Raw genomic sequence first — 72,089 nt, forward strand, 5'->3', positions numbered from 1 at the left:
CACCTATCAGGGGAGGGCTCTGACGTCACCTGCTGGCACTGGCCACTCAGATGCTCCCAGAGTTCCCTGCCAACTAGGAATCCAAGATGGCAAAACCCGGGGTCCCTCTGGAGGAGCTCTGGGCACCACCCTTGGGGTGGTGATGGACATGAGCGTGGTCACTCCCCTTTCCTTTGTCCAGTTTCATGCCAGAACAGAGACTGGGGGTCCCTGAACCGGTGTAGACTGGATTATGCAAGGAGGACACCAAATGTGCCATTCAAAACATTTCCAGTGGCTTGGGGAGTCTACCCCTCCCAAGACTGTAACACCTTTTTCCAAAGGGAGAGGCTGTAATACCCCTCTCCCAAAGGAAGTCCTTTGTTCTGCCGTCCCGGGCTTGAACTTCTCAAGCAACAGGAGGGCAGAAACCTGTCTGAGAGGTGGCAGAAGATGGGCCTGCCTGGAAAACCACAGAAGGCTGGAATGGCAATACTGGGGGTCCTCTAAGGAGCCCCAGAGTGAATGGAATCATGCAACCAATGCTTAAAAAACCTTGGGGTATGATTCCAACATGCTTGATACCAAACAAGCCTATGTTTGGAGTTACCATTATGTAGCTGGACATAGATAGTGACCTATGTCCAGTACACGCCTAAAATGGCATCCCTGCACTCACGAAGTCTGGGAAAATGGTCCTCGAGGTCGTGGAGACACCTCTGCTGGTGCAGGGGTGCCCTCACACACAGGTACTCTGCACCCTGCCCTCAGGGCTGGATGGCCTGCTATAGGGGAGACTTATAAGTGACCTGGTGCAGTGTAAACGGCAGTGAAAGCAAGCAGACACCTTTTAACGCAGGCTGCAATCGCAGTCCTGCAGAAGCCTTTGCGTGTTATCCCTATGGGTGGCAAAAGAAATGCTGCAGCCAATAGGGATGCCCTGAAATCCTAATGCCCTGGGTACTTAAGTACCATATACGAGGGACTTATAAGGGGACACCAGAATGCCAATTGTGGGTGAAATACTGAGTTATCAGAATGCAATGACCATAATTTAAGGAAGAGAGCATAACTACTGGGGGTCCTGATTAGCATGATCCCACTAGACACAGTCAAGCACACTAACAAATTGGACAAACTTGTGGGTAACCAAGCTAGAAAGAGGCTATTTTCCTACAAATAGCGCTTAAAAGCAAAAAGCACCAACCACAGACATCTGGTTGCAGTAGGCCAGGGCAAAGTTAAAAGTTAAGGCCGACCGCAATTGAGCACGGGTCAGATGCACGAAGAAGATTAGGCCAGGTCAGTGCTTACCTTCGGCCTCAGAATGTTTTTGAAACAAAAATGTCTAAAAGAAGGTAAAAGTAAAGCAGGGCAAGGCTGCAGGAGTGTCAGAGGAGGGACTGTTGTCGTCAGATAGTCGTGGAGCGAAGCCACAGTGAATATTAGCACCTTCTGACTGAGCCATCTAGATGGAAGTCGAAAATATCCAACAGGACAAAGCTGAAGGCTGTAGCTGAAGACAGTTCTACGAGGTCATATACCCTTTGGTGAAGGACTGCTGAAACAGATTTGTTCTGTAAAGAAGAACATAGAGGAAGAAGCAGCAAAGTCAATCTGAATGGCAATGCACTTTGGGTGGCTAGGCGAGCACTTTTTGACCAAATTTTGTCAAAGTCCTCAGTTTTAGAAATTGGCAACCTGGGCTCCTTTAGCACAACAACCATGGGTCAGGTGTGGTTGTAGACCTCTTGGGGGTTCAGGACTCATTAAGGCTGGGTCCAAGTGTGGGTTCAAGATGGTGGAGCCAGTTATGTCCCTGTATCTCTGAACAGGAGGCCAGCAAACTAGCCCTTGGAGTCACTCCTGGAATTCCTGGGTGCAAGTGAAGGTACAGGGCTCAACAGCAGGGCTATCTTTCAAGGGTCCAAGGTATGCTGCAGACAGCAAAGCAGTCCTTCCATGTACTGCAGCAGTCTGGCAGCATGCACAGCAGGTCACAGCAGCAGGCAGTACTCTGAGAGTTCTTCTGCAGGTCCAAAAGCGAACTGAAGAGTGGGTCTGATAACCCTAATTTTATACCCTGGTGCTTTGTTCCCAGAAGGTGGGAGAATCTTTCAGAGAGGTTCTTTATAGTTCTGTGTGTTTCCTGCCTCCCCTGCTTGGCTCCTAGCTGGCTATACTGACAATACAGGGTCATTAAGCCTATTGTAAGTAGAGAGGGCCCAGCCTATTCAAGTGCAAATGATGCTGTGCTCAGCTACTCCCCCCTGCCGCCACCCCACATCCTACCTGTGGAAAGGCCATTCAGTCTCTGCTAATCCCACTATTGTGTGACTGTCTGGAGGGAATTCACAAAGTTCTAACTGTCAGTTACATCCAGTCATATGACCTAAGGCAGGCTGCAGGCAGAGAGGACTGATGGTAGGAAACTGCCAACTTTCTAAAAGTAGCATTTTCAAACTTGTAATGATAATTTCGACTTTACCATTAAAGAGTACTTATAAGTTGGCATGACATATCTTTATAATGACTTGCAATATCCTTGTAATGTAAGGAAGGAGATATTTTATTCCTTCAAATTCCTTACTATACTATGTCACCTTTTGGTATTTTTATTAAGATTGAAAAGTACAGCAAGTTCATTCAAACAATATGTTTTTATTATTCTGCAATCTTTTGACTGGTAAACTTGTAAGTAAAAAATGTGAACATTAAAATTTTGTGTCCGAGTCATATTTAATTTTTGTATACCTTTGGTGGTGTTTCAGATGGAGTTGATTGCTTTTACATATTGCATATTGATTGATACATCTTTATTGTCAAAATTCTATTGGTGTACAAAAATTGTGTGTATGCAATTGAGACTTCTACAATGTTTGGGTCAAGGCTATTGGGCTGGGATGTGAGATAGTGGCAGATTGTGGTAGATGTTGGTGTAGATGTTGCTTGTGAGTGTCCGGTATTAGGGGATGATACATTTTGTTGTTGTATTTGTGATATTTCTGCTGTAGTGTGAAAGATGGTTGACATTTCATGTAGTTTCATGTTGTTTTTTCTCACTGATGGAGTTGTTATTGATGATGTGCATATATTTGTATCTAGATATTTGTACTATATCTATTCATGGGTGATTTTGGTGTGCTAGTTTCTGTCAGACTGTTTTACCTACTGAGTGGTTAGTAATGTTTTTTGTTTCTTGTAATGATGCTTGCAATTTGTGGCATGATTCTCAATTTGTGGAATCCTGTATCCATTACTCAGAACCAACATGACTGTTTTTGTTTGCAATTCATATTGAGTGCCAAGTAGAACGGTGAATCAACAATTTACATACAGAGTGATATGTGTCATTTGTATTTCAGGTAAGCTGTTATTGGTCTCTGTCTAGTTTACCTGGTGCCCTTTACTCTTGGTTTTATTTGTCATATGTTTTGGGGATTTTCACCTGCTTTTGTGTTTTTTTGCCTTTCTGAGTCCTTTTTAGGTCAATCACAGTAACGTGTAAGCACTGCTTTTCCGACATCTTGGTATGTGTGTGGGCTTTTAACCACGCCCATCACTTTCACTCGTTCATGGCCTTGCTTTTCAAAAATCTTTAGTGATCATTGGCAAATGCTTTATGTTTGTCCCTCCTTGAGGCGGTTTTGTTACCGCCTTGGGGGCCGACCCTCGTACAGATAATTGCACATTTGCCGGGATGTTTGCCTGCGAGTGAACTTCATTTTCGTTTTGTGTGTCTTCTTCGCGAACACGCTCATGGTTGGCCGTGGTGCTTTAAATCGGCTTCCTTATTTCAACTGTTTTACTTTTCATTTTTTAAAGTGTCCGATGGTCTGAATCAGCAAACTGCTCCCTGCTGAAACACTCTGGGGGTTATTCTAACTTTGGAGGAGTGTTAATCCGTCCCAAAAGTGACGGTAAAGTGACGGATATACCACCAGCCGTATTACGAGTTCCATAGGATATAATGGACTCGTAATACGGCTGGTGGTAAATCTGTCACTTTTCCGTCACTTTTGGGACGGATTAACACCTCCTCCAAAGTTAGAATAACCCCCTATGTGCCACACACATCATGCATTAGCATTTAACAACAGTTGTTACCTTCTAACTGACCCGGTCAGTATTTTAAATTCTCAAGACACATTAGCATAATGTTTTTAAATTTGCTCTTATAGTAACTGTAAAAAATTTGGGCACTTTAAGGAACATTAATGTTGTATGTTCTTTTTTCGCTGCTTTATGTGGTGCGAACGCAACCCGAAAGCATTGGAGTGGTTTATCTCAGCACATGCCACCTTACACAAGGTCACATTCATTATTTGGGTATTGAGAGATATAAGTAATTTTATCAGACTAATTTAATAATCTTTTTATAATTTAAAAGACAATTGTTTACTTTCCTGTGAGATCTCTTTTCTTGTTCTTGGAGCAGTCAGGGAGAACTGGGCAATATCTGTGGTGGATCATTTACTACTGGTCTCCTAGAGCCTCAGGACCTATTATTCTCCAATTGGATTACTAAATTACTCGAATATACAGTACACTTGACTCCATTGGTAGCTTTGTTACACAATTAAGCCTTAGTCGAGGAAGTGGCAGCAGTCTAGGAACTTGGATACAGTATGGCACAATCCTCACACACACTAAACTGAATCGCCATTGAGAGCTAGATCTGCTTATCTTTTTAAAAATTATTTGAATTTGCACATAGAGAGTGTGAGGCAGTTGCAGTGGTGATCAACCAAGCTGTCACCATCTTTGGTCGCAATACAACCCCAGACCTATTTATAGCACTTAGGTTATAAGGTGCTATGTTCATAATAACATTGAGACCTTAGGTTTCACATCTTTTACTATTGTTATTTTAGAGATCCCAGGACTGAAGGTGCCAGAGTGCTATACCGCAGTAAGTTTGCTATGATACATCTGGCCTTTGTCCTCATTTTTCAGTGACTGAGTGGAATGATGGACATCACAGTTGACTTGAGCCCGGGCAACCGAGAATCTGAGAAATATGTCACAAATAAGTCTGTACACACAGGAGGCTACCCCTCAAATGTGATCTGGGATTCCCATCTGATAAATAATAATGGTTTTATGGTGCAGAATCTGAGTTCCAATGTCCCAGTAACGGGACTACTGAGCTTAGTTGGCCAGTGACTAACGGGGAACTAGGCATAGTTCAGTAGGTTACTAGTTCTTGTACCCACCTGGACTCCAAATTTAGAGTCACAATGGAAATGGACTTTTACTGACAGAGAGATACCAGATTTTAGGAGCCCATAGCTCTCAACATTTGATCACAGTCTATATTTTTAGGTGGAAGGAGCAAGACTTGCAGACTGACCATGTTACATGGATAATTGTACGATTGCTGATATGTTTGACTGTGAGCGAACTTCTTTTTTGTGTGTTCTCGCGCTCATGGGAGCCATATCGCTTTGAATTGGCTCGCCTATGTCAGCTAATCTTTTACTTTTTATTTTCAATTTATGTGGCAAGAAAAGTTCAGAATTTACACCACAAATAGCGGTAACTAGAGTAAATGTGAGACCTATTGCATTGCAAATGCTTGTTCTCCATTTGTTTCAGTTTTTAGTGTCATCTCCCCAAAGTAGGTCCTATTGTTCTTTTGTTTGCAGAGCAAAAGTATGCCATTGTTAAAACATAATGAGCTCAATAAACCTGTGGGGTTATCTAGGGAAAGAATGCTTGCAGTGTAAAGGTGTTTTATGTTGTCATCTGTAAGTGTTTCAGCATTGTTTGGTTGATTTCCCTTTGTTCCTTTTATTAAGAATTTCAGTTTTGCTAAGATTGAATGTTTAGTGAGGGGAACGTTTTTGCTGTTACTATAGAATATTGTCCCAAACCTATGCAAAAGTGACGTAGCATGGTTCTGCACCACACCCACACCACTTTTGAAACGCAGGAGTGAGCCTTATTTAGAGGAATACAGCACAACCCTGCATGCCCCCATGCAGTGGCACTGAATTAAGCTGTCTAGCTCCAACGCAGGCATCCTTGCATCATGGTGCAAGGGTGTCTGAGTTGAGGAGAGTTGAGGAGATAGATTGTTTATGTGCAGGAAGGGACACCTTCCTGCACATAAACAATCTATAAAGGCAATTTGGCACTTCTATGTGTGCTGCAAAATGCAACACATATAGAAGTACCAAAGCATCATTTTGAATTATTGTTTATGTGCAGGAAGGGACACCTTTCTCCATGTAAACAATGGTCCATGGCATTTTGCTTCTTCTATGTGTGCTGCAGAATGCAGCACACATAGAAAAAGCAAAAAACGAGGAGGAATAAAAGCATTCCTCCTCATTTTGCCATACTAATGCCACCCTTGGGTCGGTGCTAGTTTTTGGTGCTGCCTCAGTTTTACAACAACTTGTAAATTTGAAGCAGCGTCAACAGCAATCAGAATTGCGGTGGAATGGCCACTGCAACACACATTGCACGCCCCTCTGAGACGGAAAACTGCATCGGAGGGGCCATATTCACAAGAAGGTGTAACGCCACAAAAAAGTGGCGTTACACCTCTCTGTAAATATGGAGCAGTGCTTAGCGCCACTGGACATCATGTAAAGTGATGCTCCGGTGGCGCTAAGTGCACTTAAATATGCCCCATTGTCTGATAATAGTGTTCTCTGAAGATGCGAGCTATGATGCCTAGCATGTACCCTCACATCTGTGGTTTGTAGGTATTTTTTCTTTTTACTGCTAGTAAAAATGTTGATAATATGGCTAGTTGTGAGTGTAGGATTTCTTCTATTTTGTGTGTATGATGTATTTCTGTCAAGACTGCTTGCAAAAGGGCAATGTCAGAAGCTGTTTTCATTAATGTGTTTTGTGCTTTATGTTCTTTTATGTTGTTCTGATGTGTTTGTATTGTTATTCTGAATCTAGGTATCGAGGGAAAGGCCATTGAGGTGGTGAACGCCTACAAATATCTGGGAGTTTGTCTGGACCACAGAGGCCATTTGGCAGCACACATTACTGCCCAACAGTGGACAGCAAACTTCTTAGACTGGGCATTTGGTAAATTGGAAATCTCAATGAACACCCCAGTTTTATACCAGCCTCTGAAGGTGATAGGATGCAAATTTCTTCCCACTGTGACCTACGGGGTACTGACAATCAGAGCTAAAATGGCCAACTGGTTGGACAAAGCACAGTCATCTTACTAAGAATATATTTGCTCCCAAATTCCACTTCACATGCCCAAATCCGACAAGAATTTGGGTTGGTCTTGCTGCAAATGGATATTAAAGGCCAAGTTCCTGGCCAATAGCCTGAAATCCAAGTAGGCAAAGGATCATACGCTGTAAAACAATGGGGCTTATTCACTATTATTTTGCGCCAATGCTGCGTCATTTTTTTTTTACCGGCGGCGGTGCTAAAACAACTCCATATTTACAAAGTGACACTAGAGGCTTCTAGCCTCACTTTTTCCACCCCCAAGTCATTTTTCAATAGTGTCGGATCTGGCTGCATCAGCTTCCGACAATGATATGCAAGGTAGAGATTCCCCCTTAAAAATTGATGCTGCTGCGACACAGCCAAATTTACAAGCTTTCCGAAAAGTGTCACACGCTAGGGATAAGTTGTGCTAAGCCTGACTAGCATAAACATTTTAAAGCCTGCTCAAACCAGGCACTAAAATGACTCTTTGGTACAGGTACAGAAGGAGAGCACACACAAAACACCCTGGCAACCAGGAGGACAACATGGATTCACGCCTACTACAGCTTGGGGCACCCCAACCCCCATCATCACCACCACATCCACCAAATACCAACACAATCACCATAATCTGCACCAAAGAGGTAGCACAGGCATCTACTGCCAGCGGACATCTCTGATTGCCCACGGGAAGGAAGAGGTCATCACATTCTAACGGCTGCGCAGGGAGTCCATCATCCAACTGCTCCACCTCATTGCACCCAGACTGCAGGCTACGGTCGACAGGATGACCAACATACCACCACTGACCAAGCTCCTGGCTGTGCTACATATGCTTGCATCAGGCTTTTTCCAGACCTCTGCAGCACAAGTGGAAGGAGTATCACAGCCATCCCTGTCAGGATTCTTCCTCTCTGTCCTGGATGTCATCATCCGCCTCCCACCCGCCACATCCTCTTCCCTATCACCCAGCAACTGCAGCAGGAAATAAAACAAGGCTTTTAATCCTTTGCTGGATTTCCGCATGTGCTGGGTACCATGGTCTGGACACATGTGCAACTTTTTCCTCCTGCTGCAACTGAACACTTACACAGGAACCGTAAACATACCCACTCAATGAATGTACAGGTCATCGTTGACAATCGTGGGTTGATCCTAGATCTGTTGGCCAAATACCCGGGCAGTGTACATAATGCCTACATCTTATGGCAGTCCATCTTTAACCAGAGATTCCAGGATGGACAATATACAAATGGCCTCCTTGTAGGTAAGCAAACATCAAGCACCTAACTAGCATGATAACAAATAGATATGGGGACAAATTACACAGATAACTGTCTGCCTGCACAGATAGGGACTGCAGGATGAGGCCTCTGGCACTATGCTTCAGTAAACATGCATAATTCACCCTGACATACAGTACAGGTGAAGACATTACAACCCAGTTTTGCACACGTTGCATGATGAAAAGGCACACAGCCATGCATGGCAGCTAGGAAATCTGCCCAACATCTCGGTGTGCGAGAGAGGTGTACCATGTACACTGGGTGGTGGTCACATACAACACACATGGACCATCACCATTGTTATGGCTAACACATCAGGGAGAAGAGGCCTCATGTGCAAGACCCTGCTGGTACAATGCACCACCGGAGTGACATTTTACTCATGCACTGGTGGCACAGTGTGCCAGTCCATCTTTACAAGGGCAAGCCACCTTGCATGATTTTTCATGGACTTGTAAATATGGACAACTTTTATGCCTAACACTATGTGAAAGGGGCATCCCATGGGTTTTGCTTGAGGTGCACCTATGCAACACCCATGGTAGCTGAAGGTATCTGATGCCTTCTCAGATTTACAAGGCTGGGAATGCAGCAGACTGTCACGACACCTCAGTGGTGGTGTAAGAGTGATGCAACAGGGAGAAATGTATTTAGTTCTCCCTGTATCATCCTCTTACTATGTGTGCTGCACTCTGCAGCACACATAGAGAGGGAAACACCTCTTAGGATTTTTTTGGCCAGGATGGTGTCACTTCCTGCACAAAAACAATCATACCCTTAATGGAGGCACCCATGCATCATGGTGCAAGGCTGCCTGCGGTGGCGCACGGCAGCAATTTGTACACCACTGCAAGGGGAGAGGACAGAAAGGTGCCATATCTTGTAGATACAGTGTATTTATGCCCTTTCCCAGTGATGCTTGGCAGAACAGCAAGGCACTTGCTGCACCATCCTGTGGCATGTGCCCCGTTAATGAGGCCCTAGGTGCGAGTTGACAAAACACAACCAAGGGGCAGGTGACATGTAACTGTACAAATGTATAATGGTATGTAAAATAACTCCCATCTCACATGTGTGAAGTGTAATGCTACACACTGACATCACTTACCAAGCTTCTGAGGCAGTGCCTGGGCTTGAAGGAGGTCCCACATACACAAATTCAAACCTGAAAGCAAAGGAGACCACCTACAACCCCTGATGCAAGTGAGAATGTGTACTTGCTAGCCAACTTGTGTAAGACTAGTTGTATGGACTCCAAATCTGCAGGAGGCCCCAGGTATTGTGTGCCAGTTCCCCTTTTTAGAGACATAGCATAGTGCAGGAAGTTGTGTAGTTGGACTTCAGATGACCACCAACAAATTGGCAGGATACATGTGTTGTGTGCACAAACAGGGCACAATGCCATCACCATGAACACAATGTTCCCTCACCGTGACATGCAAACTTGGATTGGGAAATGGCAGTTGTCACATCATGTCACTCAGTTGGGATGTGTGAGTGCATACTGTGTGGATGGCATCATGCCAACAGTCATGTACAGTGTAGCACAATCAAAGAAATGGACAAATGTAATGTATGGCAACACCAACATCTGGGGATGAGCATGAACCTATACATGTGTCTGTGTCAGCCATGTCTGGCATGTCACCATCACCCTAGGCTGGACCTACCAAAAACATTCACATCCACATTCTGTGTTACCACACATGTATTGTGAACACCAAACATTGAGTGGACTTGAGCGATGGGAGACAGCCACGATCTAAATCTGCTGCAGAGATATGACAGTCAGAAAGTTAAATTGTCTGATGTACCTGCTCATGCACTTCTTTTGGCATACCATACAGTGAGGAGTGAACAGGCCCTTGGAAACTGCAGTAGACTGGCATGATCGACATATCATGTGATCATAATGTGGTTGTAATTGGGAGAAGTGCATGATGAACCCGATGCACATACCACACATGGGCAGGACGGATGCAAATACAGTAATCCAAAACAACAACATTGTTTCTTTTCTTTTACATTTCAGCTGACCAAGGATATGGCATCCAACAGTGGGTCATGACATTATTTGGAAACCCAAAAACTGAGGCAGAAAAGGCTTACAACCAGGGCACGCCCATACAAGAAACATTGTTGAGCTGACCTTTGGTCCACTCAAGGGCCTGTTTTGCTGTCTGGACCTTTCGGGTGGGAGACTCTTGCATTCACACACCCCCACCAAACCAACCGTCCCCCCATCCCCCTGGTATGCAAGATAATATTAGCCTTTGCAATATAGCAAATATTTGTGTCAGGACAAATGTCCCCTGGGGTGAAGAACAGGAGGCACCAAGGGAAGAGGAGGTGGATGAGCCACCACATCACACTCACCACCAGAACACTGCTCCAGGTGCACGGAGACTTGCACACATTGTGCAAAACTTCTTTAGTTAAGCACATGTGACTGAAGACATGACTTCTGAACATGTCCATAAATGAGTCAATCTAACATATGTTTTGAAGTGTCTGCCATAGTCCCATTAAATAACAAATCCACATCCAGGAAACCATAAGTAGGCAACAACAGTTTTCAATCAAGTGTGAACCTTGTCATCATCCTCAAAGTACCACCACAATGCACTGATCTGTGTAAAGTGTGGTGTACATTGTATGCATGGCCTGTCAAATAAACGTGTTAAACTGAAAATACTCATAACCGACAATGAATCATTGGTACAAAAAGAAAATGGATAGATATGACTCACAAAGTGAAGCATTAGGGCCAAACTGTATGGCATGGTATGTAAATAGAAGACATAAACTGCAGCAGTGGATCAGTGTGAGATATGTGTCAACTCAATGGGTGAAAGAGTCATGACACTGGTGAAAACTCGCAAAAGTCACATCTTTTGCACTCACATGTATTACAAATAGTAAGCGTATCACAGACAACAGTACACCTGTATGTGTAGCACAATGTCTGGCAAATTTGTGATAATTTTGCATGTATGCCAATCAATGGCATAGCATGTCATATACTGTGGCCAATATATCTGAGTACATCAGGACACAGATGACTTGTAAATGTATGTGGGGCCATTAGCTATAATGGCCATTCCCCCAATGCAGCCCTACTCACTGTGCAGCTGACAGAGGATATGGACTGCAGCTGTGGATGAGTTCTCTTCACAAGCACACCCATACATAAAATCAGTAGAGTCATAATCACGTCTCAAACAGGACATGATACATTGTGGAGGGGACTTCCAGAGTACACAAGTATTACTTTGGGAGTCAGGATATGTTTGGGGCAAATTAGCCTATTGGCAACTAAGAGCAACTGAACCAATACTAGTCTGATGCAAATTGCAGAACACATGTGAAGGGCATAATGGGGGGCAAGCATATGATGTAACATCAATAGCAGCAACATTGCTGTTGTACCAGATACTAGTCATGTGTGTGGTACATGTGTGAATGACTCACACATTGTCAGAAGAGAGTGATTAAAAGAAACAGTGTTACTATGTGAGATAACACATATCATCACATCCAGTGTATATCTAAATTACCTGCCCAGTCACAGTGTGGAAAGCCATCCTGTTTGCATATACAACCAAATTTGACTTAATGAAAATGCTGATGACTGACCGTGCCTGTACCCAGGGTCTGCTAACCAGACCTAGGGCCACTACACCGATTAAAAGGCATATGTAAAAGTAGTACAGGTACAATTGCCAACAACAGACTCCTGTAAGCCCCAGTAGATAATAGGGCAAGGGAGAAGCAAACTACCTATAGAACTCTAGTAGATAATAGGATAAGGGGGAATCCAACTATCTATAAGTCCCTAGTCGATAATAGGGCTGGGAAGTTTTTACTGTTCACTGTATGTAAAATGTGATGCCAGGTGCAGAGACAAACTCCAGAGGCAAACTGACAATGTGTCCCCTGATGACAGGCCCCTGGATGGGGGGAACATGAGCAAATTGCCCAATTCACTTATCCCTTCACATGTGTATACTTGTTATTCCCACACTTGCCTGCCCTGGAGACTGTAAACACCCTGCCCCCCCCCCCATTGCCTGACAGCCTGCTGTCTGCACTGTGGGACACAAAACATATTGGCAGACGTCTGAGCTGTCCTAGATGTGGGTGTGCAGCCCACATTCCAGCGCAAGTCCATTGCTTCCCTCATGGTAAACTAAGCAATGGATTCAGATGCGAACATATAGTTGACACATGGGGCAACCCTTCAAAGCTGTAGTGTCATAAAAGCATACAAAATGTGCCATATACGTGGTCTGATCCCTGAAATGCATGTACTTTTACCCATGTACACTTACAAAACATATGCTAGACACATGGAAAGAGAGGAGAGTGTAAAACACAACTATTCACAGTCAACACAGCAATCCATATGACTATAAAATTGAAGCCTACATGACACCATACACAGATACCCATATTTCATCCATTGCATCCGAAAAATGAATGCTTTGTGCCAATGTGTTTTTTTCCAGCCAAACGTGTGCCAAAAAATGACGCATTCCATGCAATGCGTCGGAACTTACGCATGGTACTTCGTCATGGAACCTAAAAAATCAACGCATTGGGGGGTAGCATCAAAAAAAATTACGCATTGGCTTAAAATGTGCTGCATCATTGCAGGAAGTGATGCAATGGATCAGCCATGTTGCAAACCCGGAACTGTAAAGTTACTTTCTCTTACACTCACAGTCTTTGTGTCTGTGTATGGGAGAGGTTCTGTGATGCTGTTGGTGGAATGAGGAATGCTGTTCATTGAGACTTCTGTGCTATCTGCTGTCCCTGTTGTGTCCCTGATGTCTGTTTTGTCCTTTGTATTTGTATACTGTGTTGTAAGTTACTGTGTGTTGTCAGGTATTTGTCCTTGGGGTAGATTAGTTTGTAGGGGTAGTTTTGAGGTTTCTGTTTTTCGTCAGTCATGCGTCTGGAGTTGGACATGTCTGGGAAGGAAAGGGCCCAGGGCATGAGTGCGGAGGAGTTAATGGGCTTCATTTGGCTGGTCACCCACTACCTGCCAAATACGGTGACCTTCGACGGGTGAGTGATTCTGGGCTACAGGATAGAGGCCCGGAAGCTGATGTGGGGGAAGGCCTGCTTCCAGATGCAGCAGATCTTTGAGGTAGAGCGGACAACTCATTAACTCAAACATTGTGGGGCAGACATCATCTCACTCAAACGAGACCTCCTGGATTACCTCGGGATAGAGGTCGTGAAACTGTTGGTAATTACACAATATGTTCTGTATAGTATTTGCAAGTAGATTTGTGCTGCTCATAGGACCACCTTTACTAAGTTTGGACAGAGGGCAGGGCTGCAAGTCATGTTGCTGCACCAAACAACATCCCTGACAAGTGCAGCAATGTGCTGTAAATATGACATACAGCACATTCCTGTACTTGTCCCCTGTGCTAACCCACAAATTGATGATGAGCACTAATGTAGGCACCCTTTTGTCATGCCACAAGGGTGCATGGTTGCAAGGGACAAGTGTACATGTACACGAAGGGTCTCCTTCCTGCCCATACACAATCATCAATGGTGTTGTCCTTTGTCTATGTGTGCTGTAGATAGTAGCACACATACGGAGCAGGAAAACAGGGATAAATAAGGTATTCCATTCTGACAGGGCCATTGTTACACTCCCCTTGAGGTGACGTATGGCTCTGGTGCATAACCAGCCTTGTGCCCATGGCCAGGCACACTGTGCCACATAAATTCACCAGGCATGTTGCTTTGGTGGTGCAGGATGAAACTTGGGCTGGTAACTGTGGCCTATTGTGTCAGTGGTCAATCTATGTCAGGGTCCAAATGTCATCACACCCTAAAAAAGTAATTTAGGAGATAAAGCATTATATAAAGGAGCTGAGCAGTGTCCCTCGTATACTTGTCGGACACTTTCCTGGTAGCACCATGTTGACCAGATGTGATGTGGGCAGCTTGAGGAAATATGCACAATTCCTATATTTGGCCTACTGCCAGGGCATATATTTCAACATGTTCCGCCCTGAGAGATGTCCCTTAGCATTGGAGATCCAAATTTGAGACAGTGAATCATGTCTCATGTAGATGAGGCATGATTCATCTGACTATGAACATAGTCATAACATGTCAAATGTCATACACATGATTATGTCACTCACATGCTTGTACCTGAAAGGAGAATGTAGTGGTTTGAGAACGTGGAAAACATGTATGTTTGTTGTCTTTGACCATGCGGCAATGACATCTAATGAGTTATGTTAAATGAGTGTACAAGGATGTCTAACTACTGTTGTCTGTTGCATAGTCATCTACATGTGGACAAGAGTGAGGCAGGAGTATTGCTAGTCATGGCTGAGTGTGTTCTGTGGGTCATGTAGGTGCAGACTCCCACTACACTCAGCTAACCTTGAAAAATCTTGAGTTAGTTGGTCATCTGAAAGCCTTACTATGTACCTGAGGCATGTATGTATGGTGCCATCACATATGTGTACATATCAGCCTGGCCTAATAATGTATGACATTGAGACATGCCTAATGGGCCATTTGAGTTGACACAACCATAAAGCTTTTTTGAGCATTTGCAAGTCATGTGTAATGTGCAACACAGTGATCACTGTTCAACATTCACAGTGCTATGTCTCATGTTCTATCTTGCAGGTGGGCCTGAGTTGTACACGACTGGAGAGGTGGAAAGCTTCCATTACCCCAGTGTTACCAGTGAGTGTCATCCTTTATATGTAATGGCTAGCCAAGGATTGTGTGTGATGTTGTATGCTTTGTGCAATGCCATGTACAAAGTGCATGTATACAAAGTGAAACTCCAGAGGCTACGCATGTGTATGGACAGTAAGGTGGAGGTTGGGTCCAGGATGTGCCTTTGCATCTAACTAATGTCAAGGTGGTTCTGATTGCTATAACAGAGGGCCCGCAAATATGCTGATATGACCACAGAGCAATTACCACAATGCTAGAATCTGTGAACATATGTAGTTGTGGCATCATAACTGAGCATGGCAGGGCTCTGTATACCTGAGTAAAGGTTTTCATATTCACAGATAGGCCATGCACAGTGCAATCTATGTCTGATGTGTCTGACTAGCCCACACATGGTGTATGAGTAAAAAGACAGTGATCACAATAAGAACATGTGCCAAAAGTACAGGGTCCTACACATCTATGCAGGGTGACAATATGCAATCACACTGCTGTGTGTGCCACAGGAACATCATAGTAAATCATGTACTTCCGAGACTGAGGACCATGTGAATAGGGCCCTAAGATTAACAGGACAGTCGTCAACATACAACACTAGGGTTTCCAGTTGAATTGCCCACTCATGTGGTGTGATGTGCCATACTCTATGTTGCGTATGATAACGTTGCTATCCAATTTAATCTTCAAAGATCTGGGAATGTATGTTAGCCTAGAAGGATGCCCATGCAACATTGTCATATGACATGCCAATACCAAATTCAGCTTAGACAATGCTGGACCGGATAGTTTACATGATGTAATGCAAACTGGTACATACAATGAACAACATTAGTGTTAGAAATGGGGTGTTTGGTTGGCAGTCAGGTTACCCCCTGTCCAAGCAAGGATTCTCACTCTAGTCATGGTAAGTCACACACTATCCAAATTATCTTGTGCCCACCCTCTGGTAGCTTGGCACTGAGCAGTCAGGCTTAACTTAGAAGGCAATGTGTAAAGTATTTGTGCAATAAATCATACAATACCACCATATAGCACAACAAAAATACACGAAACAGTGTTTAGAAAAATGAATATTATTTATCTGGATGAATGCAGGTTAAAACGATCAAAGATGCAATAAGTAAATGTAGAAATATCACCGAAAAGTGATATCATGGGGGTCATTACGAACCTGACGGTCTTTGAACGCCAGGGCCAAAACGACGGGAGCACCACCAACAGGCTGGCGGTGCCTCCCGGCGTATTTGGACCGCAGCGGTAGCGCCGCATCGCACCGCCGGGGCCGGCGGTATACTGCCATTTTAGCCCCGGCGGTGATAATCCGCCAGGGCAGAGCTGCAAGCAGCGCTGCCCTGGGGATTATGACTCCCCTACCGCCAGCCTGTTTCTGGCAGTTTGCACCGCCAGGAAGAGGCTGGCGGTAAGGGGACTCAGGGGGCCCCTGGGGGCCGCTGCACTGCCCATGCACTTGGCATGGGCAGTGCAGGGGCCCCCAGGCAGAGCCCCGTCGCGCATTTCACTGCCCGAATTTCGGGCAGTGAAATGCATGACGGCTGCTACTGCACCAGCTGCACATCAGCATTGCTGCCGGCTCAATTACGAGCCGGCGGCAATGTTGAAGTGACTTTTCCGCTGGGCCACCGGACGGTAACTCTGTTACCGTCCAGTGGCCCAGCGGAAATGTCAAAATAGGGAGCCAGTCATACCGTCAGCAATGGCGGTATTCTGGCGCCCGCAACTTCGGCGGTCTGCTATGCAGACCGCCGAGGTTGTAATGACCCCCAAAGTGTCTTAAGTCTTTTAAAAGCAAACAAAGTCTCTTTCTAGCACAAATTAACTGGTTTGCATGAAAAATCTCTACACAGAACCGCAGAGGAGGAGATGCGTCGAAACAAAGGGGTGTGCGTTGATTTCTCGGGCCGCACACAGCGATGCGTTGTTTAGTTTTCTAGCAGGAACGGCTGTGCGTTGATTTCTGGTGCTCGTTGTGGACCCTTTTCAGGTTGCGGGGTTTTCAGACGCCCCGGGGATGGTGCGTAGATTTCCTGCACTGGCAGGATGAAGTCACAGGAGCTGCGTCAATCCAGTGGGTGTTGTGTCAAATTTTCTACTGCGCAGCAAGCGCTGTGTCGATTCCTCTCTGGAAGTCAGGCGGCGTCATTCCGGCTCGGGTATGCGTCGATCCAGTGGGCCGTGCATCGAATTTCCGGTCACTATGCTGGCGCTGCGTCGATCTTCCTGTTGCAAAGTCGGGCTGTGTCGTTCCGGTTCAGGGTGAAAAGAAATTTTCACTGCGGTGCAGGCTGTGCGTCGCTTCTGGCAGGCTGTGCGTTGAATTTCGCCACACAAGGAGTCCTTCTTGAAGTATTTTTGGTCCTGAGACTTCAGGGAACAGGAGGCAAGCTCTATGTCAGAGTCACCAGATCCTCGGGGTCTGTGCACATTCCCAACACGTCCACCACTGAACAGCTCCAAGACTCTGATAGATAAATCACAGAGACTGAGAGAGTTCAAGAGGGGAAGAGGGGATTAGGAAGGGAACAGCTGGAAGGAGACCTTTAGTAAGTAAACGGTTAGAACACACAATATGAAAATTATATCTCCGGAAATCAATACTAGACTATGATTCTAAGCCTAGTCACTCTGAAAACATGAACAATCTAAGAGTTAAGTTTAAAATGACTAATTTTCAAGATGGCCGGACACCTGTAAGGGAATCAAGATGAATTAAATGAAAACGTTCTTATTCAAGTACTTTCCTTTACATGAGAATCAGAAAAAACATTCTGACTAGATTTTAAACCAGTCATATAAATCCTGTTTTGAGAATGTATACTAGGACCATACAATATTGCATCTAGAAACTCTGGCCTTCTGTGTACTCTTAAAATGTTTCAACACAAATTGCGCATATTACAGATATATATATATATATATATATATATATATATAGTAACCACCATAAAAGGATTGTGCACCATGAATAACACAGTATGGATTCAGGAAACAAATCACATAACTTGTCAACTCGAATATTACATAATAAATATCTTAGAATAGTGGCATACAATAAACAACATGAAATAAACTCGAGGAGAGAATTGTGCGTCTTGCCGATTCGAGTGTCACCATGTAAATTACCAAGAAATGGTAGCACGCAATGAATATCAAAGTCAAATCATCATTAATCGATTCGCGCGTCTTGACGATTCGTAAAACACGATGTAAATGTCAAGAAATAACAGCTCACAATAAATAACAACATCAAAGTACAATGAAACGAATCGCGCTTCTTTTGCCGATTCTTAAGCCACCATGTAAATGTCAAGAAATGGTAGCGCGCAATGAACAACAAAGTTAAATCCTCATGAAACGAGTTGCGCATCTTAACAATTTGTAAAACATCATGTAAATGTCAAGAAATAGTAGCGCGCAATAGACAACAATGTTTAAACACCATAAAACGAGTTGCACGTCTTGCCGATTCTTAAGCCACCATGCCAATGTCAAGAAATGGTAGCACGCAATGAATAACAAAGTCAAACCTTTATGAAACAAATCGCGTGTCTTGCCTATTTGTAAACTACCATATAAATGTCAAGAAATGGTAGCGCGCAAGTAATCTGTTACTCATTTAAGAATTAAACCAAGAATATGAAAATTCTCAATAACGGTGTCGGGACAGTCCAACCACCGTCTTACCGCCTGGAACAATGATCACCAATGAAGGATGAAGGGCAGAAGACTGGAAGATCCAAATAGGCCACCGGGACAGGAGCTCAGGAAGAAGCTGCTGCTCTGCACCGGGACCTCTGAATAGTGAGCCCTGGGAGTTGGGCTGGCTCTCTTTTATAGAGTCTTGGCCCAGCCCAGAACCACGCACAGGCATGTTGCAGGGAAAGTCTCTGGAAGGCCCTGGAAAGGGGCCACACCCTAACACACTCTGAAAACCTACAGCAATACATTGCAAAGGAACAGTATTAGTAAGCATTTTAAAAATACGTTTTCAGGATTGAACTCTGCAATGCAAAAGGTTAAACCACAACATATCAGCACAATGCATAAATTACATTGTTTTGAGAATGCTGGGTTTTTGCATTTTTTGTCACCAATAGAGCGCTTACTGCTCTGGTGTTGACACTCTATCCAAGTCATTGGAGAGCACTTCTTCACCTCAGCCAGAGCAGCAAGGCAGCAGGGCAACAGAAAGGCAGCAGTCCTTCACCGAAAGCAGTCAGGTGAGTCATTTGGGCAGCCAGGCAGTTCTTCTTGGCAGGATGCAGGTTCTGGTTACAAGTTTCTTCTCCAGGAAGTTTCTGAGTGAATGCACAAGGAGCTGTCAACTAAACCCAGCCAGACATGGATTGTAAGGCACAGAAAGATATAAGTGCAGATAAATGATCACTTTCTAAAAGTGGCATTTCTAAAATAGTAATATTAAGTCCAACTTCACCAGTCAGCAGGATTTTATATCACCATTCTGGCCATGCTAAATATGACCTTCCTACTCCTTTCAGATCAGCAGCTACCACTTAAACAATGTATGAGGGCAGCCCCAATGTTAGTCTATGAAGGGAGCAGGCCTCACAGCAGTGTAAAAACGAATTTAGGAGTTTTACACTACCAGGACATGTAAACTACATAGGTACATGTCCTGCCTTTTTCCCACACAGCACCCTGCCCTATGGGTTACCTTGGGCATGCCTTAGGGGTGTAGTATATTTAGAAAAAGGGGAGTTTTGGGCTTGGGAAGTACTTTTAAATGCCAAGTTGAATTGGCAGCAAAACTGCACACACAGACCTTGCAATGGCAGGCCTGAGACAAGGTTAAGGGGATACTTAAGTGGGTGGTACAATCAGTGCTGCAGGCCCACTAGAAGCATTTTATCTACAGGCCCTGGGCACATATAGTGCACCCTACTAGGGACCTATAAGTAAATTAAATAGTCCAATTGGGTATGATCCAATGTTACCATGTTTAAAGGGAGAGAGCATATGCACTTTAGCACTGGTTAGCAGTGATAAAGTGCACAGAGTCTAAAAACCAGCAAGAACAGTGTCCAAAAAGTGGGGGGAGGCAGGCAAAAAGTTAGGGGTGACCACCCTAAGGCTATCAGATCTAACAATTAGCCATTGCTGCTCCATGATTCCTTTGCAGATGAGATGTAGGGCATGCATGTTCTCACCTATTAAATAGCTGTTCTGTGTGCTGGTGTGCAGCAAGTTGACATGAATGGTGCACTCATATTGGCAGGCAATGGGCTGCATAGTGGGACACGTCCATTTATTCTGGCAGTATGCAAGGAGCCACGGCAAGGACCACCATGTATGTACATGAGTGCATATGGGCGTAGTTTCATATTTCTATATCTTTGTGTGATGTCAGTGAGCTAACCACCCTCCATTCTCACATATGATACCTGGCACATTTATATTCCACGTAGCAATATGTCCAGATATGTGTCCTTGCCATATCAGGCATATAATGTTGTGCGACATGCCACCTAACTTACAGTCCTTGCTCAGATGACTTTGCTAAATGCCAGTGGATCCAAGAGCAATGGCGTTTGCAGAAGGGACATTGGTGAGTTATACAACATGATGAGAGTGTCATACCATGATTACTAAACAGCATTTACCATAACCATAGCCAATGAAGACATGGTTATTCTAAGGTGTCCCAAGACGGGGTATTGTTATTGTGTAACATTCACTTGGCCTTGATATCTTGACCATAATCAATATGGAGATGATAGATATTGGGTAGATGTCTATCCACTTTGCCCTCCAAGATGTTATTGTAATTTTTGATGTGCATCATGTGATGTCTGCAGATAGTATTCGCATGGAATGCTTGATGTTCATTAGCCAAATGAACCTTTGTATGCCATGTATTCCTTCTGTTTACACAGGAAACACGACCCCTTCCCAGAAGAGGAATTTTGAGAAAGGGTCTGGCGGCTATCGCCACATCCACCATGTGTGCATAAGACCTTCAACAGGATGAGGAAGACATATGAGCGGGAGAGAGCATCGGGGTCCTGGGGTTCCTTTCCCCAAGGACCTCCAGCCATGGAACCAGCCACCTCCACCCACCATGGAAAGGGCAAGCTTTTGGCCACAGACACGGGCAGGTCCATCTACCTCCACCGCCACCACAACTGCCCCATCCACCCCATAGACCCCACCAAATGCACTTTGGGCAGAATTTGAGTGGGACATTCAGCAGAAAACAGAGGACATGAAGTTATGTTTGTCAAACCTGGAGCACAAGCATGGCCAGGTGATCTTCATGATTCAGGAGATCAAAGCCGCCATAATCAGGAAATGAGGAGCAGGAAGGCCAAACTAGACACTTACCTCCCTTCCCTTTGTATGTATTTTTTTTTATAGCTGAGGTTTTTAGATAGTTAATGTAGGATGAGTTAGTGTTGTGTAGAGTACTTTTAGTCTGTAGTAGTTTTTATTAGTGGTGGGTATTTCATCTAGGGTTTCTTATTATTGGGTGTTGTTGGGGGCGGTAATGTTGTAGGTCTCTGTACTTAAAAAATATAAGATATATATCTGTAAAACATATCTTTGTTTAGGCCTAGATGTTTAGTTAGTTTTTGTATAGCTGTAGTTACTGTTGTCCTTGTCTACAGATTTGATTTAAGGGGGGCGGAGGGCTGATGTTTATCATGTGGTGTTGAGTGTATTGGATAAGTTAAGATAAGTTCAGTTAGTTGTAGTCATAAAGTATTTTATGTTAGTGTAAGATAGGTAAGGATAGTTAGGTTAGGTAGTTTAGGTAGTTTTCAGTGTAACATCAAAAGTTTGATAAAACTTGTATTGTTTCATACATTATGGTCTCCATCATGATTTACTGTCTAGGATTTAGCATGTCTGCACAGGTTATGTTAGGTACATACATTTGGTTTTGCAAGCAGTATTTGGAAATGTGTGACAAGGTGTAATGTCCATGTCAGGTTGGCAATGGGATCTCATCATTTAGCTACACACATCATTTAGCAATGTCAGTGACAATCTGAATGTGAGTGGATACACATTCCATAGCAGGTATTCATGTGCATGTGCTCTGTGATGGTAAGTCATGGGACATGCATTTGTGGAATGTTGTTGTCTTTGCACTGACCCTGAATCATGGATTTGTTACTCAGACACTTACGCCTGCCACTCACGGACTTAAACTTGCATCATTTGGCTGAAACATCAGTGTGAGATTTGTTGGTACTGTCCTTGCTTAGACCAGCCACTTGTGGTGTGACTTACATGAGCTGTCACAATGACTGCATGATACCTGTTGCATTACATGCTTAGGAGCCTCAAACACTGTTTTTTCATCAATGTACATATCATATACAGCAAGTATGTTGACTCAGTCTGTGTGGCTTTATCTTGGACTGCAATCCACACATATCCCTTTGATAAGCAGTCAGTGTATGAGGTTCACACAATGCAACATGTTCATGTTGTTCCTGCTTCAGATACACATACAACACCAAGGTTGTAGAAAGTGATTGTATTTATGTGTTAATTTACATGCTGTTAGAAATGGGGTCTCTGGTTGGCAGTCAGTTTGCACTCTCTCCAAGCAGGGACCCTCAATCTAGCCAGGGCAATGGGAAAAAAACCCTTAGATAACCCCTGATTACCCCCTTGGTAGCTTGGTACAAGCAGTCAGGCTTATCTCAGAAGCAATGTGTGAAATATTGGTACCAACACACACAAGAATACAGTGAAAACACTACAAAATGAACACCATACCAGTTTAAAAAATAGGTAATATTTAGCTAAATCAAACATGACCAAGATGACAAAAATCCAACATACACAAGTCAAGATATGATTTTTTTAAAGAATAAGAGTCTTACTCCATAGAAAACAAAAAAACTCAGATTTTACACAAAGAACTGGTTTGCGTCAAAAATAAAGCTGCACGGGTGAGCGTGCATCAGAAAAGTCAGCGATGCGTCGATTCCTTACTCGCAAGTGAAGCAGTGCATCAATTCTTCTCCGGTCGTGTAGGTGATGCTTTGTTTTTCTCCCGTGCAAGAGAGCGATGATTCGATTTCCGGACAGGGCACCTCGGATCCACGTTGATTCACAATGACTTTGACGCCCAGAGACGATGAGTGAGAAATCTGGACATGGGGTGTTAGAAAACCAAGTTGTGTGGGGTTTGCATCATTTTGCATCATTAACAGCAGCCACAAGCGGGTGTTGCGTTGTTTCTCCAGCTGCAATGCATCAAACTCCCAGCCATGATGCAGGTGGAGCGTTGATTTTAGCCACGAAGCAGGTGGATCATCGTTCATCAGTCGTGTTGCAGCTCTTGCTCTGCCAACTTCACCTTTCAAGGGCCCAGGGACTGGATAGGGCTGGGCGGGGCACCACTTGGCAGGGCAGGACTCTCAGCAGAGAGTCCAGGTGCTGGCTGAAGAAGTCTTTGATAGCCCTGAGACCTCAAAACAGAAGGCAAGCTCAGTCCAAGCCCTTAAAGATTCTTCTCAAGCAGGAATGCACAACAAAGTCCTGTCTTTGTCCCCTTTCACCTGAAGAAGCAGCAATTGCAGGGTAGTCCAACAAAGCACAGTCACAGGCAGGGGCAAATCTTCTCAGCTCTTCAGCTCTTCTCCTTGGCAGAGGTTCCTCTTGTTCCAGAAGTGATCTAAAGTCTGTAGTTTTGGGTTCAATACTTATACCCCTTTCTGGCTTTGAAGTAAGCAGACATACACCAGGGGTTGGAAACTGCATTGAGTCCCATTATTTGTAGTGGTTAGGTGTTTCTTGGTATCCCTTAGTCGTATCCCTGTTTGACATCCTCCAAATTGTACATGTGGACCCATGAGACATTGTTGTATCATACTTCTTCCTGGTATGTTCCACATGCTCCCCTCAGTCCACATAACATGTAGGATGTGGTCCCCAAATTGGCTTTTTCTGCCATCCCTTCCCAGGTGTGCCACAAGTGATGTCCAGTCAGACCCAGTGGCGCATGTGTGTGGTTGTAGGCACCATGCAGTACACATGTCAATTTCAGTCTCCCTAGTATGTACAAACTCTCCGTTCAAACCAAATGTAATTTTGCCATGAGGAGTCAGCACTTACCATGCAGAGCAGTAGCTGTGTCTCACCATGTCCACACATAATCGTTAGTTTGTACACACATGGTCCATTGTACATTTTTCACATCACCCACCCTCCAATTGATCATTTGATCCTGTGGTTCCTTCCATGGCAGCTGACACCTGTGTGCACTCCCCTGTCCCTTATGTCAGCTGGGTGGTGCAATTTAGTTTCATGCACGGTACAATACATATGTCTCTTGCCATGTTCCTATGTGAGTATGCCTCCCACTGCCCACACCTGACCCCTCTCGGATGAGCTGTTTGTCCTTTGACAGAACCATTCCATTCAGAGGATTGACATCCTAGACTAGTGTGCATAGGCCCAAGTGAGACAGAGTAGCTACCTGATGCAAGGATGCCTGCATTGGAGCTAGGCAGCAGTTTGTGCACCATCACTGAAGAAAGTACAGGGATGCCTTGAATTTCAGTGCATACAACGTATCCCTGCACTTTCTACACAACATAGTGCAGCACAGCAAGCTGGCTGGCTGCACTGCATCTTTTCCTCGTACATGAGGCACAAAGGGCCTCACTTACGTGGCCCGTGGTGCAAGGCGGCACAGCAAGTACCTTGCTGCATTGCCCTGCACCACCAGGAAAGGGCAGAACTGCATCTACAAGATATGGTGCATTTCTGTTGTCTCTCCCTGCGCTGGTACACAAATTGCTGCCTAGTGCCAACGCAGGCACCCTTGCACAATGGTGCAGGGATGCCTTCATTGTGAGGATCATTATTTTAGTTCAGGAAAGGACACCTTCCTGCACAAAAACAATCACAAGAGATGTTTTACACTTTCTGTGTCTACTAAATTCTGCAGCACACATAGAAATAGGAAAGAAAGGGGGAAAATAAAGATATTTCTCCATGTTGTGTCATTCTTACATCACCCCAGGTGTAGCATAGGAATGTGACACATTCCCAGCCTCGTAATTCTGTGTATGCATCAGATTCCTTTGGGTTCCATGGGTGTTGCGTGGGAACACCCCATGCAACACCCTTGGGTTTCCCCTTTCACGCAGTGTTATGCGTGAAAGGTGTTCATATTTACAAGGGCATGAATAGCCGCTTTGCGTGACCTTGTAAATAGGGGCTGGCACATTGCGCCACCCGAGAATGAATAAAAATGATGCTCCGGTGCCGCAGTGTGCTGCTAGTGCCTTGTAAATGAAGCCCAATGTGAGGTAAACAATGATGCACTTCACACAATGAAGGAAGTGTGGTGATGGTTCTGACCTGGGGTGTGTTTATTGTGGGAGGTCAGTGCACATTATATCTCTTTGCTGTTTAACCCCTTCGGTGCCTTGGACGTAACGGTTACGTCCTCGGCAGCACTGCACAGGTGCAGGGGACATAACCGTTACATCCTGCACCAGGCCCAGGGGGAAGCACTAGCACCCCCCATGGGCCTGCCACCCACCCCCCCAGGGCAGGGATGGAAGGGGAATCACTGTCCGTTCCACCCCGGCCCCTTCTATCCTGGCCCCTCAGCCCCTCCAAGTGACGTCTGATGATGTCAGCACGCGATTGCTTGCTGACCTCGCCAAAGGCTGCCCCCATCGCATCGGAAGAGAAATGCAAGCGGGGCAGGCAAGCAGGGTGGGCAGAGAGACTTGAAAGGAAAAGCCTTTCCTTTCCTTTCATTTCTTTCTGAGCATTCCTGCAGCCAGATCGCATAGCGATCGGGCTACAGGAATGCCCACTAGACACCAGGGATGATTTGTTTTTTTTTCTTATGAATAAGGGGAGCAGCCCCTTAGGTAAGGCCCCTTCCCCAAGGGGGGCATTTATTTAATTATGACTTTTCTGCCCCTCTTTGGGGCAGATTGCCCTAGTGGGAAGTGACCCCTTAGGCAAGGGTTGCTCCCCTAGGGGGGCAATTTGTCTTTAGGCCATTTGTGCCCCCCTTGGCGGCAGGTCAGCCTATCTTTATTAGGCCAATCTGCCCCCAAGGGGGGCAGAAACCACTAGACACCAGGGATTTTATTTGTCATGTCAATTTCACGAAAGGGGAGCGACCCCTTAGGAAAGGGTCCCTCCCCTGGGGAGCAAATTTAGTTTAGGCCATTTCTGCCCACTTTGGGGCAGGTGGCCATAGCCCCACCCCAAATAAATGGGGACAAATGTGTCCTGCCCACTGGTGAGCAAATGGGGCAATTACCCCCATTCCACTCCCAGGAGACTACTAGATCCCAGGGAATTGAAAGAAAAAGAAAATAGTGGGGTGGTGGCTACCAACCAGTATGGGCATGGTTATGCCCCTAGCCCAAATGAAGTGGGTAACAGTCTTTCAGCTCTCCACCCGCACACTAAAAGATCTTATCCCAACTGCAAGCAAGAGGACATTTGATTATTTGGGGTTTTGGTTTTACATTTGGCCCACAAGAGCTTGTCTAACTCTCAAAATCATCCCACTTGGAATGGTGAGGGCTGCACTTATTGGACTGTGGAACGCAGCCATGTAGAAAAATCTACGAGACCTAGACACATCTGAGACTAAACATTTGAGTGACTCCAGGGTGGTGTGCTTCACATGCACCCCGCACCATTTTCTTACCCACAATGCCCTGCAAACCTCCAACTTTGCTTGAAATCACATATTTTCCCTACATTTTAGTGATGGAACCTTCCGGAATCTGCAGGAATCCACAAAATTCCTACCACCCAGCACTGTCGCAAAAATTCTGCCCCCTTGTCAGCCTAAAAACTTTTTTTTTCAAACTGCCTTTTTGGACCCTTTTTGGTTCCCCCTCAATTTCTGCATGTTTTTGGCTCTTCCCTATCACAGGCACTTGGCCCACCTACATAAGTTAGGTATCATTTTTATTGGGAGACTGAGAGGAATGTTGGGTGGTAGGAAGGAAATTTGTGCCGGTGTGGTGATCCCACACAGAAATGTGGGAAAAATTAGATTTTTTTGCTAAATTTGAGATTTGCTCCAGGATTCTGGGTAAGTAAACACGGGGGCATCCACGCAAGTCACACCCCCCTGCACTCCTTCTGGTGTCTAGTTTTCAGAAATGTCTGGGTTTGGTAGGTTTCCCTAGATAGCTGCTGGACCCAAGACCAAAAACGTAGGTTCCCCTCTCCCCTGCAAAAACAGGTAATTTTGTGTTTGATAATTTTGATGTGTTCATGTAGTGTTTTGGGGCATTTCCTGCCATGGGCACTAGGCCTAACCAAACAAGTGAGGTACCATTTTTATCGGGAGACCTGGGGGAACGCTGGGTAGAAGGAAGTTTGTGGCTCCCCTCAGATTCCAGAAGTTTGCAGCACTGAAATGTGGGGAAAAAGTGTTTTTTGCCAAATTTTGAGGTTTGCTAAGGATTCTGGGTAACAGATCCTGGTGAAAGTGCCACAAGTTACCCCATCCTGGGTTCCCCAAGGTGTCTAGTTTTCAGAAATGTCCAGGTTTGCTAGGTTTTCCCAGGTGCCGGATGAGCTAGAGGCCAAAATCCTCAGCTTGGTACTTTCCAAAAAACACATCCGTTTTCAATGTAAAAATTTAATGGGTCCATGTTGCATTTTGGGGCATTTCCTGTTGTGGGTACTACGTCTACCCACACAAGTGAGGTACCATTTTTATCGGGAGACCCCCTCACATTCCAGAATTTTCTAGCACCGAAATGTAAGGAAAAAGTGATTTTTTTGCCACATTTTGAGGCTTGCAAAGGATTTTGGGTTACAGAACCTGGTGAGAGCCCCCTCCCTGGATTCCCCTAGGTGTCTAGTTTCCAACAATGCACAGGTTTGGTAGGTGTCCCTAGGTGCCACCTGAGCTAGAGGCCGAATTCCACAGCTAGGCACTTTCCAAAAAACACTTCAGATTTCAATGTAAAAATGTAATGTGTCCAGGTTGCGTTTCCTGTCGCAGGCATTAGGCCTACCTACGCAAGTTAGGTACCATTTTTATCGGGAGACTTGGCGGAATACACAATAGAAGAACAACTGTTATTGCCCCTTGTCTTTCTCTACATTTTTCCTTCCAAATGTAAGACTGTGTGTAAAAAAGATGTCTATTTGAGAAATGCCCTGTGATTCACCTGCTAGTATGGGGACCCCGGAATTCAGAGATGTGAAAATAACCACTGCTACTCAACACCTTATCTTGAGCCAATTTTGGAAATACAAAGGTTTCCTTTATACCTAATTTTCACTCTGTATTTTTCACCAAATGAATTGTTGTATACCTGGTATACAAAGAAAACCCATTGCAAGGTGCAGTGCTTTATTGGCTCTGGGTACCTAAGGTTCTTGATGAACCTACAAGCCCTATATATCCCCACAACCAAAAGAGTCCAGAAGATATAACGGTATATTGCATTAAAAAATCTGCCATAGCTGGAAAAAGTTCTGGAAGAAAACATGGACAGAAATGTCTTTTTTTTTCACCTCAATTTCAATATGTTTTATTTTAGCTGTTACTTTCTGTAGGAAAACCTTGAAGGATCTACACAAATGACCCCTTGCTGAATTCAGAATTTTGTCTACCTTTCAGAAATGTTTAGCTGTCTGGGGTTCTGTCACTAACTGGAAGGAGGGTAAAAGCCCGAAAATAGTAAAAATGGGGTATGTCCCAGTAAAATGCCAAAATGGTGTTGAAAAATGTGGTTTTCTGATTCAAGTCTGCCTGTTCCTGAAAGCCGGGAAGATGGCAATTTTAGCACCACAAACCATTTGTTGATGCCATTTTCAGGGGGAAAAACATAAGCTTTCTTCTGCAGCCCTTTTTCCCATTTTTTTAAAAGAAATGTTAGCTGTATTTTGGCTAAATTCTTGGTCTCCTCCAGTGGAACCCACAAACTCTGGACACCTCTAGAATCCCTAGGATGTTGGACAAAAGGACACAAATTTGGCATGGGTAGCTTTTGTGGACAAAGAGTTAAGAGGGCCTAAGCGTGGACTGACCCAAATAGCCAAAAAGGCTTGGCACAGGAGAAGGAAAAGGCCTGGCAGCGAAGGGGTTAACCATAAGAGTGTCAGCAAACTACACTATAGCCTGCAGATGGTGCATTTTGGTGCTGGGACGTGGCTGTCTCCCCCTTTTAACATTGCATAGTTCCCACATTGCCCCACACTGCGACTTACCCTGTGGTTTTTGTAGTTAGTCACATACTGTACTGTGGTGTCCTTGGACTCCTGTCACCAACTCCTCGGGGATGACAGCTGCCACCATCTCCTTCATGTCTTCTAGCTCCTCCAGGGGTGCTGAACTTCCACCTCAGGTCTGCAATGCTGCCTTGCATTTGCAGCCCAGTTTCTCCTTTGATCTGCACTAGCAATCATGCCAGCATTACTTACAGTCAGTAGCTGTCTTTTTCACCTCTGCCACACTGTTGACCTTGTCTACTATTTACTGCCATATTCCCTCTTTCTTCCCTACCAGCAACTTTGAGGTGACGAAGAGCTGTTGTTTATGCTCTGTCACCTCAGTAATCAAGATGTTGTTCTCTTCTTCACTGAACCTGCACTTCCTCTTCCTCTTCATCTGGGAGTCTATCTGGACATCCAGCTGGTACTGGGATTGTTGGGGTGTCCTGGGGTCTCTGGTCTCCAGGGGTCTCCATTTCTGCTTCTGCAGCGTCTCCTGTTTTTTTTTTTTTTTTAAAGCAGCATTTTGTGGCTGTTTTTCTGAGGCTTTTAGGCGCAAAAGTGATGCTAAGTTGGCTATCGTCAGCTTACGTGCATCTAATCAGTCTAACGTCACTTTTGCAGCACTAGCGTCATATTTGTTTATGACACAGCGCACAGACTAGCATCATTTTTGTTACGCTGCATGATCCAAATCCATGATGTGCCATTTTGTAAATATGCCACAAGCATGGCGTTAGGATCTCTTGTGACATGGTGTTAAAACATTTTGACACGACGGTACGCTGTGGCTGTGGTGAGTCATTATTTTGTAAATCAGGCCCTATATTTGGGAACTGATAAGTAACCCAGCAACAAACTGTCACAAGTTTTTAAATCACAACTTGGGGACCCTAGAAGCACATGGAGTCTGGACAAGCAGTTTGCTGGTACCCTTGGTGGCTTGACTGCTGCTCAAACAAACTAGGCTAATATGGACAGAGTGTGATGCACCAGTTGTGAGGAAATTGATGCACTGTTGCCTCTATGCTAAGCAAGATGAGTCGCTGGCCCATGTGCTCTGTACCTGTTAAGAGCTGCTCTTCTATGGAAGTTCTGGCTTCGACCACTCTGGCGCATTTTAAACGTCTGGACTAGCAAAGGTTCTGTAGAAGCGTGTGTGAGAGGTGAATCTGCACCGCTAGCTGCCTGCCTTGTGAAATTCAAGAAAGCCACAGTTGCTTTACTGGCCTCACAGCAGCTCTCAGAGACTGGCCCCCGATTTAAATTGTACCCACTCATAATGATTAACATGTCAGCGCCCCGAAGTCTTGCCTATCAATCTTCCCCCTATTTGGCGTATAACAGTAATTGAAGGGGTGCAATGGGGAGTCTCTGAGATTGGGAGAAACAGCCTGTCATTACCACTTTCTTTCCAATGCTTTTGATTTTAACGTGCCATCTCTTTTAATTCATTTTCAGCCAATGTTTTACATATATGCTTTTTATACTTAGTTATTGGTGCTGCTTTTCCCCTTGTGCAGGGGTCTTAGATTGTACAGGTTGTAACGAATCGTGCAATAAAGTACTATCTATCTATCTATCTATTTATCTATCTATCTATCTATCTATCTATCTATCTATCTATCTATCTATCTATCTGTTGCCATTGTAGTGGCAAATAATGTTTAATATTTTGTTGAAGTGTGTTGTATGTCGTTTTATTACTTTGTTGTGAATATATTTCGTGAGACAGATTTATTGAACAATGTTTTCACATGTCTCACAGATTATTCCTATAAGAAAAGAATAAAGAGTATAGAGTTTTTTTTTGGTCAGAACCTTTCCTGACTACAACCCTTTATTGTTCCTTGGAAATATAATTGTCCCGCAAACATCTGTCTTTCAATGTATTCAAATTGTGGCTGTCAATTCAGTTATTCAGTTGAACTGCAGGAACCCCACCTTACAGGCTTCTAGGTCTGTCGATTCCTCACTTTACTGCGTAGGAAACAGTTTTCACTTTCATCGGCCGGCAGAAGTCTTTTGAAAATTATTTTGTAATCTTTTGTCTCTGGTAAATTATTAGTTTGTCATTGTATAGAGAACAAGCAACAGTGCAGTTTGTTGGTACACTTGGCTGTATTTCTTGAGTTTTATTTTATTGCGCAGTGCTCTGTTGCTCTTAGTAAAGCTGTTCGTCATTTTGCTTTGATGACGGGCCTCTTCTACTGTGTTTTCTTGATTAGACAAAACTTTGCTTTATTGTACTTTTTGTTGAGATGGGTCCTTTAAATAGAAGCTCGACCTCTATAATGCAGTCGGAAATGCAATTTGTGCTGTGGGCCGGAAGGAGGGTGAAAGCAGTTTTTCTTTTAAAAAATGTGGAAAAGAGTTTTACAAGAGGCGTTACTGCTCCCCCTGGGAATACTGAAAAGCATGCCTGACTGTGTTAGTGGCTGCCAATGGCATTACTGCAGTAGCCACTGCTACCTCATTTATCAATTGTGTTATAAATCAGGAATCAGCTTTTTATCTAACTTATTAGTGGAAAAATATAGTTGTTTCCTGATCCTAGCCCTGATGCACAAAGGTATTTTGCGGTCACAAAGCCTGCGATTCACAAAATCATCGAGTTTACAACCATAAAATACCTTTTTAGTATTTACAAAATCTTTTTTATGAGTCAGAAAAGCCTTTCGGGCCCATGAAAGGGTTTTTTGCTAATCTTTCTCTAACGCAAACTTAAACCATCCTTAAAGGATGTCCCCATCCTAAGTACAATTTGGTGAGAAATAAATCAATGGTTTGAGAATGCAATTGTGGTTGCAAACAATTGATCATGGTGTGGTATCTAATTAGTGAAGGCAAAACTGTTTCTGTGGGATATCATACCTTTTGTGAATCATGATGATGGCCTCAGAGGGAGAAGTCTGTGGTCCAGAAGGTCAGTGTCTACAGAACAATGAGACATATTTGTTCTTCATTCCACAATAATACGGTTCTTCACCACTGATCACAATCCAAAATGTATTAATAAAGGACTACTGCCAAACATTCTCATGAGCTATTCTTTTTTCTTCTAAGTCCTTCCATTTTTGATGGTGACGTGTTAATAAAGACTTCTCGCTGATGGGAAGGCTGGGTGAGGGACATGTTGGTTGTGAGAGAGGGAGAGGTCTTTTCTCTTTATGGAAAGCTTGAGATCTATGCATCTATTGATGCAGTGATATTTGCCTCTTATTACTACTGCCCTAGTGTCACCACTTCAAATGCATACTGTGAGAAATATGGTTGTCGGTTGAGTGTGGTGTTAACTCTTCTCAAGCAACAGCTGCAACAGCTGCAATCCCTGTCAGGGTGAATAACAAAAGAATCAAAATTAACCTGTGCTTAACCTTCTGGTGGCTTGGCACAAAAGCAGTCAGACTTAACTCAGAGGCAATGTGTAAAGTATTTATGCAGTACACAAACACCAATAAAGGGAAAACGCAACAAAAGAAATTTTTTATACTGATGTAGATAAAAAGAGTACATTTCCCTTAATTATTTAACACCAAGACAACAAAAATCCAATCAGTAGAACAAGAGTTATGATTTTTTTAAAAGTTTAAGGTGGACACCTAGTCACGCGAGACCAGGTAACAGTCGAAAAAATAAGGCTGACCACAATGGAGCGTGGGTTGGCTACAAGAAGTAAATTGGTCGGCTCTTACCTACAGACTTAGAAGAAATTTCAACAAAAATGTCGGGAATAAGATTTCTCCTTGGTACTCCACCTGGTGGCCTGCTGATCTTGGACCCACAGCCATCACAAACGACCACACTAGGAACCTAGAACTCATCCTGGACACCAACATCACCATGAAGTGCCAGGGCATCGCTGTCACCTCCGCATGCATCCACATCTCCACATGTTACATAAAATCTTCAAGTGGCTCTTGACACAAGACATACCATCATGCAGGCCCTAATCACAAACAGACCAGATTACGACAATCCACTCTACACCGGCATTCCAAACCATTTCCTTCACAGAATTCAAACCATCCAAAACACTGACACCAGACTCACCCTCGATGTCCTGCGCCAAACCCACATGACACCACTCCTCAGAGAGCACCACTGGCTCCCCGTACAGAAGCACTGCCAGTTCAAACTTCGCGCACATGCCTTAAAGTCACTACACAACATGGGACGCTCATACCTCAATCACAGGCTTCACTTCTACCAATCCATCAGACAACATTCACCCGCCCACACATCACACACCCACAGAAGCAGAATAGGAGGTTGATTATTGTCCTACCACACCACTAAATCCTGGAACGGCCTCCCCCAACACATCAGTGTGTCTCCTCACTTCTTGATTTTCACAAGAAGCTGAAGACCTGGCTTTTCAACTAGTCATCTTGCGGGTCTATCGAGACTGCATTTATTCATGCCCAGCCTTGACACACGCCTATGCTCACCTACTCAGTGCCTGGATACCCTCACCAGTGACAAGCAGAGCACTAGAAATCCACCTTACACTACATTACGTGTCTTGGGGAGGTAAAGTTTAGCGGGCCAAGGCTACAGGGGGTGACAGAGGAGGAACTGTTGTTGTCAGGGAATTGCTGGACCAGTTCACAATGAAGATTTCCACATGCAGACATAGACTCTTCTTTGAAAGTGGAAAATCTCCAGCGGCAAGAGGCGGGAGGCTGTAACCGAGGAGGGCTCCACAAGGCCAAATACATCTTCTCCGAAGGACAGCCAAACAAGAGTTGCTGCTGCAGAGAATTCAGCAGGAGTTGTTGCAAAGTTAAGACAACTGGCAGTGCGCCTTGGGCATAGGGACAGACAGGTTGGTCCTGGGCTCCTCCTGGTTTTCACAGCACTTTTGTTGCCAAAGTACTGCTAAGTTCCAGGTTTTGGATTTTGCCTATCTGGGCTCCTTTAGAACCACCTTGGGGAGGCACTACTTGGAGGGACAGGAGTCACTCAGGCTGGGTCCGAGTGCAGGGACAAGATGGAGGGAGTGTTTTCTGTCCCTGAGGCTCTAATATGAAGGCCAGCCAACTAGCACTTGGAGATCCTTTGGTAGTCCTGGGTTCAAGAAGCAGAGCAGGGCTCAAACAGAAGGACATGCCTCTGAAGGTTCAAGGCAGGCTTCAGGCAGCAAAGCAGTCTTTAAAGGTGCAGAAAAGCAGTCTTTTGAAGTACAAAGTAGGCCACAGGAGCAGGTAGTCCTTCTGCAGGTCCAGAAAGTGAACTGACAAGTGGGTCTGCAGATCCTATATTTATACTTTGTTCCTTCTTTGAAGTAGGACAAGTTTCTATAGATCTTTCTTTCAAATGCTTGGAATTTCCTGCCATTCATGCCATTCATGCCATTTGTGTAAAGACAGGGCATGGCCTATTGATTTGTGAGTGGGGTTGTGCCCAGCTCCGACCCACCATCCTGCCACTGATGACCTATCTGGGCCCACTTAATCCCTCTATTGTGTAGTTGTCTGGGAGGAATAAACTAAATCCAACTGCCAAATACACCCAGTCATGTGACCCAGGAACAGGCTACAGGCACCAAATAGATAGGGCAGTAAAATGCCAACTTCATAAAAGTGGTACTTTCAAAATTGTGACTTAAAATCCAACCTCATCATTAAAGGGTATTTTAAATTACAAGTTCTACTTCCTCCTGCTCATCAACAGTTAGCACTTATTACATGTAATAAGGCAACGCAATGTTAAACTGAGGGAGGTTTTAAAGTAGTGAAAAACACATTTAAGAGTTTTTCACCACCAGGACATGTAAACGTAAATGTCTGATCTTTTAATTACAATGCATCCTGCCCTCTGAGCTGCCTAGGGCTACCTTATAGGTGACTTATATCTAATAAGTGGGAAGTTTAAGACATGGCAAAGAGGTTATATTGCCAAGTCGAATTGGCAGTAGAAGACAGTTTTAAAAATGCACAGAGTCCTAAGGCCAACAAAAATGAATTCATCAACATAGGAGGGTGAAGAGAAAAAGGTTTGGGGGAAGACCACCCTAAGGTTGAGTGGTCTAACAAACACTAACTGTTCATTCACGAACACTGAAGCCTCTCTTGTAGCTGTATCCATAAAATCTCAGGAGGGCTGGGTATGAGGAAATCTTGAAAATATGGGGGCAGATTTACTAACGACTTGAGTGACCAGTTCTGTTATAAAATTGCTTTTTGTTGCAAGTCATGTATCCTACTCTGATTTTTAAGGAAAACCAATATCTTTGCTGTGGAGTTTTCTGCTGAGTGTTTGTATTTTTTATCTTTCTATTAGTTTCTTGTGCAGTGCCGTATTGATTGGCCTCTTCAGAGGATTTCTTATTTTCCTTTCCCGAACCAAAGGTGACCATCTTCTGCAGCAGAGCTGCATTGGAACTATTGAATAGCAGCAGAGCGAACAACTAAATGACCTTGCTCGTATGTTCAATAGTAGCTGAATTTGTTAAAAAAAATTAAAGGTTTTTGTTGAAAGAAAACCCTATCTATACTTTTCAGAGGTAGAGACTAAATATATAACATATTTTTAAAATGTTCTAGTACGGTATGTAGCAGTGCTTGCTTGTATTAAAATTGATTCTAAACTAAACTATGGTGCCTGCTGTTTTCTAAATGTAGTACCTAACTGAGCTCTTCGCCATGCACTCCTGTTGGATTTACTTGCATTTAACTGATTTGAAAACAGAAATACTGGCTCTACTGTATTTGCTTAATGCATGGTCCCTAAAGTAACATGGCTTTTAAAATGTTTTTTTATCATATTTTTTAGTTTTCCTTTCTCAATTTTAAGAGGAAGATAAATGGAGAATGACGCCAAACCTTTCGTAGTCAGTATTCAATAGTGAACTAGTTGATTTGCTCCTTAGACTTTAGGTCAATCTTCTGACACGCTGACGCTTTCCCTTTTTACCTATCATTTGTCCACCTTAGTTAGTACTTTGTTGCCCGGTATTACCTTTTTCCAAATACTTTTTGCCCTTTTTGTTCTTTTTGTCTTTTGCCCATTTTTGTTCTGCCCCACACATATTAATCCTTATTTTGTCTATAGTAGGGTTTTTCAGTGGGACAGCTGAAAACCATAACATTGTTGATTTTAAACTGACTGGTACTTGCTAAGCCTGAAAAACATTTGATTTCTATACCACAACTAATTGTGTTAATGTCTTGTACTTTCCTCATTGAATGCTTACTTTTATTCATGTTAGTGTGCCTGAATCTATTTAATCACCTTGGTGATTCTGTTTCTTTATAATTTTGGTCTTGAGAGTTGTCTACATGTCTTTGAGCTTGATTTTGTACAAATCCCTTAACCTTATTCCTGACCGGAGTTTACCTTGTATGGCCAAAGTGGTCATACTATTAAACTTAATTGCTTTGTATTGAAATTGAGTCGTAAGGTTCTACCACACCCTGTTGCAGAGTCCAAAGATCCGTCGGCCTCAATGAGCTTTGATTCTTGCAAAGGATGAAAATGCTCAAGCACATCTGGTAGCAGAGGCATGGTTTGTCCCAAAAGGAGGGGGGAGAACCATTCAAGAGTACTGTTAGGCTAGATGGGATCAACCCTATGCAGATGCCCAGTCCAAACGTTGCCCACCTCAAATTGTGTCCCATGATCCGTTCCAGAAACTGATGAGGTTCCAAAGTCGTGCCTTCAAGTGACTAATGTGTGAGTATTAATAAGGTCTTGCACTTGCATTGCTTTTAGTTTGAAGATTGCAGTGAAGTGTGATGTTGTGAAGTGTTTTGCAGAGTTGTATTCATTTGATTGTGGCGCTTTTTGCTAAAAGTTGCGGTCTGCCGTTGATGTTGTTGTTGACAGGTCTGTCTTGGCCGAAGATTCTAGGATAAAGCAGAAGACACTTGGTTAATTTATTGTCTGCAGTGAGGTACTTGTCACGAGACATCGTTGACAGTGCCAATAGTTTTCCTTCAGTGAGTGTGAGTTGTGGTTGGTGTTAAGTGAATCCTGATTGCACATGGAGGATCTGTATCAACCAGAGTGAGAATTGCTGGTCAAGTTTCATTAGTTGTGTAATTGTGAAAGCTACAGCCAAAAAGTGTATTTCTGTACAGAAAGCTACAGCCAAAAAGTGTATTTCCATACAGCTCTGGAGAGTTTGAGTTCCTAGCTTGTAGTGCACAGACAGGTTGTTGGTTTTTGCTTGCAAAATTTTAGCATTTGAAGTGAGTGTAAGCAATTGTGTGAGAGACAATTGCGAAGCGACTGCAGCTGCTGAAAGAAGTGAGTGTGACATCATTTTGTGCCATTCTGGTATAGGCCGGTTGGTGTGAAGCTGTGCTGGTATTGGTGGACAGTGCCACATTTCTACTGGTTAAAAACATCGTGAGAAAAGGATTGTGGTATTGAAATTACTTGCCAAGTAAATTGAAAGTTATTATGATTATTTGAATTTGATTAAAAATGAGGTTCTCTAAAGCTTTGAATAGTGCATTAAGAGGAGATGTGCTAATTCCAGTTGGAAAGGGTATAGAAACCTCACCTGAAGGAACACCAGGTAATTATGTGTCATCTGTTAAAGGATTTTGTGCATGTTAATGGCTTGAAAAATGGAACAAAATTAATTAAAAAGAAGGTGTAAGCATTTCCCCTTTATGGAACCCTTAATCTAAGAATTTTAGAGAATTTGAGGCGAATATTGTATGAAATGACATCCCATCCAAAGCCCACACAGTTTGAAGCCCTTAGCATTTTGGGAACTCATAGCAAAAGAGAAAATGGCAAATAAATACAAGATCAGAATGCAGAAAGCAATTAAGATTCTTACAGAGGCTGGATGGGATGCAGAGCAGAAAATGTGGAGATCAGACATACTTGAGGGAATTAGAATGTATTCAGCTATTTTAAATGAAAAAGGTGAAAGCACAAAACCTAAGACCATGAAAAAGACAGGAAAGTCAGAACAGTCAACAGAACTGGACGAATTCATAAATCAGCTGTTGATGAATCATCCGCCTCCTTACCATTCAGTTGAGACAGGAACAACAAGTGGAGCAGCACAAAATGTAACCGCAAATGTGTCAAATACCCCAGTTGCACAGACCCTGAGTCAGGTAGTGCCAAGTATGCCTGCAAATCCGATGACACAAATTCCTGATGCAAGTCAACCAGTTTTAAGTGCTAATAAATTTCAGCCCATACCAAGTCCAGTTGTGAACCAGGTTGTGCCAATTCCTAATGTGAATCAGACAGTGCAGACACCATGTGTGAACCTGCCTGTGTAAAATTATATCCCAAATATGCTCAGTCCAGTTCAGACAATACCGAATGTTACCCCAAGTCAAACAGGACAAAGTTTCAGCACTGTCTTGACAGGACAGAGTATTGGAATGACAATTCTCCAGAAACAGCCAAATCATATGGGTCCAGATGCATTAACTCTTCCTGTGACCAAAGGTCCCATTGTCCCTTTATATGCTTCAGGTACTTCTGGAAGCAATGCCCACTCAATAAATGTTCCGACAGTTCTCGATACACCAGCTAATTCAGCTGAGGTATCACCAATTGGTATGCAGAGATCAATATATTTTACTATTTCAGAAATGAAGACGTCTACTTCTCTTATCAGACCGTTAACCGCTACACGAATTGTAGATCCAAATCTAATGAAAAGTCGGACAGGATACAAGGGTTTTGTCAGAGAACCCCACCTTCTTTCATACCTAGACCTGATCAGATTCTGAATCCACATTGCAGCACTCTGCAAGGAGGAGTACCTTTAAACATGCCAGAGAGCATGTCAAATTTTAATGCCCGAGTCAGCAGAAAATGGCACAGTGAAGAGCAGTAGTACCACAGAGAAATAACATCAGTTTTCAAGGTTGCACTGCACAACAGCTGACAGATTGGTTAAATAGCTTGAATCAGGTGCAACAGCCGTAACGAATTGCAATACGAAAACACAAGAGACTGCAAAGAGAGATAGATCAGTGAATATGTCCAGATAAAAATTAGATTTGAATGAAATGATTTTAGGCATATTGGACACAGCCCTATTGAAAACTTACACAGATGATGAACTGCGGTTCGTATACAAAGACATTACGCAACATGCAGGACAGGCTTATGAGAGATTAGCCGAAGTAGCCGAGAAGTATGATGTGGATTTGGAGAAATCAAAACCCCGAAGAGACGTTACAGACTGGAGTTTAGCACAAAAGATATAGTCAACATGAGATCTCCTGGAATGAAAATGCATAATAAAGAATTGATTACATACATTCAGAAATGGAGAGCTGTAGATAAGTGGGAATGCACATGGGCAACGAAATGAGATCAGGAGAAAGCAAAGACAAATGTGCCTCCGGCAGGAGGAAGTCAAGCTGAAGACAATATGGAAATGATGCCCATGAGAGAAATACCAGGTGGAGGATATGTTCATGTGCCCTGGAGTAGAAGTGATATTTTGTCATTTACGACCTGAGATTGAGAGAAAAACATGTGAAGTGGTACAAGCAGACAGAGATATTCGTGAAACTTTCAAAATGCTTGTCAGAGAATTTGAATACGTTGTTTGACATTGTGGTTCTAGCTGATTTGTGGAATGAGTGGAAAGTGAATGTTGATTGGCCTGATTGTGAACCTCAAAGAGATCCAGTTACGGGCGCACCATCGGAAGACGCAATGAAAAAATATTACAAGGTAATTTATTTTTGAAAAACAAGTGTCCCCGAAAGCTACTGATTGGCAGAAAATTGACAGGACAGATCAGGAGTCAAAGGAGTCGATTCATGCATTTTACGAAAGACCACAGCAAGCTTTCAAACTGAATAGTGGTACTAAAACAATATAAGCCATAGATATGGGTTATTTTGTGTTCAGATTTGGGATTGAAGCCAGACGTTAGTAACATGATTCATCAGCACCTGATTTGTAGGCAGAAGATGCTGATTGATGATATCCTGCAGTATGCAAAATGCAGCAGTGACAAATTAATATTGAAACAGAAAAAGTTTAAAGAAAAAGTAATGCAAGGTGCACTACAGCAAGTGACAAATGTTGTTCAGCCTATAGGTAGAGGGCGTGGTGTTCATGTAGATCAGAGTGGAGGTGTTGTGGATGTTCAGGCTTTAAAGAGAACTAATCTGTGTCATGCTTGCAGAAATTTGTACATTGACGGAGGGAATGTCCCTTTAGTAAGGTAAATACTCCACTGCAGAATATTGGAGTTGCTCTTACACAGGGCAATAATCAGGTTCACATTCAGAGTGTTCAAAGACCCTGAGTACAAAATGTGAATTTGTCCTGAGGACCACAAGTGGAGGTACCACAAGCCCTGAAGGCTCAACAGCAAATGGCTGTTCCCCAAAAGACTCTGAACCAGATTGCAAATGCAAATATGAATCAGATAGCATCACAGTTTCCCCGGATGGACCAGAGTGATGAAGAATTTTCAGAGACAGCTCGGATGATTAGGATTACAGGTTAGCTGCATTCTTAGAAATAGATCAATGAGGACCCTATGTAAATGTCGTTGCAGGACATGATCTGCCATTCTTGGTTGACACTGGAGCTACTTGTTACACTTTCAGAACAGCAGAAGTGCCAGGTTTGCCCCTTCCAGGAAAGTGAATTCAGGTTGTAGAAGTCACAAATAAGCAGTTAACAAACCCCGTAACAGAACATGCCCCTGCAAAAATAGGTTAGTTTGAAGATGAGCACCAATTTGTGGTTTGCGATTCAAGTCCTGTAAGTTTACTTTGACGGAACCTACTGTGTAAGCAAAACTGCTCTATAAGTTGCAATTAAAACAAATAAAGAAGATGTGCCCTGTAAAATTGTGAAGCAGTACCCTAGTGTCACATTGTACCCAATGCTGACATGTAATGATTTGCCTGAAGATTTAAAAGACACAGTGACACTTGAGGTTTGGGATTTTTCAGGAAAAAACATAGGACGTATTAACCTCTTAGCTGCTGGGCCTTCCCCCCCCCCCAGGGCTGAGCCCTTTTTTGGCTAATTGGGGTAGTTTGCGCTTATTCCTTCATAACCTTTTGTCCACCTAAGCTATCCACGCCAATTTGCATCCTTTTTTTCCAACATCCTAGGGATTCTAATGGTACCCAGAGTTTGTGGTTTCCCCTGGAGGAGACTAAGAAATTAGCCAAAATACAGTGAAAATTTCGTTTTTTCCAAAAAAATGGGAAAAAAAGGGCTGCCGAAGAAGGCTTGTGGTTTTTTCCCTGAAAATGCCATCAACAAAGGGTTTCTGGTGCTGAAATCACCATCTTCCCACCTTTCAGGAAAGGGCAGACTTGAATCAGAAAACCACATTTTTCAACACAAATCTGGCATTTTACTGGGACATACCCCATTTTTACTATTTTTTGTGCTTTCAGCCTCCTTCCAGTTAGTGACAGGAATGGGTGTGAAACCAATGCTGGATCCCGGAAAGCTAAACATTTCTGAAAACTAGACAAAATTCTGAATTCAGCAAGGGGTCATTTGTGTAGATCCTACAAGGTTTTCCTACAGAAAAACAACAGCTGAAATAAAAAACTATTGAAATTGAGCTGAAAACAACAGCCATTTTTCTTTATGTTTTCCTCTGTAACTTTTTCCTGCGATGTCAGATTTTTTAAAGCAATATACCGTTATGTCTGCTGGACTCTTCTGGTTGCGGGGATATAAAGGGCTTGTAGGTTCATCAAGAACCCTAGGTACCCAGAGCCAATAAATGAGCTGCACCCTGCAGTTGGTTTTCATTCTAAACTGGGTATACAGCAATTCATTTGCTGAAATATGAAGAGTGAAAAACAGGTATTAAGAAAACCTTTGCATTTCCAAAATGGGCTCAAGATAAGGTTTTAAGGAGCAGTGGTTATTTGCACATCTCTGAATTCTGGGGTGCCCATACTAGCATGTGAATTGCAGGGCATTTCTCAAATAGACGTCTTTTTTACACACTCTCTTATATTTGGAAGGAAAAAATTTAGAGAAAGATAAGGGGCAATAACACTTGTTTTGCTATTCTATGTTCCCCCAAGTCTCCCAATAAAAATGATACCTCACTTGTGTGGGTAGGCCTAGCGCCTGCGACAGGAAATGCCACAAAACACAACGTGGACACATCCCATTTTTTTGACAGAAAACAGAGCTGTTTTTTGCAATGTGCCTAGCTGTGGATTTTGGCCTCTAGCTCAACCGGCACCTAGGGAAACCTACCAACCCTGTGCATTTTTTTAAACTAGAGACCTAGGGGAATCCAAAATGGGGTGACTTGTGGGGCTCTGACCACGTTCTGTTACCCAGAATCCTTTGCAAACCTCAAAATGTGGCTAAAAAAACACGTTTCCCTCTCATTTCGGTGATAGAAAGTTCTGGAATCTGAGAGGAGCCACAAATTTCCTTCCACCCAGCTTTCCCCCAAGTCTCCCGATAAAAATTATACCTCACTTGTGTGGGTAGGCCTAGCGCCCGCAACAGGAAATGCCCCAAAACACAACATGGACACATCCCATTTTTTTACAGAAAACAGAGCTGTTTTTTGCAAAGTGCCTTCCTGTAGATTTTGGCCTCTAGCTCAGCCGGCACCTAGGGAAACCTACCAAACCTGTGCAGTTTTGAAAACTAGAGACCTAGGGGAATCCAAGATGGGGTGACTTGTAGGGCTCTGACCAGGTTCTGTTACCCAGAATCCTTTGCAAATCTCAAAATGTGGCTAAAATAACACGTTTTTCTCACATTACGGTGTCAGAAAGTTCTGGAATCTGAGAGGAGCCACACATTGCCTTCCACCCAGCGTTCCTCCAAGTCTCCCGATAAAAATGATACCTCACTTGTGTGGGTAGGCCTAGCGCCCGTGACAGGAAATGCCCCAAAACACAACGTGGACACATCACATTTTTTCATAGAAATCAGTGCCTACCTGTGGATTTTGGCCTCTAGCTCAGCCGGCACCTGGGGAAACCTAGCAAACCAGCGCATTTTTTAAAACTAGAAACCCAGGGGAATCCAAGATGGGGTGACATGTGGGGCTCTGACCAGGTTCTGTTACCCAGAATCCTTTGCAAACATCAAAATTTGGCCAAAAAACACTTTTTCCTCTCATTTCGGTGACAGAAAGTTCTGGCATTTGAGAGGAGCCACAAATTTCCTTCCACCCAGCATTCCCCCAAGTCTCCCGATAAAAACGGTACCTCACTTGTGTGGGTAGGCCTGGTGCCCACAACAGGAATAGATCACACAACGGTCAATGTTGGTCCTTACATGAGGCAGCTGTTGACCCTGGGGTGATCCATTCCTGACACAGGCACTAGGTGTAGGCACTCAAGTGGGGTAGTGTTTTTATCAGGACAGGTGAGGAATCACTGGGTGGTAGGAATTTTGTGGATCCCAGCATATTCCTGTAGTTTGTGTGACAGAAATGCGAGAAAAATAGAGTTTTTATTCAACATTTCAGCTTTGCAGGGTATTCTGGGTAAGCAAACTTTGGGGAATCCACACAAGTCACACCTCTGTGTACTCCCCCGAATGTCTAGTTTCCAGAAATGTTTGGGTTTAGTGTGTTTCTCTATATGGCCGCCAAACCCAGGACCAAAAACACAGGTGCCTGCCTTACAAAACCAGTTTGTTTTGCCATAGATAATTCTGATGTCTCCACAATACGATTTGGGCGGTGGAATTTGGGGCTGAACTAAATTGGGGAGCTCCCAAGAGAGCACTCTCTCTCTCTCTCTGCTTGCCGCCGCATTCACCTGCTCTCTGGGTTGGGCTAACCCACTATTACCCAGTTGCACAAACTGCTTGCGAAGGGACAGCAGGACTGTCCTCATCACCTCCCTCATAATGTACTGGAAGAGGAGTTATCGAATGGGACTCCTCCGACTGAAAAATCACTCCCAGAGTCTGCGCCATTGTCCTATCCCTCAGATGCTGTCTCAGTATCTGATCTATCAGGCTCTGATCCTATGTCAGAGCTGTCCTCTATAACCTGAGTGCCGGCAGCAGTCATCCATCAAGATGCCATCTCTGCTATTGGCTAAACTGTTGCTCTAAAACACTAGCCTACGTAGACAGTCACAAAATCGATGGTGTGTGTGAGATACGTGCAACAGTAGAGGCCACCTTACCTGCGCTTCTTCCCTCAATCAGCACGTTCTTTCAAGACACTCAAAAAACACCTTGTCACATACCATTCGTCACAGTCTTTAGCACCTCCTGCGCCCAGTCCAACAATCATTATTGGTGCTCCCACTCCCTCCTCCTCAGATTCCCTGATTACCACCCAGCAAAAGTGCCCTTCATCTCTCCATAGCCGCCCTCCACCCCGCACATACATTTAATTTGTATTATAGCGCAGGTAATGGCTGACTTTACTAATGTACTCAGCTATTTACATAAAATACAGATTTGCTCTTTGCAGTAGGCATATAAACCTTCTGCGCTTCTTTATGGCACTAAAACTGCCACTAGACAAGTCTGACCCTTTTGTAGCAGAAACATAGTCACAATACTTACTTGATTTTTCTATTGCTGCCTAAAAGCTACAGTTGAAAAGCGTCAGTTGAAGTATGTGCATTGCTTTGAAGACGCAAGCTGCAACTGCAAGACAACTGGTGGCAAATCTCTCTCTATATATATATATATATGTATATATATATATATATATATCACTTTTATATGTGGGTCTGGTTTTCCTGGGGGCCGATCGCAGCCCCCAGGGAAACAACACACATATTGACAAAAGTGATATATATATATATATATATATATATATACAGATCTATCTCTATATATATCTATCTACATAGATATATCTATAGATAGATCTATATATATATATATATATATATATATATACATATATCTATATATAGCTATAGATCTATCTATAGATATATCCATGTATATAGATATATCTATATCTATATATATATATATATATATATATATATATATAGATCTATTTTTTTGTTGTTGTTGTATGGTTTCCTTGGGGGCCAAAATGGCCCCCAGGGAAACCCTACAACAACAAAAAAAAATATTACCCCCACAGGGGGTTGCCCTGCCCATGGGCGACCCCCTGTCCATTTATTTATTTATTTTTTGGAGAAAAAAAAATGTTGCGCTTGGGGGGGGCACCTACCTTTTTTAAAAAAAAAATATGCCCCCGGGTGGGGGGGGTGGCCCGTTTTCCGAGGGGGCCGACCCCCCCAAGTGAAATCCCTGGCGTCTAGTGGTGTTTCCTGGTCCCCGATCACAGCTGTGCTGAAATCGGGGGCCAGGAAACAGTTTCAGAAGGACTCGTAAGAAAGGTGAGAGTCTCCCCTTTCTTACGAGGCCTTCTGAAACTGTTTCCTGCCCCCCCGATTGCAACACAGATGCAATCGGGGGCCAGGAAACCTGAAAGTGTTTCCTGGCCCCCGATCGCAGCACTGCTGCGACCGGGGGCCAGGAAACACTTTCATGAAGTCCTCGTAAGAAAGGGGAGACTCTCCCCTTTCTTACAAGGCCTTCCCGAACGTGGGGAAGGCCGTTTTCCCCATCGGAGCAGGAAGCGGCCGCAAGGCTGCTTCCTGCTCCGATGGGGAAATCAACTTTGCCTCGTGGCGCGCTGACGTCACAAAGGGGCGGGGGGACAGAAAAAAAATAAAAATCCTCGGGTGCGACGCACCCGAGGATTTATTAACCCCCTCCCTGGTGTCGCCCACTGGTCGTGACCCGCACCAGGGAGGTAGTGCGGGTGTTGGCCAGTGGCCGACGCCCACATTGAAGGGGTTAAAGGAGTTGAGCCTAATAAAATAACAGTGAAGCCAAAAGAAGTGTATCCAAAAACACCCTCATATAATATGACACCAGGGAAGGCCATGTAACTCTCTCATTCTAGAATTGCAGAAGCATGGTGGAAAGTATTGCATAGTTTAAGAGCTGAGAAAAGTGAACAAGGTTTTTGTCCCATGTTGTATGGTGGTAACGAATCCTGCCATGATTTTATTCCAAATCACCTGTGAAGCAGAATGGTTTACCATAATTGATCTTTGCCAGGCTTTCTTCTCCATTCCCTTTCATGAGGAAAGCCAATTTCTCTTCACATTCAAATTTGGCAGTCGTGTTTTGGCATGGTGCTGAACTCCTCAAGGGTATACGGAGTCACCATCCATTTTCAACCAGATCTTGAAAAAGAATTTGGAGTCCCTTAAAATGCTGTATCACTCAGTTTTAGTCCAATGCATAGAGAACCTCCTTGTTGCATCAAACTCCTGTGAGGGATGCAGGAGAGATACAATAGCTCTCTTGAATCAATTAGGAGAAAATGGACACAAGCTTTTTCCAGCAAAATTACAGTATTGCAAGAAAGAAGCCCTGTACTTAGGTCACCACATTGAGAAAGGTGTGCGGAAGGTGTCACAAGATTGAATCTCAGCAATCATGCCAATGAAACCTCCCGTCTCACAGAAAGAAGTCCAAATGTTTCTGAGACTGGTTGGCTACTGTCACCAGGGGATTCCAAACTTTTCCCTTTTGGCCAATCCTTTTCAGAAGCTGACACACAAGGATGTGTCTTATCCGGTACAACTGGATGACAAATGCCTATGAGCTTTTACAGAGCTGAGATAAAGTCTATGCCAAGCCCAAGCTCTGGGAATGCCTGATTATAACAAATGTTTTCTTTGTTTTTCTGTGTGAGGGATGGGTGTGCACTCTCTCAGTTTTGACACAGCTGCATGGAAATGCAAAGAAGCTTGTGGCTTATTTTTCTGCATCTCTTGATCCTATGGTGTCGGCACTGCCACGTGGTTTAAAAGCTGTCGGCACACTAAGCATCAACAATGAACAGTGCAAGGACATTGCTATGGGTCACCCCCTGAACGTTTTAATTCCTCACTCAGTGGAAACTTCGTTAACCCATAAAAAGGCCCAATAATTAACAAGTGCACATTTAACCCACTATGAGTAAGTTATTCTTGCCTTGTTGAATGTTAATTTTAAACACTGCAAATTTCTGAATTGTGCCACGTTGTAACCAAATCCTGTTGGAAATGTTGATGACCACAAGAATGAGCTTAAGCATAACTGTCTTGATGTGACTGCATTGTGCACCAAACTAAGACCTGACATTCAAGATGTCCTCTTAAATGAAAATGACTGTCATGTTTGTTGATGGCTCCTGTTTAAGAGATAAAGATGGTACACTGAGAGCTGGTTATGCAGTTTGCACGGTCTCAGGAGTGATAGAAGCCTCCTGAGTTCAAGGAGTCTTTTCTGCCCACGTAGCTGAATAGGTCGATCTTCCCAGAGCCTACTGTGTTTCTGAACAACTTAGAGTGACCATCTTCATTGATGATATAGGTTTGGTGTTGTTCATGATTTCAGACAGTTGTGGTCCCAGGGAGGGTTAATGGCCTCCTCTGGATCCCCTACCTGGAACGGTGATAAGATTCACAATTTTTTTAATGCATTACAGCTCCCTGAAAAAAATGCTGTTGTGAAGAGTGCAGTCCATAGGAAATCTACTGACTATGTAACCTTAGGCAATGCATATGCTAATGAAGTGGCAATATATTGTGAACTAAGATGCACCTCATTCAATGGGGAATGGGGAATGGAGCAATTTGACGAGACAAGTCAAACTTTCCTGTTAACAGCTATTGATACCTGGGAAGAAGTTAAGAGATTGCAGGAAGAAGTGACAGAGGAAGAACGGCAGAGCTGGGTCAGACCAGGATGTGTCAAAAGAAATGAGGATGATGTTTGGGTTTCAAGTCCCCTTATGAGATTATCATGGGGAAGGCCATGAGATTGTCAGCAGTGCCTGCAAATTTGCTTGTGAACATTACAGATGATGTGGTGCTGAATTATTACAAAGGACTAGCTGACATAGTTCGTTCTTAGTCTCACCAGGTTGGAGAACCCACAGCCCAGCCTTAGCAGGAGCTTTACCATGACCTGCGTCATGTCATGACTGGATCATTATCAAGAAGCATGTGAGGAAAACGTGCTCCGGACCGCGTTACAAAGGCCCTCACCAGGTGGTTTTAGTAACCACTACAGCTATGAAGTGTGCTGGTCTCCAGAACTGGGTGCATGCGATCCACACTTACAAAGTTCCAGGTTCCCTTGATGATACAGCACCGGCTCCAGAGGGGTCGGTTACAGTGAGTGAGCGGGATCACTTTAGCCAAGCTGTTGGGACTAGAGAACTGGCTGCTATATTCCAAGCTTGGTCTGATGGGGTTCTCAGCGAGTCAACACAGTGGATGGTACAGAATGGTTAAGGCAGAATAAGTTGACTCATGCTAGCTTGGATTCTGACGAAGGACCAGTTGTGCTGGATAAAAAAGCTGTACCAGGAGACAGTTGGCCTAAAAAGCACTCAGTGCCAGCTATACGAGTGCCTCTGACTATTGCTGAGAAGACTGAAGAGTCGAGTCAGAGTGACAGTGATACTGAGGGTCAAATAAACAGAAGCTCAAAAAGAAAGAGAGTACCAATATATTTAGCTCCTTAATGAACATATTTTACTGCCAATGACAGGAAGAAGGAATTTGCAACCTTTTGCTTTAACAATTCGAATCCAGTTCAACATTCTTGATTTTGAAATTGCGGTGGAGCCGAACTTTAAAATCTCATTCCCACTTTGCAAGTAGATAAAACTCTTGATGAACTTTCTAGAAGATAAAGGAACTTTGTGAATAATTTGCATTTTTAAAGAGACTATTTTTGATTATTGTCTTGATCACAAATAAAAAGGACTGAAAAGAGAGAGTGACACATTAAATCTGCGTTGCATTTTTGATTTTGATTTTTGTCTGTGATTTTTTAATATGGATTTTTGGTCTTAAATTAAAGAGCTCATTGAGTTGAATCAAAATAGAAGTAGTAAATGCAAATACATATGCATAGGTATAGTAGCAGTAGCAGTAATCATGATTATATTAATGTTCATTGGATTGAGTATGACTCAGATAAAGTTGCATCCACAAGTGCCCTGAACCTAGCCTATTCCATTGCAAATCCGGATCCCCTGTGTAAGGATGAGAAATAATTACACCCTGATGACACTAGAAAGGATTTGTCAGCAAATGTGTGTTACAAGCTCCGTTATAAGCAGACACCATGGAAGCTAGAGATTGCTTTGTGTGCACGCAGTTGCCTTTATCAGTAAGTGAAGGAATCACATATCATAGTTTATCTAACCTGTGGAATTACCTGTAGTCTGTTATTAACTGTATTGTATCATCAAGAGTGTTATCAATACTTCTATTCAAATTATGACCTAGTGTTTTCAATTGTTCCCATCACAAAGCATTTGAGTAACATTGCCAAGATGGAAAACATTGATACAGCGGGAGGTTTCTTTGAACCTACATTGACAGTTTAAGCCACAAGAACAATTTGACCTGCATTTTTGGCCCTGTGGAGGAGGAGTTCATTGGACAAGTTGAAGAGTGAAGAAGAGTTATGAAATCTAAAATAGAAAAGGTAATACTTTTACAAAATTGGAAAAAGTATGCAACACGTGTGCCCTACTTGCAGTTGATCTGTGCAAATTGATCAAAAGTCTGAAAGAAAAGAGAGCAAAGAACAGACAGAGAAAGGATGAGATTGAAACAAGACAAGAAGTATATATTATTGTCATCTTAAACAGTTATAGGCCTACAAAAGATCTTATCCAAATGAGCCTCTGAAATTGTGAGCTGTCTCATTTAAATGAGAGTTGGAATATTTGTGACGGCTTAACTCGCCATCAAAGGGGGAACTGATGTAGATGAAAATTTAGTGCTGTCTCTCATGGCACAGAAATCATCAATATGTGACAATATATGCATTATGTTAACCAAAGTACTAATAGTTTGAATGTAGAAAGATGCCATGAGAAGCCATTTTAATGTTTATCTGTGCATTTGTTTAAGCTAGTGTTAGAAACCCTGGTGGCATTGCTTATATATCAAATGTTTGCAAGATTTAAATGATATTATGTTATATGTTAGACCTTAGACCAACAGGATGTATTGAAACGATATTGAATTTGTTTAATGATTTAAATATATGTGTTAAAATGAAGAAATGCAGCTCTGCGTTATATAAACTGAAATTAATTACCAGAGTCATTTTGTTTAAAATGAATGTAACATGGATATTATTGAAGCATTTCTGTTAGAAATGGGGTCTCTGGTTGGCAGTCAGTTTGCAATCCGTCCAAGCAGGGACCCTCACTCTAGTCAGGACAAGGGAGGTACACACTTAGATAATCCCTGCTCACCTCCTTGGTAGCTTGACACAAGCAGTCAGGCTTATCTCAAAGGCAATGTGAAAAGTATTTGTACCAATACACAGAGTAACACAGTGAAAACACTACAAAATGGACACCACACCAGTTTAGAAAAACAGGCAATATTTATCTAAATCAAACAAGACCAAAACAACAAAAATCCAACATACACAAGTCAAGATATAAATTTTCAAAAGAATAAGAGTCTTAATCCTTATAAAACAATGGAAACATTGATTTTACACAAAGTACCTGGTTTGAGCCAAAAATGAAGCCACACGGGCAAGCGTGCCTCAGAAAAGTCAGTGATGCATTGATTCCTTACTTGCAAGGAAGGACATGCGTTGTTTCTTCTCCGGTCGGGTAGGCGATGGGTCGTTTTCCTCTCCCGCAACAGAGCGATGCATCGATTTCCAGACGGGCACCTCAGATCCACGCAGGCTTGCATTGATTTTTGAGGCCCATCGATGATGCGTAAGAAATCCTGCTGCACAATGTTGGAAAACTGCGCTGAGTGGGGTTTGTGTCATTATCAGCAGCTGCAAGAGGGTGTTGCGTCATTTCTACAGCCACGATGCAGCGATCTCCAAGCCGCGATGCAGGTGGAGCATCCATTTCCGCCACGAAGCAGGTGGTGCGTCGTTTTTCAGCTGCTTTGCAGGTGGTGCGTCAAAATTTTCCCCGCATACTGTTCTGTGTGTGGATTTCAGTCCTTGTTCTGCCAACTTCACCTTTCAAGGGTCCAGGGACTGGATAGGGCACCACTTGGCAGGGCAGGAGTCTCAGCAGAGAGTCCAGGTGCTGGCAGAGAAAGTCTTTGATGGCCGTGAGACTTCACAACAGGAGGAAAGCTCAGTCCAAGCCCTTCTTCACAGGCAGGAATATACCACAAAGTCCAGTCTTTGTCCTCTCTCAGGCAGAAACAGCAACTGCAGGCCAACCCAGCAAAGCACAGTCACAGGCAAAGGGGCAGTACTCCTCCTTCAGCTCTTCTCCTTCGCAGAGGTTCCTCTTGATTCCAGAAGTGATCTAAAAATCTGGGGTTTTGGGTCCACTACTTATATCCCTTTCTGCCTTTGAAGTAGGCCAACTTCAAAGGAAAGTCTCTGTTGTTCACAAGATCCTGCCTTGCCCAGGCCTGGCTCCAGACTCATGCCAGCAGGTTGGAGACTGCATTGTGTGAGGGCAGGCACAGCCCATTCAGGTGTAAGTGACCACTCCTCCTTCCACTCTAGCTCAGATGGCCCATCAGTAGATGCAAGCTCACCCCAGCACCCTTTGTGTCACTGTTTAGATGGGATTCACGAACAGCTCAACTGTCAGTCTGACCGAGACAGGGAATACAGAAGCAGGCAGAGTCACAGAATGGTTTAAGCAAGAAAATGTCTACTTTCTAAAAGGGGCAGTTTCAAAAAGACAATTTAAAAACCAACTTTACCAAAAGATGTACTTTTAAATTGTGAGTTCAGAGACACCAAACTCCAGATTTCTATCTGTTCCCAAAGGTAAACTGCGCTTAAAGGTTCTTTAAAGGCAGTCCCCATGTTAACCTATGAGAGAGTTAGGCCTTGCAACAGTGAAAAACGAATTTGGCAGTATTTCACTGTTAGGACATGTAAAACACATCAGTAAATGTCCCACCTTTAACATACACTGCACCCTGCCCATGAGGCTACCTAGGGCCTACCTTAGGAGTGCCTTCATGTATAAAAAGGGAAGGTTTAGGCCTGGCAACTGGGTACACTTGCCAGATCGAATTGGCAGTTTAAGACTGCACACACAGACACTGCAGCAGCAGGTCTGAGCCATGTTTACAGGGTTACTCCTGTGGGTGGCACAACCAGTGCTGCAGGCCCACTAGTAGCATTTGATTTACAGTCCTTAGGCACCTCTAGTGCACTTTACTGGGGACTTACTAGTAAATCAAATATGCCAAACATGGAAAAGCCAATAGCACATACAATATACACATAGGGAGCACTTGCACTTTAGCACTGGTCAGCAGTAGTAAAGTGACCAGAGCTACAAAAACAGAAACAACAGAGTCCAGCACACAGCAACAACCTGGGAAGCAGAGGGAAAAAGTTAGGGGAAACCACGCCAAGGACGCCAGGTCTAACATTTGCTAATGTTGAATTCATATGTTTGCACCTTAAAAATGTGTGCTAGCCTAAGTGAGGCCTGTTAGTCTTGTATTCCGTGACTGTGCAGGAAATGCAGATTAATTTTCATGACATGAGCTTTCTTTCAGACTTCATTCCCATGAGAAGACTAGCTTTGGTAGTAGACCCTTATTGTTTAGACACAGAGAGAAGTGAAAAGGTGTCCTTGAACGTGGAACATCCTGAGCAATGGACTAACAATTGATATAAATATTTCAATCCTGTGTGAAGCTACATGGATGAATGATATTTCCATGACAGACCTGGGAAGAGATGTTGAGATTACAACCTGGAGTTGTGTGATCGATTGCTCTTGGTTGATGCCCCTTCAATGTCTTTCAGAGCGAACCAAATTGTTTTATGAACTTTAATATGTCTTTGGCCAGTTGGACTTTGGTTAGATTGCCAGGTGCCCTACGATCAGAACCTTTGGCTGATGATAAATCCCTGAATGCTGAGCCCCTCGGAGAGGTATCCTGCTCCCTGCTTTGCACCTTTGAGATGCCTCCAGACAGGTTATCTACATAACCCTTGCAGAAGACTCTTGATTGAGCTACTGAAATACTGACATTAATGCATTGCGCCACTTTGTAAATATGGCACAGCGTTTTTGGCCTTCTAATGCCACATTAGCATTAAAAAAAAATGAAGCTAATGTGGCGTTAGAATGGCGCTAGGGGCTCTAAGATATGTCCCTATATTTCATGTGGATAGCTGAGTGGATTAGTAAAGTCAGCCTTTACAAGTGCTTAAAAACACATGAATGTATGTGAAAGGGGAGCGATGGAGAGATGAGGGGCACATTAGCCATGAGTAAAACTGAGGAGGAGGTCATAGGGTGGGGGCTTCAAAATAAACTGTCGTAAAGGGCGCCACCAGTCCTAAACCTGGCTCTGGTCAGACCACAAGTGTTCCTGCCTTTTTGACAGGTTGGCCACATGCAAATGTATAGTGCAAACTGGCATTATTTGCTCCCTTCTTTACAGCACTGTCCACTTGAAGCAGCTGCTGGACTAGTGTGATCACAGCCTAATGCCATTTGACTCAGTGTCCCTGTTCCTCGCGAAGAATTGGCTAGAGAGCAGTAAAAAAAAAAACACTCTCCCTCTCCACAGACCAAAATGGTGAAACGCCTGCCCAAGGCACCACATGCAGCCAACTTGTTAAGGCCGCTAGTCTTTCTGCCTCTCCTATACAGAGAGAAACTATTTGCTTCAGGGATGCGCCCAGAAGCAGACTGGTCAAGGAAGAGGCTTGTCACTGATTCAGCCATAGCCGCTGATGGCATAAGTAAGCCTAAAATGCATAATAAATTCCGAGTTGTTCCGAAAGAGGGACCCTAAATTATGTTGATGTCCTTGAGCCTCCACCTCTCAAATCAAGTGTCAAGTAATGGTTTCCCAGGGACCAATGCAGCAGTTTCATATCATAACCTATTGAAAGGACACTTATGCACAGAATGTACTGCTTCAGTCTTTCAAGTAATGCACAGCTTACTGCTTCTGTGTTTAAAACTCCTTGTGAACAATATACCAAGTAACATAACAAGTTACATGCAAAATTTAATTCAGAAACTAAATATGATACACCGTAATGTAACTCCGCATAACTGTAAAACGTTGACAATGAAACAACGTACCAAAGAGAAAGCAAAGTACTGTAAAACATTTGTAACAAGGCATTTCTTACAAAAACTTTTTTTATAATAGAAAAATAGAATAAATAGAAAAAGTAGAACTGGATTTCAGTTTAGAACGTGTTCCCTAAATTGATAACACTCCAGAAATTTGAGTAATTAGCAAGTCAGACTGACAAGGCTTGCAGAACAAACTCGCAATAATAATTCCCAGGAGTAAGAGGTATGGCAGTGTGCCATCTTTCTGTTTTTTAAAATGTTTTAACAAATAATTGTGTTCATTGAACTCTAACGCACTTTAAGCAGAGCTGTAGACCTTAATGGAAACGCTATTAACAGACACTGCAATGCTCCATACTGTCCTCACTCCTCAATAACCCTGTAATTCATGTATGTGTGCTGTAAAGTAAAGGTACAATTTTGCCAAGGACATCGATTTCACACAGTTGTTGAAGATACAAAGGGACATATTTATACTATGTTTGCGCCGAATTTGTGTAATTTGTTTTACACAAATTCGGTGCAAACTTTCCTCCATATTTATATTTTGATGATAGACATGTCTAGCGTCAAAATATTGGAGTTAACACAATTTTTGGGATGTTTGCACCTACCTTGCGTCAATAAGATCAAGGTAGGCGTTCCCATCTAAAAAATGGTGCTAACCACATAGTGCCATATTTATCCCCCTGTGATAAAATGATGCACGGGTGGCAGAAGGGGCTAAATAATGGTGCAAAGCCTGCTTTGCACCATTATTTAACGCCTGGGTCAGACCAGGCATTAGGGGACCCGTGGACCTGTTTCCATGGTGAAACGCCATGGAATGGACCCACAGGTGCCCACTCCGAGCCCCAGGAACACCCCCACCCATACCAGAGGGACACCAGAGGATGGGGGACCCCATCCCAGCTAAATAGGGTAAGTATAGGTAAGTATTTGAAAACAAAAATGTAAGTGTCATTGGGGGCCCTTATATGGGCCCCCCTGCATGGTACTGGGTGCAATGACCATGCCCTGGGGACCCTGGTCCCTTGTGCTGGCCATTAGGGTGGTGGGCATGACTCTTGTCTTTTATAAGACAGGAGTCATGTAGTATGGATGGTTTTTGGTCAAGAAATAATGCTAGGCTGGTTAGAGGCATTTTTTGCCTCTAACCAGCCTTGCGTAATTTTTTGAGCCAAAACCCCCTTCACCCATACCGCCACCTGGCTAATGTCATTTTTTCTGACACTCACCCAACCTGAGCGCTGTCTTGCGGCATTCCATAAATTTGGCACAAGCTGGCGCTTTGAAATGATGAAAGCCGGCGCTATACTTTTTGCTGCAAAACTGCATTTGCGCAGTTTTGTGGCAAAAAGTATAAATATGGCGGTAAATACCTATGGATTGAAAACACAGTCCTTATATGGTGTATAATTTAACATTAAGGGGCATATTTATACTACATTTGTGCTGAATGTGCGACATGCAAATTCGGCGCAAAACTAACTCTATATTTATATTTTGACATTAGACCTGTCTAACGTCAAAATATTGGAGTTTGCACCATTTTTAGATGCATGAAACTACCTTGTGTCAATGAGGTGCAAGGTAGGTGTTCCCATCTAAAAAATGGTGCCAACCCAAAAGCCCCATATTTATCCCCCTTACTAAAATGAAGCACGGGTGGGAGGAAGGGCTAAATAATGGTGCACAGCTTGCTTTGCACCATTATTCAATGCTGCCTGGGTCAGACTAGGGGTTAAGGGACCTGTGGACCCATTTCCATGGTTAAACACCATGGAATGGGTCCACAGGCGCCCTCCTTAAGCCCCAGGGACACCCACACCCACATTAGAGGGACACCGGAGGATGGGGGACCCCATCCCAGGTAAGTAGGGTAAGTACAGGTAAGTCATTTCTTTTTGTTTTCAATTAAAGTGTCATCAGGGGCCCAACTTGGGGCCCCCTGCATGGCACAGGGTGCAGTGGCCACGCCAAGGGGACACTGGTCCCCTGTGTTGTCCTTTAGGGTGGTGGGCATGACTTCTGTCTTTTCTAAGACAGGAGTCATATGGCATGGATAGTTTTGCTTCAGAAAATTACGCTAGGCTGGTTAGAGGCATTTTTTTGCCTCTAAACAGCCTAATGTCATTTTTTGGTGCAAAAACCCCTTCTCCCATACAGCCAGCCTCACATCATCGTCATCGCTAACATCATTTTTTTTTTACGCTAGCCCATCCTTTGCACCGGCTTGCGCCATTCCATAAATATGGAGCCCGACTGGCGCTAAGAAATGGTGCAAGCGGGTGCTAAACATTTTGGTGCAAAACTGCATTAGTGCAGTTTTGCCTCAAAAAGTATAAATATGCCCCTTAATTTTTTAACAAAAAGGAATGTAACATTTAGTTTAAAAAAATACTAAATTTGAAACATATTAAAATTGAAGACACCTTAAACAGCACTTGGGTAAATTCTACATATATTGAAATACGGAGATCGAAGGCAGAAGTCAGACATCAGAAGGCCACAGTTATTAATTTAGGGGCAGGCGGAGCTCCCCATGCTCTTTGGATTTTTCATTTAGGACAACTATGAGGCCTGTGATCCACGGTCCACAGCTGCAGCAGCCACTAAGCATTAAAAAAGAGAGAGAATGGTAGGCGTTCCTATTAACCAAATCACCTATTGCTGGGTCTTCGATGGAAAGTAAGCCTAACTATACCTTTGCGACTCTCAGGGGTAGATATCAATGATCTGTCAAAGCCATGCACACATACTAATGAAGAACAAAAGCAACAGCTAGTGGTGTAGTGAATGACTGTGCTCTCCAATTACCACACAATTTACATACACTTGTAGAAGTGGGTTTCTTGAGCAATCCTATTCTGGTTTCTTGTGAAGATTTGAAGGGGCTTCACTTGTTTTTATTTTTGATTGTTTTCATGGAGGATGCTGCCCAAAATGTTAAAGTATTTTACCTCTGATGGGAAGTGGAAAATAAGGAAAATGCCAGTGGTACCTTTAATCTTTTGGGAGACAAGAGAGATTTGACGGTGGAGGGCTGGACAAAAGGTAATTTTCAATCAATCAATATATTTTATTGTTTCAGCCTTCAAAGCCAATTAAAGTAAAAATATGAACTACTTTTTAAAGTGAAAATCACTAATTTGCACTTTATAAATAATTTCGAATATTCACTTTGTATGGCTTTTAAGACTGAAACAATAAAGTATATTGATTGGTTAAAAAAATATATATTTTATTTTAATGTTTTTATAGGATGAAGTATGGAATGATCTGATAGCCCTCCATATACCTGTTAATATTTGCTGTCTATCTCTCTATAAGACCATCAGGCTTTCAGACCTATATCTGGCAAAAACGAATATATATTCTGGTTCTTAAAAATCTCTTGAAAGGCTAGTGAAAGAAGCAGAATCCACTGCTAGTGTAAGACAGCAAGGCCTGCAAGTACGGTAACATTGTCTTGAGGCTACTACCACACACTAGGCCTCTGTTACTAAACATTCAAGTCAGGTTTGTTCAATGTGTTACTATCTGATATCCAGGGACTGTAAGTAGAAGTGGTTGAGCTGTATGGGTGCCGGTGGATGTACTCTTTTAGCTCAAATGGGGCAGAGAACTGTTGGAGCAATAAGCAGGCATGGCTTTGGGAAACCTCACTCTGGTTTAATTGTCATTGTTGGTTCCCTGATGAAATGTATACACTCTAGCTTATATTTTTACAAGATTGCAATGTCTGAGACATGTTTTTTGTATTACTAAAATTCAGTACAAAATATAAACTAAATAATACAGTTAGCCAAATGTTGAATGGTATCTTTTTCTGTTAGTGGAATGTGGAATGCTGAAATATCTGGCACTGTACTACAGAACGTGTTCTGGGAGCACAAAGAGCATGTATACCTGGCCCCATGCAAATGAAGAAATCTCCTTACCTCTGTGCCAGTGCTGTATTATGGATGTGGGTGCAAAGGCAAAGAAGTTGTTAGAAGGTGTACTGAGGGCAACCCTCAGGAGGGGAAACAGGGGTTCCTATGGAACCGTCAGCCATCTCTTTGCAGACGGGTGCAGTGCTTCATTGCACCCGCCTGCAAAGGGATCTCTAATCCCTCTTTAAAGTGCAGGTGAGTTGCCACCTGCACAGTGAAACACAGACTGGCTTTGAAGCAGCCGCTCCGTATTTCACTTAAATGCGCTGAACTAAGCGCAACACAAGTTTGCAGCTGCCCTGAGGGCAGCACATTCAGTGTAATAGGGCACACTTTCCCTGTTTGTGCATGGCATGTATATTTGAAGATGCACAGTGGTGCAAACATTCCCTGTTTGTGCATGGCCCACCTATTTAAAGGTGCGCCCTGGCACTAACAGGGAAAGTGCACCTTATATGTAATAAGGCACCTGGTGTGCCCACAAATGCCAGCATTCAGCATTCCAAAATCAAGAAACAGTTTAATTATTATCATATTAATATGTTCTCATTTTGACTTCAGAATTTTAAGTTTGAGCTCACAACCTGGTTTCAGCAGTAATCGAAAATCACATTATAATAAGCAAATCTCATTACCTCTCTATTGCAAAGAGTGACTATGCAATGGAAAAACAGATATAATGGAAAAACTGACTATACAGTCGGCTTTTTAGTAATAGCCCAGTAACACCTTGATACCCACCAGGAGAAGGTACATAGAGCAGAGGAAGAAGAGACCACAGAAAAACTGGTATGAGAAAAAGAGAGCAGATTATAGAAACAGATGGGAGACAGCTATATGTGTTTGTGTGTGTGTATTTGTGTGTGTGTGTGTATGTGTGTGTGTGTGTGTGTGTGTGCGCGTACATACGGGTAACCGCCTGCACCCACAAACTCACAGTGCAGGAATGCAGGCAGTAACACGCAAAGATGCTATTCTGCAGAAAGTAATACATTATTGTCACGTTTTAGGAAGCCACGGATTATTGTGAGAGCGAGGCCAGGGTCTTTTAAAATTCAGGATGAATGGATATGAAGGGCTTTTGCAGAGGGCTTTATGGAAGAATAAAAGTATGCCTCGGTTTTGGCATGCTGCCCTCCCCATCCAGCCTGCTCACTCAGTCAAAGTATCTGAGCCTCGCTACAGATATAGCCAGCGTAAAAAAAAAGCGAAAGGGTTTTTGGTTAGGTTCTATACATCCTGGTCTCCTTCTAGTTCTAGCCTTCTTCCAAGTCATGATGGCATTGCCCAGCTACTGAAGGGCTGTGGTGCATGGCGATTAGAAGTAGTCAGGCTACCCCCTGGTGCCAGGCCAAATTGTCTTCCCAAAGAGAAGAATCCACCGACAGCCCTTTTCTTTCTGGCTTTAATCTTGATGTAACAAAAGGAGGTATAGTGTAACCTGCAGGACTCCCCATACCTCAGCTCCTTTGCTTATGATCCCTCTGTGCCTCACAGTACCAGAGGATAAACAAACCCCACCAGCTCCCTCAGTGAGAAAATGTGGGTGAGCCGCTCCCTCTTTCCTCCATATGGTCTCCCTCACCCTCTATGAATGTCCCTCATTTCAGGGAGTCTTACTCGCTGGACAGCCTTAACTCAGTGGTGGTCTCTCTTGAACTTCTCTCTCTATCAATCTTTTCTTTGTTATTCTGATTTTTCCCTTGCTTCTCTTCTCCGTCTTTCCCGTCCCTCCTTTTTGCCTGTACTTCCATTTGACATATTTTCTTTCACTCTGCACCTTTATCTCTTTGCCGACTTTACTGTCTGTCTCACTCCCCTTCTCCCCTTTTATCCCTCCCTTTCACTTATTTTCTCTCTCACACACACACAGACTGTTTAACAATGTTACTTTATTACTTACTTGCTGTCTAGACTTATGGTCTGTCGTGGACTGTACTTTTTGTTCTCACTGTCCTTTTCTGGACCATCTTCCACCCTCTTTCTGTCTCTCTTCCCTATTTTACATCCATTATCAACTGCTGTCATTCACTCTTTGATCGCCCTTGCTTTCTGGCTGTTTTCTCCTCCATGTCCCTCATCAATGAATGTGACTTTAACAGGACCCACTTCTCTTAAGCCCCCCTCTTCTTCATAACTGTCTCTGGTCTACCTGTGTTTCACTCCTATTCTCCTGCACGTTTACACTGCTTTTTCTGTCTTCCCCTGACTATCAATATGTGTTCCCTACTACTGTACCGTGCATCGATCTCCTTGCCTACTCTGATCTGTGTTTGAGGATTGCTGATTAAATAAGTGTGCAAGTTAGCTGTCACTCTGCTTTACACTTAGTGAGGAGTGAATCTGCCTGGAGCAAGTGACAAATGGTGAGAGTGACTGGAAAGGATGTTTATTTATATGTATGCCTGGCACCTGTTGTACATTTACACACAAACACACTTCCCTTTCAGATTGGATTTTGAGTGTCACCTGGAGAGAACTAAAAATGATGTCAGTTCACAGCACATAGGACATTGCTGGATATTTGTCTTCAGAAGCTCAGATTTTGAACCTTTGCGTCGAGTTTACTTTTATTTTTAGGATATTATGTCGGACAATGGTCATGTAACAGTGGTGGAAGAATGCACCTTAGCCAAGTGTGGCAAAAACCGTGCACTTGGTCTGACTTGTGGGTCCTTAAGACAACTTGGTACCATCTAATCATGTCACTTACAGAGCCCACACAAGTACATAGACAAGTCGGATCTCTATGTTCATATCCTCACTCCTTCTCATGAGGAAATAGTAGGCTGTGTACTCCTGTGGCTCTCCCGCTTCCGCCTTGACTTCCTTTAACTCACCCGCTTTCCCTGAAGCTCCTGGAGTAATGTGGGTGCGCATGCGCATGAGGCAGTAGTGTAAAAAGTATGTTCAAGTGTATGTGACAAACGATGTTTTAGAGTATTAGTCTGTGTTGATGAGTAGACGTGTGTGTGGCATCGTGTGTGTTCGTGTGAGTGCAAACGTGTGAAGTGAATCGGAAAGATATTGGCAGATAGAACTTGCGAACGACAGTGCAAGACCTACGACTCACCACATGTGAACTGGCAGTATGTTCTATTTTCCATGTGGTTATGGCAATATTATATTTACGAAGGAAAGTGAAGAACTTCCCTCCTCATCACCACCGCGAAGCTGTTTGAATTGACCGGTGTGAAATAAATTCTCTGTTTTGCACAATTTCTAACACGATAATTGTAGGAGGGTTTATGGCCGCCCAGGCTTTAATCAGTATCGGTGTCCTAATGTATTTTGCCTTCTACAATGTGTCATCATATTTCCCTTTATAGAGAACAGCTTAGCCTTTCACTATATATAGTCTTTGAATCCTGTCCAGTTTTGAATAATGTTACTTTAGGAAATTATTTTCTAAAATAATTGTTTTCCATCCGTCATGAACAGCAGAATTTATATGTTGGAAAACTCACTGTCAGCTGCGGGTCGTTGAGATTTTTCGCATATGGGGAGGTGGAGGAAACCTAGTAATACTGACCGTTTGCAAAGCAGTAATTTAAGGGGTCTGTCCCAGTGCTTAATTTGTAAATAAAAAGGTGTCGGTGCCCAAAGCCTTCCTCTTAAACACGCGGCTGCTGCAATTAAATGTGGGAACACTGAATACTGAGGCAGGGTAATCCTGAAGCCATCTCGGGCCTCTTCCATTCAAGTAAAGCCACTGCCTGCCCCTTCAGCTCACTCTTGCAGCTTTCTACTTTCTCCCTTTGTGACGCTTTTCGTTTTTCCCTTCCTTCCTCTTTCCCAGATGTGTCTTTTGAGCGCAGCAAATGCTTGAGGCAGAAGAATAAGCCCCGGCCCTCAAAATAAGTGCTGGTGCTCAGCACCGGATACAACAAGCACAAATTAAGCACTGGACTCTATCCCCATATCCTTCACGGGTGCCAATCACCGTTTCCTGCACCTCCTGTATTGCCGAACATGGTTGCATGATGGCAAAGTAATCAGTTGCATAAAGAGTATCAATGCTCTTCTAAATATGCACAGATAGTGGTATCAAGGACACTATTTAGCTTCACGCGAAAGGTTAGAAGGTTCGGAGACACTGTGATTGAAAATAAATCACTGGGCTAATATGCTTGGTGTAGAGTTGTATGTGCATCCTGCGAATCACAGGCTCCAACCCCGATAAAATAGAAGAAATGAGAGTATTGATGTGTCTGCTACGTTGACCTTTGTACAACTTGCATTTCACATGCTTAGGAAATGCCAAGAATTTTCCAGCACCAAGTGGAAAGTGTAGCAGCTCTATGCAACTAAATACTTTCACTCTCTCCTTCATATCCTTCTGGATGTATTCAGGATTAATCTTGAAACCTGCCACAAATCACACATTTTTGCAAGAGGAACCCAGGGGCAGATATGTATGAGAGCAATGTCTGGGCTTTGTTCTTCAATTCTGGCTGATGGGCACACCTTCATGTTGTGTTGTAATGAAATGTATGATATTTGGCATATTCTTTTAGGATATATTGACCTAGAAGTGGAGAGGAAGAATTAGTTAATATCACTGACACATGGTAGGATATGAGTATGCTCATTAAAGAATGAAATTATGTTCAAGGGGTGTGCTGGTATGTTGTGTCTAATGATGTCCTATCTTGAAATCTGAAAGTATTTTATTATTTTTAAATGAAAATGCTGGTGTTTGTTAATCTTGCATACCCGTATACCTGAAAATAAATGTTTATAAAACATCGGGCCTCATTTACAAGAATCTGACACATCGGTTCCGATGCGTCAAATTTCTTGCGCTGTTTTGCGCCCCCCCTTACGACACCATCGTAGCACTGTATTTACTATACTGACCTCCAGGGCGCAAATTTTCCATGGATGCGTCTGAAATTCTGACGCATCTGTGGCGTTAAAGTCATGCATTACCGGACTAGCGTAAAAAATATAATGCTACTCCAGCAATGCATGGAAGGCTTCCATTTTAAGAAGCCTTACATCAGTTTAATGCCTTCTCTGAGCAGGCGTTAACATTTTGATGCAGTAAACACACAGAATGATGCAGTGAATTCTTGTAGATTTCACTGCACCAGTTCTGTGTGGCTTCTAGGGGGAATGCCTACCTGGCAAACATTATACCTTGCACAGGTATAATGCGGCGCTAGGCTTTACAAACTGGTGCAATGACCCCATTGGGCCAGTTTGTAAATGTGGCGCACTGTAGGGGACTGCTTACCACAACCGCAGTGTCAAAAAAGGTGACGCTACAGTAGCACAAGGGGTTTATAAATAAGCCTATAACAATATCACCTATTTGTTTCCGTTGGTGAGATAGAGGAGGGGAAGCATGACCGACTCGAGGCTTTGCCTCACATAAATCATGTGCCATCTCTGCACTTAACAATGATAGTACACCTCAAATTACACTCTGTACATCTACATATATACTCACATAAATCATGTGCCATCTCTGCATTTAACAATGATAGTACACCTCAAATTACACTCTGTACATCTACATATATACTAACTAACTATATGGCATGTATGCATACCTCTCTCCTTCTGTCTTGCTCCTTATATATAGTAGGTATATAGCTGCATGTGTGTTTCTATATAACTATATATAACTATATATATATATATATATATATATATATATATATATTTATAATTGTTTTAATTTTTTTCACTAAAAAAACAAATGTTAGAGTAATATTATAGTTAAGTTTAGGTGAATATATCAGTGACAACATTACAACATTAACGTTTTCATCTCAAATAAACACAGAAATTCACCAGTCATAGTTAGCTGTACCCCCGCCACGCACTGCTTATGACCTCACATATTACATCACTCATGGCATGTTCTACGACATAATTTATAACATCTCAAATGGCATCACTGATGACATTACTACGGACATCACCCAATGAGTGTGTTAGTTTGTTTTATAGTTTACATAGTGTCAGGTAATTACCATATTAATTTTCTACCTAATTATGTAGAGCCTGTGTCCAGCTAATGGGCGTAAGAATTTACAAAATGCATTTGCTTTTAATCTAAGAGATTTTGGTGCTACTCCTGCAGAGTACATGAATAGCGTCAATAAAAACAATGCTATTCCCCCTAACCTGCGCCATGGTGCACCGTATTTTAAATACAGTGCAGACATGGTGGTGGGAGGGGAGCGCTAAGGGGCGCAATGAAAGTGCGCTGCACTAGATGCAGCACTACTTTTCTTACATCTGCCCGTAAGTATTGTAAGCAGCCTAAAGACTATAAGGTTTTCACCACAGTAAGACGTCTGCAGGTAGAATGATCTTTACCACATTCAGGCGTTGGTTATTTTAAGCAAATAGCTTATTTTTTTTACAAGTGTTGCATAGATGGTACACTGTTCTTAGTAGATGCTTTTTAAATACTATGCAGTGTATTTCTCATTCAAGTTCCCCTGACTGCAAACAGTGTGGTACTGAGTAAACTCTCTCTTTAGAGTAAACACTGTTTACAGTACACACTTTTCTACTCATATCATCTTACTGTAGGTTTGGTGACTGTGAGGGGTTTAATACAGAAAAAGTTGTCTATAGTAGGACAATTTTGGAACAGATGTTGAGTATCTTGAGGAACTTGGAATTCTCTAAATAGTTGTATACATATTGATCACTGTGGGCAAAGAGGGTTTCGCATATATCTGTGGTTGATTGTTAATGTGAACTAGGTTACCAGTGAAATGTATGTGTTGGAAGGGTCATCCTGAAATAATTTTCCTTCCTCCTCCCCTTTTTGCTGAATTGTTTTTTGTTGGCTTTAGGACTCTGTGCACTTTAGCACTGCTAACCAGTGCTAAAGTGTGTGTTCTCGCTCCTTAAAACATATTAGAATTGGCTTGTACCCAATTGGCATGTTTATAGTAAAGTGCACTACATGTGCCCAGGGCCTCCAAATTAAATGCTACGAGTAAGCCTGCAGCACTGGTTGTGCCACTCACTTAAGTAGTCATATAACCATGTCTCAGGCCTGCCACTCCAGAGTCTGTGTTTGTAGTTTTAAATAAAATAAACCTTTTGCCAGGCTCAAACCTTCATTTTTAATACATATGTCACCCCAGGGTAGGCCCTGGATAGCCTGGGGGCCGGGTGCAATGTATTTAAAAAGTAGGAAATGCACTTTCAAGTTTTACATGTCTTGGCAGGGAAACACTCTCAAATCAATTTTTCATGACTGCAAGACCTCTGTCTCCGATAGGATAACATTAGAGTTGCCTTTTATTACACCTTATAAGTGTAATTTCCAAATGGGAAGAGATTTTAAAATCCTAACTTATGGTGAAGTCGGTTTTTAAGTTGCAATTCTGAAAATGCCACTGGGTGTAGTGGGCAGTTGGGGCTTGTGCATTGCTCTTAAGCATCCACACACCGGGGAGCTTAGGTGTGACTGCATTGGCAGGATGGAAAGGAGGACCTGGGCTCAGCCTCACTTACACCTGAATAGGCTGTGTCCTCTCACCACACAAAGGGATGCATACCCCCTGTAGTTAGTCTGGAGCGATGGCAGGGAAGACAGGGCATTTTTGCACTTCAAAGTCATTCCTTTAGAATCTTCTCACTACTTCAAAGGCAGAACTGTGTACAAAAGGAGAGCCTCAGGCACCACTAATTCAGTACATTTATGTACCTGTGTATACTCTACCAGAGAGAAGTACGTCTGTGCTGCTGAAGGGACTGCCAATCTGCTGGATTGCTACTCTGTAAGAGATGCTGCCTTGCTGTGCCGACCTGCTGCCTGTTGCCTTCTTGCCTGGGGAAGAAGAACTTGGCTGGCCCCTCCATCTTGAACTCAAGACCCCAGAGTGACTCAAAGAGCAATTCTGGCGATATCCTGATGTGATTCTCAGGGATTCACCTTCAATGATTTCCTGATACCCAAGAGGTGTCTCTCAGGTCCTGGACCCTTGGTGTGGCTCTTGAGTTCTTAAAGTCAAGCTTTTGACCTCTCTGCACCCCCTAACGGGCCAGTTCGCACTGGAATAGAGCCATTCACACAGAAAATCAGCACAAGCCGCTGCAAGTCTGTCTCTGCACCGTAAGCATTGTTTGCCTGCATGGATCACCAATGCAAAGCTCCAGTCCACTCATCTGCAATGCCCGGCCTGCTTCTTGTGCCATGTTATCCATCGCTCCTTTTTCCTGGTGAAGTTATTTCACTCAAACAGACTCTTGGCACAAAACTTGTGAAAATAAAAACTTCAGCAGGAATAATCGGGGACTGTACCCAAGCTTGACTCCATCATCATTGGCTTGATCTTTTGACTTGACCCTGTCCAACACTGCCAGATAACCCCAGTTACCATATGTAAAGCCAAACCCCAGACGTAAGGCCTTTGGCCCACTGCAAGGCAGGGGGTGCTCAGGGGGGGCAAACGGCTCACAGGCAGCCAACCGTATGCAGCTCAGGGCCTTCACCCATGCACAGCAGGGGTTTGGCAACAAGGCCTGGACTGTGGCCAGGCCCTGTAGACAACCTCACTGGAGGCAACCAACCCCCCGCTGCAAGCAGTCAACCCCAAGCTATGCATAGCTATTCATTGCAAGCAGTGTGGGGTTGGCCACAGGTCCTGCATCTGGCTTCCCACAGACAGCCACCCAGAGGCAGCCAACCCCCATGCCACGCATGGCCCTTGGTCATGCTTGACGTGGGGTTTGCCCAATGTCACAAGCCTTCATAGGCCCCAGGGATACCATCGCCTGGGGCTGAAATGTTAATAAAAGTGGAGGGGGGCTGTGCTCCCCCATGCCCAAGCCTTTATAGGCCCCAGGTACCCTATCCCCTTACTTTTTTAAAAAGGAGAGTGGGGCCACATGACACTCCTCCCACCTGAGTGTATTTTGGTCCATGGTACCCCATCCCTCGGAGCCTGCATTTTAAATAGGTACCAACCCGGGGCACCCACTAAGCACATGTTGGGGGCTGCAGGGGAAGCAAGGACCCCACAGCCCCAGTCAGCTCCCCACATGGTTCAGGATCCAGTATTGCTCTCTCCTGTAGGGAGAAGCTATTTATGGTGTTGTTCCTGTACTGTATCCCACACTCCAACTGTTGCCCGTGTAACAGGAGATACGTATATCCCGGATGGGCGGCAGGACTTGGGGAGCCATGGCACCTTCCATATGAATATCAAAACTACTGCCTGGTCTATAAAACACCAGTGTTTCTCAGTACTTGCTCTATTCCATTCTACCAGGTACTGGAGCTGTGCTGCCTGACATTAGCGTGCTAGGTGAGGTATGCCCAAGCCCCCCTCAGCCTGTCTTAAGTAAGCCTATTCCTTAGCCATTCTAGACTTCCTCCCGGCCCTGACAAAGTCTTATAAGAGACCTTGTAATTTGTCCAATATGTGTGCGCAGGATTTCTGGGGCAATGTTTGCATTATGTGAACGAGCCTGAGAAGCAAAGTCATCTTGACTACCACAAGACACCCAAGCCACAATAACGTGTATTTCTTCCAGGAAGACAACTCAGATCTGAAATTGGAAATGATAGTAGCATAGTTTTCATGTGCTGTGTTTCCTGGTGTGGCGTAAATCTTCAATCCCAGGTACCTAACTCCCTGAGTGGTGCATTAAAATGAAAAATTCGCTCAAATGTGGCCTGCCCTCTGTGAGAACTGTGATGTAAAGGGTTTGAGTTTTCTGGAAATTGATTTTAAAGTCTGACACCCTTCCAAATTCCTCCATCTGACACATGAGCGGAGGTAAGGAGGTAAATGGATGCATCATCACAACCATGATGTCATCAGCATACAAGGTCAACTTATGGTCTCTTTCCGCCATTGGAATACCTATTGTGTGTGGGTGTTGTCACACTCATTCAGCAAATTATTCCATGTTGAGGATGAATAGTGATGGGGACAGTGGGCACCCCTGACAGGGGCCTCTTGCTGTCCCAAAAGAGCAGCACATCAGCCCATTAACCCTGACCTTTGCCTGACGATTTGCATAGCTACCCCAATCCAGTGTCTAAACCTCTCCCCCATTCCAAACTTGGCAAGTACTAAATGAGGGTATGGCCAGTGCACTTGGTCAAAGGCCTTCTCGACATCGACAGACATAAGCAGTGCAGGCAACTGAGCGTGCTGTGTTTTATCAAGATAACAGCATAGGTGTTTGGTTTTATCTCTGCAGTCTTTCTTGGGTATAAACCTGGATTGTTCAGGATCAACAAGGCCCTGCATGTAGGGGGCTAGGTGTGATGGCAGGATGCCAGTAAAGATTTTGGCATCTATATGTAACAGCGATATTGGGCAGTAAGACGTACAGCATGCAGGATCTTTGCCAGGCTTGAGGAAGAAGGCAATAGTGGCCAGCTTTCACCGTGTCCCACAATAAGGCAATAGGAGTGTCATGTTTGTCATGAGTGTCCAAGAATGCGCAGAGGGCATCAGATATCTCAGTTATGTTAGAGTCATAGGAGAGTAGGTTATGATTCAGGTGCCAAGGTGCTGGTGCAGTGCTGTGTTGGCCAATCTAAGTATAATTACTATGGGCGAGTGATCAGAGAGAGCCGCCAATCCAATGTCTCTTGCTGTTGTGACTATGGTGAAGCGTGAGGAGGTCAGAAAGAGATCTATTTGTGCATATGTCTGGTGTGCAACTCTAAAGAATATATATACTTTTGTTGTTGGATTTTGTTGTTTCCACACATCCACCAAGCCCATGTCCAACAACCATTTCTGGGTCTGTAATGACGAAGCTCCAGCCTGTTCCACCCTGTGAGCTGACCTATCCAATAAGGCATCGGTTATGACATTAAAGTCACCCCCTGGTATAATGTCCGAGTAAGTAGAGGCTACTACCCACTCCACCGCAACCTTAAAAAATGCCTCTGGATGTTCATTTGGGGTGTATACGGTGGCAATTGTAAAAATGTAGCCCCTCACTTCCACTCACAGAGACAACAGCCTACCAGGTAATTCTGCCTGTGTTTGTAACACCTTCCCTGTGAAGTGTGAAGCCATCAGTATAGCTATTTCCGCCCTCTGCCCCAGCCCAGAGGAAAAGAACTGACGGTCAAACCGGCGAGACCGTAAATATTTCCAGTCAGCACAGAGGAGGTGTGTTTCCTGCAATAGGCAGATGTTGCTATTGGAATCTTTGAGGAAGGGGAGAAGCTGTATATGCTTCGCCGGTGCGTTAAGGCCTTGTTCAATAAGGCTTAGAACCTTAACCATGAGATAATATTGAGGGAGACAGTAAACTATACTGGGCAAGGAGAGTGGGATCAGGATTCTTCCTGCATGCGTGTAGGGATAATAGTATACGGTACTTGTATTCTGAGATGAGGGCTATCGAGCAAGGAGAAGGAGAAAGTAACATACAAACAAGAAACTGAGTAGGCACCCTTCTGGGAGCACAACACTTAAATATCCAAGGGTTCATGTCTCCAATAGGGATGAGGGGCCATATGTACGAACACATTTTCCCATAGACACAAAATGGGTAAAACCCTTTGCTGCATCTGGCCCTAACTCCAATGCCGTGTATGGCAGGAAGCTGAGAACTCCACCAATATGTAGCAATCTGTCAGTGGGGGTGAGGCAGTCATCATTAATCCTGGCTTAGCTTGCAGGGTGATCTTTGTAAGGGCTGAGGTACTGCAGATCCACTTCCACCTTAGTCAGTCTCTGGGTCCGACACGTTATCCTGTTGCTACAATTGTCACAAGAGAGCAGCACTTTCCTTCTGATTTTCTGTGTCAGTAGGGTTGTGGACAGGATTCTTGGAAGGACGGGTGGAGGGACGTGGCTCCTCAGGCAGCTTTGCAGGTGACTTCAACAACCAAGGAGCATCCTCCCCCCTCCTGTAGCTTGTCCATTTCCAACAGTAAGCATGCCTCTTCCAAAGTGCAGACACTATGAGACTCCATGTTCCATATGAAGATTAGTCCAAAAGGGCATACCTGATCCCTTATCCACGCAGGAACTCTGTGATAGGACAGAGCGACCTGGGGCATTGCAACGTGACTGGGGAAAGGTCTTGATTCAGTCATATTTTTGTACCCTCAATTCAATCATGTTTCTGTCACGCACTGCTGCCATAATGGTTTCTTATTGATGATATGAATCAAGGCAGGTGAGTATGTCTTGTGGCACTCTAGGGGATCTGGCTTGCTTCCCCCCCTTTTGTGTACATTCCAGAAACCCAACTCTCTCTGCAAGATCAGGTATCACAAGGCAAAATAGGCGGATGACATAGTCTTCATGGTTTACTGAACCTGCTTTTAGCGGGACCCTTTTGATTTGGATGTTAGAGTGCCAGGACCTATTTTCTAAATCTTCAGCTTGATGGAGGAGCTCAGAGTTTTTGCCCTTGAGTTCTATCAGCTCCCGCCGGTGGTTCCCCATTTCCTCCTCGCAGGAATCTGTTCCAAGGTGTTGACTCTCTGATCCAGCTCCCCAACATCTTTCTTCAGATCTTTGCCATCTGCTGCAATGTCCCCTTTGAGGTTAGCTTGGTCTTCTCTTAAGGCACTGAACAATTGTTCCAAGAACAACCGTGTGACTGGTGCGTCATCACTAGTGGATCCTATGTCCACTGGAGAGGGAAGCGGGAGCATGGTCAAGGAGGAGTCCACATCATGATGAGGTTTCTTCGAGTTAGGCTTGGTGAGCATATGTTTGAGACTAGTGTCTTTCTTGCAACTTCGGTTAGTGGACATTGCAACACAGTTGGCTGTTGCAGACTGTTAGACCTGACAGCCTTAGGGTGGTCACCCCTAACTTTTTGCCTGCCTCCCTCCACTTTTTGGACACTGTTTTTGCTGGTTTTAGGACTCTGTGCACTTTGCCACTGCTAACTAGTGCTAATGTGCATATGCTCCCTCCCTTACCAACATGATGACATTGAATCATGCCCAATTGGCTTATTTAATTTACTTATAAGTCCCTATTAAAGTGCACTATATGTGCCCAGGGCTTGTAGATTAAATACTACTAGTGGGCCTGCAGCACTGATTGTGCCACCCACTTAAATAGCCCCTTAATCATGTCTCAGGCCTGCCATTGCAAGGTCTGTGTGTGCAGTTTCACTGCCAATTCGACTTGCCAAGCCTAAAACTCCCCTTTTTCTACATATGTCACCTCTAAGGTAGGCCCTATGTAACCCATAGGTCAGGGTGCTGTGTAGACAAAAGGCAGGACATGTACCTGTGTAGTTTACATGTTCTGGTAGTGTAAAACTCCTAAATTTGTTTTGCACTGCTGTGAGGCCTGCTCCTTTCATGGGCTAACATTAGGGCTGCCCTCATATACTGTTTGAGTAGTAGCTTCTGATCTGAAAGGAGTAACAAGGTTATATTTAGTATGGCCAGAATGGTAATACAAAATCCTGCTGACTGGTGACGTTGGATTTAATTTACTATTTTAGAAATGCCACTTTTAGAAAGTAAGCATTTCTATGCACTTAAATCCTTCTGTGCCTTACAATCCACATCTGGAAAGGTTTAGTTGACAGCTCCCTTGTGCATTCACTCAGACAAACCCCAAACACAGGATGCTCAGTCACACTTGCATGCAACTGCATATTGAATGGGTCTTCCTGGGCTGGGAGGGTGGAGGGCATGACACTTACATGTCAAAGGACAGTAGCCTGCCCTCACACAAAGGACTGCCACACCCCATACTGGGACCCTGG

The sequence above is a fragment of the Pleurodeles waltl genome, chromosome 8 (assembly GCF_031143425.1).
Source record: "Pleurodeles waltl isolate 20211129_DDA chromosome 8, aPleWal1.hap1.20221129, whole genome shotgun sequence".
Classification (NCBI taxonomy): Eukaryota; Metazoa; Chordata; class Amphibia; order Caudata; family Salamandridae; genus Pleurodeles; species Pleurodeles waltl.